The sequence below is a fragment of the Diadema antillarum genome, unplaced genomic scaffold, assembly GCF_040938485.1.
Source record: "Diadema antillarum isolate AM-2024a unplaced genomic scaffold, OU_Dant_1.0 seq00001365_RagTag, whole genome shotgun sequence".
Classification (NCBI taxonomy): domain Eukaryota; kingdom Metazoa; phylum Echinodermata; class Echinoidea; order Diadematoida; family Diadematidae; genus Diadema; species Diadema antillarum.
This window is the reverse complement of record NW_027272127.1, coordinates 687,998-748,490: the sequence shown is the minus strand read 5'-3', so window position 1 is coordinate 748,490 and position 60,493 is coordinate 687,998. Positions and strand designations below refer to the sequence as shown.

General features: G+C 39.0%; 3 protein-coding genes across 3 annotated transcripts; 2 read left to right on the top strand and 1 right to left on the bottom strand.

Moving 5' to 3' along the window:
* Positions 1-12,056: 12,056 nt before the first annotated feature.
* Positions 12,057-19,306, bottom strand: LOC139708653 (cleavage and polyadenylation specificity factor subunit 4-like). The gene is made up of 7 exons (XM_071620589.1): positions 19,204-19,306; positions 17,527-17,730; positions 16,332-16,427; positions 15,165-15,258; positions 13,442-13,628; positions 12,722-12,844; positions 12,057-12,290 (listed from the first exon to the last, which is right to left on the bottom strand). The coding sequence occupies exons 1-7, from the start codon at positions 19,304-19,306 to the stop codon at positions 12,189-12,191; spliced, it is 909 nt and encodes a 302-aa protein (XP_071476690.1). The 3' UTR covers positions 12,057-12,188.
* Positions 19,307-21,688: 2,382 nt separating this feature from the next.
* Positions 21,689-28,046, top strand: LOC139708652 (protoheme IX farnesyltransferase, mitochondrial-like). The gene is made up of 6 exons (XM_071620588.1): positions 21,689-21,793; positions 22,702-23,026; positions 24,315-24,439; positions 25,049-25,119; positions 25,634-25,866; positions 26,335-28,046. The coding sequence occupies exons 1-6, from the start codon at positions 21,722-21,724 to the stop codon at positions 26,757-26,759; spliced, it is 1,251 nt and encodes a 416-aa protein (XP_071476689.1). The 5' UTR covers positions 21,689-21,721; the 3' UTR covers positions 26,760-28,046.
* A 6,482-nt stretch (positions 28,047-34,528) lies between these two features.
* Positions 34,529-59,094, top strand: LOC139708661 (uncharacterized). The gene is made up of 25 exons (XM_071620596.1): positions 34,529-34,721; positions 38,173-38,203; positions 40,804-40,920; positions 41,535-41,652; positions 42,127-42,192; positions 42,385-42,450; positions 43,085-43,226; positions 43,815-43,854; positions 44,789-44,939; positions 45,587-45,697; positions 46,407-46,453; positions 47,034-47,238; positions 47,960-48,021; positions 48,907-48,966; positions 49,561-49,672; positions 50,893-51,051; positions 51,406-51,450; positions 51,735-52,796; positions 53,672-53,794; positions 54,239-54,356; positions 55,365-55,518; positions 55,853-55,915; positions 56,734-56,806; positions 57,680-57,733; positions 58,909-59,094. Exons 1-25 carry the CDS (start codon positions 34,529-34,531, stop codon positions 59,092-59,094), a joined length of 3,558 nt encoding a protein of 1,185 aa, XP_071476697.1.
* The last annotated feature ends 1,399 nt before the right edge of the window (positions 59,095-60,493 follow it).

Sequence of the window (60,493 nt, the reverse complement as noted above, 5' to 3'; positions counted from 1 at the left end):
TGTCATGGCTTGGGTTTTTCCTGCGTGAAGTGATTACCGACAATGGAACATGGTTCTTTTTACATACCTCCACAGGTACCTCTCTACATGTTATGCCAGTCTAGATTGACACATTGTTTGTTGAATCTGTAATGCCCTCTAAATGTTCGTTGGTGTTCTTTTTCTTTTTTCATTCTTCATGTATCGGTGGGTTTGTTGGAATGCTTTTTATTTCTTTGGGGTTTTTTGTTTTCAGAAAACTTTAGAAAGTATTTACAATATGTATCTCTGCATATCAATCTCTTTCCTTTTTCCCTGTTTTTAAAGTAATTTCCAACATGTGAATGTTACAGCTGTACATGATCAAAACTTGATTAGTGTTATCAGCATGATTTCATAGACCCTTTGGCCCGAATTCACGAAGGTGGTACAAATGAAACCACGGTTTAAACCATGGAAAAAAACCATGGAGCGCCAAGTGTCGCACGGAATATTTCGTCACGAAATCAGTCTTTTTGTCGATGAAATGATTATTTTGTAACGAAATGACAACATTTTGTAACTAAATGAACATTTCGTCCACGAAATGATAATTTCGTTAACGAAATGGTCATTTTCTTGACAAAATGACCAATTTCGTAACGAAATATTCCATGCGACACTTGGCGCTCCATGGTTTTTGTCCATGGTTTAAACCATGGTTTCATTTGTACCACCTTCGTGAATTCGGGCCTTTGTGTTTGCTTCTATACAGCTCGGCTAAACAAATCTTCAATTTGACCATAGCCAATTTTATGGACTTTTCCTCAAAGGATCATAAGGATTTGCCTTCAACAGAAGTGAACAGATAATTCTGCTTGTCGATTTTAATTTCCTTGTACATGTACATCTCCAAATAGGTGGGAAGTTTGTTATGTTCTTATTGCGAATTGAAATCCACAAAAAGAAAAAAAAAATGTTTAGTGAAACTGAGAAATAAAAAAGCATAAAATCACATTTCATTTTTGTTCAAAACATGCAGAAAGTAATTAAAAAAAATAATCAAGAACTACAAGTGGAAAGCTAGCCATCAAGCACTGACTCTAAGAGAGTAAGCCCATTGTTTAAAAGTGGATATTGATGTGAACATTACTGTTCTTTATATACTCAAGTTGACTTTATTTTACCATGATTGCCTGTCTCTTTTTCATTTCTCCAGCTGTAGATGATGTTGTACGCTTCCGTTTGGCAGCCCTGAAGGGAGTGGCAGCGTCAGTTTCTTGGTGGGACTCTGGAGCATCGTTGCCTCACATAGGTTAGAAACTTGAATATCAGAAACTAAGAATAATGGCTTGTCCCAGTTATCAACCTCAGCAGTTATGTAATGTCATTTGTCATTGAGTTGATCAGATATGATGTGTGTAGATCATATCTGCGTGAATGGAAATCAAGACTTCTTGATATGCAAACTATTGATAGGTTATATATTAATGTACAGTATGTGAGCGATTGTGCATCTCTAGAACATTGTCATACAACCTGAGACAATGAAAAAGAAAGTCAGCCAAAAGTTAAAAACTCTAATCTCTGAAGATTGATAAAAAAGTTCTCCCCTTTGTAAAAATGATCAACTTTGTTTGCTTCTAGTCAAAGTAGGGCACACATCAGAGTGGGTACTTTTGTGTGGATTGAAATTTTTACTCATTCCTATTTCAATAAGTCTTTTGTGAAGAACTTATCACTTTCATTTTTCTGTTCATAATGCACCTAGAGAAAATCACGTTGATCAGGGTTGAAGAAAAACGTTTTGAAATCTCTCTCTATTTGACCTTTGAATATAAGTTTGACAGTGTAATTATGAGTTGATTTTAGGCCCTATGTAGCTGATGTACCTTGCTACTTTAGATGATGTTAACCTCTGCTGTAATTTGTTGTAGTAATTTGGAAGTACATTTCTGCTGCGTATAGTCCAAATTTAAATGTGACATCCAATAACATTCAGGAAATACACATCTAAAAAAGCATTTACTTTTTTTTTTGCGTGAAGTATGTGATATTAAGTCTTTTATCTCCTTTTTGAGCAGCAGTTGTGAAAGATGTTTTAATGCAGAGATCAGCGTACCACTTCTACAAAAAGGTATGTTTATGAGGAAGGTCATAATGTCTAACTTTGATAGGAACATTGTAGCAAGTTGTATGCATCTTTTAACTTATGTCATACTTTGTTTCTGTCATGATTAGATTTGGTATCAGCAGAACAGTGCGAGACAATCATATGACACATGTAATTTGTATAGAATTTGTTGTGAATCTGTACATCTGAAGGACTTCTTTGAGAAATGTGTAAAGGTATAATAATTCTTTTTTCTTTTTGGGGGGGGGGGGAGGGGAAAATTGCTTCATGAAGATATGTATGTTGAGTAGTTTGCCTGTATTTTTTGCCCTGTTTATGTTACATGAATCCATCTGCCATGTAGTGGTGAGTCATACCAGCTGATAGATAGTCATCTGTCCATCCCTGCATGATTATTTTGTAGTTTCATTTTTGTTGGAGAACAATATGCCATATAAATCAACAATACGTTTTTAATGTATCTACAATCATGCAAAGATAGAATTAGTAGACTTGTGATCCATAGATTAAGGTAATTGGTTCCAGGTTACGGGACAGATTTCTACAATGTGTTAAGTATCCGACAGCTCTCAATCACACGATGAAGTTAAGGCATGATAGTGCAAATGACTCCTTTAATACAAGGGTACATCAGGTAGAAAACAAGGTTGATATTGTAGAAGTCAAGTTTGATATTGTTTAACAAAGTTAGACATTTTTAAAAAGTTTTATAACTATTCAAACAAATAACAATTCTGTCAAGTGTGGTATAGTCATGAACAGTTACCGGAAATATGTGAAAGGGGGGAGGGGAAATCTGAGACATTGAATTTACAAAAAAGTGAATGTTCATTTGTAACTTTTGTCAATGAATTGATAAAGAAGTACAATCGTAGACTTACATTATCCACTGATTGTAGTTGAGGTGAAATATTAATTGGGGTTGCTAGCTGAATGTGCACCAAGAAATGTATGGGTAATGTATATGACTCATCACCATGCTTCCCTAATCAAGTCACAGATACGCGAGCTGAAAAGTAAGCAAAATTGGGTGATTTGGCTGAAAATAAGAATATAAAAATCTGTTCTTAATGTGGAAGTTTGATATTTCAAATACCTTCTGTTTTTATTTAGTTGTCAAAAAATGTTTCAATTTTAAGATTGTGTTTTTCTGGTGGACAGCTCCTTTGCTGAAAGTCTACCAAAATGAGAAATTGATGTTCTGTGACTTTGTAATGGTTTCATGGTGATGGGTTACAAGTACAGTTCATGTGGAGGTGTCCTGTATATGTGGTATGTTTTGCTGCTTCTATTTTTATTTTGTTGACCAATAAGTTGACCAATTTTCATGAAATTAGCACCTGGTAAAAATATTGCTTCCCACAACACAAATGTGTTTTGTATTGTATCTAAGGTGGGAAGTTGTCAATTTTTCTCTTGAAAGTGATAATACTTCTTTCTCATTCCATCATTGCGGTTGTTGATCGTGAATTCAACCACAAGTGAAATTGTCTAACAAGTCCAGAGTTGCAAAATATATGGCATGTATAGTACTAGCCACCACTGTGAGGTTTAATGGTGCAGAGCTCCGTACTTTACATGTAAATGACTACAAGACCTGCCTTTGTGATGGAGGTGTTATGTAAGTTGCATAGAGTGGATAAAAGTTATAGGTAGTTGTGCATGGACTTCTCATAGACCAGAAAGCCAAAAGAAACTTTCTGTCAAGTTGTAATTACGTTACTAGTGTGCATTATTAGCATGAAGAGAGAGAACAGCATCTGTTGACAATCATTATCATTTGATCTTTGTAGTGTTTCATACCTCCACTCGGCCCAAATTATTGAATTGCACATTCTCTGTTTTGCCTTGTAGACTATCTTATCTTGTGCATGATAAGTCACTCCAGAGAACTTTCATGCCCCCCCCCCTTTTTGAATCCTTTGTCAAAGCTTGTCCCTTGGCTTTCAGACATATACTCACCTTTTGTTTTATTTCACATTTTGCACATCATATTTTCACTAAAGTAGAATATTCAATCTCATCCCCTAGCATGTTGGCATTGTAAGCGCAAAGATGAAGAATTTTCATTTTCGTCTTGTATGAATGGGTTTCTGACACTTCTAGATGAGGAGAGCTTTGTACATATTATTGTCATTTTCAGATGAAGTTTTGAGGTACAAATGTAGATCACATGTGTAAGTGGCCTCAGTTTCATTAATGGGATCAAGTGAGTAAGAAAGTTAGGCAACAAATGCAGTTTTACAGATGATAAGGTCATCAGATCTACCTCCTTATACAATGTATGCTATGTTGCATATTATTCTTGTAAGTAGCAAAATTGGAACGGAATGTATATAATGTGTGCACATACAAATTCTTTGCTATGTGATGTAGCACACCAGAAAGGTTACAAGCTGGGCTGCTTGTAATGCAGAGGTATAAGAAGATGGGAAAAGGGGAAATGTGGCATCAAAACAGGAAGTTTGATATTGATATCGGCATTGCCACCTATTTTATCATTCGAGATGATGCAAAGCATGATTGCTTTGTTGGTTCCTTTTTGATGATGTAAATCTTGTGACTGAGAGAATTTGATATTCACATCCAAGTTAGAGCATAAGTTTCTTCTAATCTTACCCATGTACTTATTCATTTTTTCTTTTCTTGAGCCCAACTTTCCAGGGGGTATGTAAACTGATGTTGAAGGGACAACACTTTGGGGAAAAAATACCCAAACTGCATTAGTATGTATGTTTTACAGATGCAAGACTGCATATTGCACCTACAGTTCATTCTGTCAGGCACCAAAGCTTCCACAAGCACACACACACATAAAGAGTTAATCCTCTGTGTTGGCATATTGCTCCTGTGATTAAGATCCGACTTTGTTCCTACGGATGCAAGCTTTCCTTTCAGGTACACTGTTTTTATGCCTCCGCCACGAAGTGGTGCCGGAGGCATTATGTTTTCGGGTTGTCCGTCCGTCCGTCCTTCCGTCCGTCCGTCCGTCCGTCCTTCCGTCCGTCCGTAATGAATTTTGTGGACAGGGTAACTATCAAAACCTTTTGAGGTATCCTAATGAAACTTGGCATGTATGTGTATTAGGGGGTGAAGTTGTGCCTATCAACTTTTGGGTGCACATGCTCGAGGTCAAAGGTCAAAAGGTCAAGGTCAAATGCTTAAAATTTCACTATTTCCCCCATATCTATGCAATGCCTGAAGATATTTTCTTGAAACTTAGTGTATACATGTATTACCCAATTAAGATTCTCTGGTAAAAGTTTGGGGTCATGAGGTCTAAAGGTCAAAGGTCAAAAGGTCAAGTAAAATGTTAGAATTTCACTTTTTTCTCTCTATCTTGGAAATTGTTCAAGGTATCTTTATGGAACAAAGTATATATGCATGTACTGACTGGCAGTGGTTATCTAGAGAACTTGGGGTCCGTGGGGTCAAAGGTCAGGGGTCAAAGGTCAAGGGCAATACTTTAAAATATTATTTTTGTCCTTATACAGTGTATTTATGCAATGCGAGCAGGATTATTTTTTTTAAACTTGATGTATGCATGTATAACCCACTAGATATTCTCTGGGATTTTTTTTTTTGCCAAGAAGGTCAAAGGTCAAAAGGTCAAAGATCAAGTGGAAGTGCTGAACTTTCTTCTTTCTCCATATCTCCGAAGTGGCTCAAGTTATCTTTAAACTTAGTACATATTTATGTATTTTCTGCCTGACAGTGATTCTCTTATGAATCAAAGGCCAGATGAAAATGATAACAATTTACTGTTCAATACAGAAATTGCACTTTTACTCCATACCTTGAAAATTACTCAAGTGCGTAAACTTATGAAAGGGTCAAAGTCGAAGTTAAAGTTCTTAAATCCCCAAATACATGCTCTCCTATTCATCCAATTAAACATAGGTCAAGGAAGGTGAACATTCGATACATTTGTGACAAACATGTCATTTTAATATTTTGCCAATTTTGTGAAAATGTAATCACACATTGTCCACATTTACTATAGACCTAATGGGAGAATCATGCATTATGGCGGAGGCATACCAGTCGCCATAGCGACATTTCTAGTGTTAAATTGACATCATGAAATATTCTTTGGAATTCTGATGGCAGATCAGTAAGAACTGGGAAGTCTTTGTGGTTTTAGTGGCCATTATTTTAAAGTTGCCTACCAAGTACCCTTTGGTTTGGGCTTGTTTTATCTTTTCCTTTCCAGATACTTTGATCTCTAAGATATTTCAATGTTACATCAACAGTTGTCTCCCTGTGTACCTGAGTTCTAACCATAAATCATGTTTGTTTTTCATATTTGAGTTCTCATTACATGCATGACATCGAAGCATATCACTTCATGTGATTTGCATATCATACACTTGAAAGTAGAGATTTGCTTTAAAAAAAGAAGAAAAAAAGAAGTCAATCAAATGCTATAGTGAGCTTGTGTTTCCTCTGAATTATCTTTTTGGCAATATATTTGTTTACCCCATCTTCCCTCTTCTGATTTGTACCTTTAAATTGTCTTCCTGTGTGTCTGATGATTTTGCAGTCCCGAGATGTGTAAAAAATGTACAAACTTGAATTTGATGGTAAATATTCAATTTGAGAAATTAATCTAAAGTTTCAATACTGAGGTATTGCTGACATCTTCAATAGTAAAATGTCATGTTTTCTCTTTAAAAAAAAAAAGGCATATGTGCACATTGCATGTGATTTATCGCATAATTGCTACAGGTATAATTGCCAATGTCACTGTATTTGCTACAGTGGTTGTGTTACAGGCAAATGGACAATAAATGTGATTTGTTCCATGGAGAAGTTCAGATTTTCCTGTCTCTTCTATAGTGTACTGCATTTTGTTCTTTCTTTGTATTCGATAGAATACTGTAAGGCCACAAATATCTGCTGCATGAAACTTTCCTAAGTTGCCGCCCTCTGGAAAATTATGAGTATACTACATGTACTTGTAACACATGGATTTGGTGAATTCTCACATGCATTTTACTTTTGCAAAGCTTCCTTCCTGACGAAATTTGCAAAGGTTTCATGCTCGCAGAAATTTCTGGTTTTACAGTAAAATTGTACTTTTAAGATGGTACAGATAAGATTGTAAAATGGCCTGTGTATGGATCTGTACTATGCATAAATACATAAAAGTGTGTGTATGGATGTTCATGTAGTGTGTGTAGTTAGTGTTAATGTGTTTGTTTGTGTGTAGTTTTTAACATGGACCATGAGTAAAATAGCAAACCAACGTGCAGAGGTGGATTAATCCACACAGCCACCATCCATGTCAATAATATGTCGTGTCTGTTGTGCTGTGGCTGGCAGTTAAGGAGTAGTGTGGAGAGAGAGTGTAGGGTGTGCAGAATATTGGATTTCAGTGCTATTTTAGTTTTACAGATAATCTGGAGCTAAATTGGGGCCTGCATTGTTACTCAAACTTACTGTACGAGGAAAAGCCACGTTGGTTATGTTCATGTACACAATAGCAATTCTGTAATACATTTTATATGACATTCACAAGTCTGCATACATATCTGCAAACACACATACTCACACACACACAAACACACAAACTACATACCATGATGACATTGTTATTGCATAAGGAAAAGCCTCTTTGGTTACCGGTATATTCATGTGTATACAATTATTATGGAGGGATTAACAAGTTTGGAACAATGTAAGTTTGTACTTGCATTGTGTAATCCTACATTACATTCTGATTCACATGAATGCACACATAACTGCACACAAACACACACACACACACACACAAACTACATACCACGAGGACAAGCTTTCCAGGAAAGAATGTTCGTATACATTCTACAACGAATGTTGCCTGTACACATGCATATTTATTCCATTACACCTGAAATTACATACAATCGGGTACTGTATCTAGAGTGGTAAAACGGGCAGCACCTCAATGCTACCATTTGTGGTCATGATTCTGGAGAAACTTAATCAGACTGATCCACTGCTTTATGGCCAGAACTGGCAAGACATACCAAGAGATTAAGTGTGTCAACAATTTGGTGGCCATGGTAGCAAAGCAAGTAGGTAATAATACCTAGGTGAAATTAGAATGGGTCCATACACTGTAGTTCTATATAAGTTACCCCACCTCTTGACCACTTGCACGTGATCTGTGCCTTGCCTGAAAAGTGGATGTTTGGTGAGAACTTCAGTATATGTGGGTATTTCCAAGGTAAAAGGGTACATTTCAGAGATGTTGCTTTATTTTCTGTTTCCAATGTGCTTTACCCCCAAATACAATATGATCTTTGCCCTAAAATTGCTTCAAAAAAACAAAATATTAGAATTTATGTGAACAGGACTGACATCTATGTACTACCATATGAATGTCAAATAAATGATTGTTGGAAATTTGTTTTGCAACTGAATAGCTTTACATGTACTCTGTATATTGAATAGAAAAGATAATAACAGCCCTCAAAATCTATTGAACACTGTGTTTTATACCATTTCTACATTTAGTCATGAACGTACATTACATGGACTGCCAAAAATATGACAGTTTTGTCAGTCTGTATTGGGGGGTAATGCATATTAGAAAGAGAAAATAACCTGATATCCCTGAAATGTATCCTTTTACATGGAAATGCCCATGTATACTGTAGATCAATTTTCCACTCAATCATATTCTGTGCATCAACAGGATACCAAGGAATATGTGTTATTCTATTACCAACTGAGCCTCTTGGGTCTTGTAACCAGCTAGTAAAAGAGTGTGCTCTGAACCTGAGCCAACCGGCTAGTCGTGAGATTTTCATGGTGCGCGTGACTTGGAATTATGAGCCGCAGCCCACTGACTGTCGCTGAAAACTCTTGATCTTACCATATATACACAGGAACTGGTACAGTGTACATGATGAATAACACACTGCTTTTCTGAAAAGCAATATGCAACAAAGTTTTAGGACTATCTTTCACATTTAAGCATTCAACAATTCTGGAATTTCTTCATTACTACATTAAAATTACTACAGGAACATCCACACCCCAAACCAGTTCAACAATTTCTTGACTGACAGTGTCTTTCAGCAGCACCCAGTGTACAGTCAAGTAGAAAATGAAGCACATTAGTGATTTAATATTCCTAACACTGCATTGCAAGATGACACTCATATTTCCATGATGAGCCAAAAAATATTTCATCACATTTTCTGCCTTTTCAAGGCTGGCATACCCAATGAATTTTATTAAAATTATGTGTTATAATCTCGCACATTTTTAGAGGGGGAAGTGAAAGTGCCATTACATGGCCTTGCTTTTGGACAAAGGGTGCTAGACTGGTACATTTGTATGTAGCTGTTACTAGTGTTGGGGACAAATTCACCACCAGGTGGCTGCCATAGATGGGCAGCAGCTATTTGAGCTTTAAATTGTGAATAAAACTCTACTGTCATTCAATTTTTATTTATAAAGTGTATGTTGCAAACTAGAAATTATAGTCCTACCACAGCAGAGGTGAAAAGTAGTGTGAACATGTGCACACATCTGCACCAACTGACCCCTGAAATGCTTCAACAAACCTCAGACGAAAAGCTGCAGTGGTTTGAATTTTGGCACCTTGCTTTGGTCACTACATTCACACCCGACAGAATTTTCTGAATTTAGATTTTGAAATTACCACAGACAAATTGCAGTTTTGGACGTGATATAAAAACATTTAATGTAATACATCTGTACTTCAACTATCTTGAAACTGTGCTGTAATCCTGAGTGAGTGTGTGGCATTATACCTGATGTTAAAATGTGGATAATTTGGACAAATGTATCTAGGTTTGCTTTGGATAGTAACAAGATTTAAAAATACACCTAAACAGGCAAAACAGTTGCCGGAGTGCATGACACCATTGTGACTCTGCTCCAATGCAGTTTGCATCATTGTTTATTTTAAAATTCTTTATTCATTTATTTTCATCTAATTGTCTATTTGCATATTTCTATTGCCCCTGGAACAAAATCAAAATTACGTTGTTTGTGTCAGCATTGGTTGCACAAAAACAAATGACATTGTGCTGGGTTACAGCGTAAGAAATGATTTCCTATCCCATATGTTTCGTTTTAAGCAGTAAAATGATGGAGTAAAGCAAAAAAACAACAAACAAACAAACAATAATTGTAGTAACATGACTAGCCTTCACAGCACCTGCCTGTGTTCGACGCTTAAAATGATAGGAATGTGTCAGCAAGGCAGAGTGGGGAGCAATGTTTTCTCCATCCACATTCAAGGCGGATGGAAGGTGCCACTTCTACGAGCGGCAAATATCCTGAAGGATCTCCACACCATGCTGTCAGTGATTTCAGAGTCACCTTGCAAATAACATGGCTGCCAACTGTTAGGCAATATGTCATTCCATGTTGGCAACGTGTAATGGAGCAAACTGTGACACCCTTTTGCAAATAATTGTAAAGTTACATTCAGAGGCCTGGTATCCGTTTTGTTTTTGCCAGTGCAGAGGAACTGAAAACCTCTGCCCAGGCAGCAAGGATTCTGCCAGTAACCAACAGGATCTACATAATATGTAAGTGCTTCAGTTCTCCAGTCCATACAATTGTGTATTTCCTGATTGCTCTCCAAGTATTAACAAGGGAAACAGAAACAAGTTCCTGAAGTCATCAGGTACTGTATACGCTATATATTTCGCGGGGGTTTTATTTTCACAAATTTCGCGAGTCGGGAGCTATTCGCGAAATTAACAACACGCGAAAATATTACCTTCCAAATGAATCCCTTGCCTTGGTGATATGAACATTTCAGTACTAGTATACCATGTCATGGCTTACCGAACAGACCATACTGGCTAAGCTTGTTTACGTACATACGTCCACATCTACTTACGAATACTGTAGAGAGCCAATCCATTATCGCAAGGGGACCACTCGTCAGAAATCTAGCGCGATGGACTTAGCCACTTCAAAAATGTTGAATTCTAACTTACTAGTTCGCAGAGTTTGGTAAGTTTTTTTCATGCAGCATATAACTTTCATGCAGTATATAACTACAGAGTAGTATCATTCTTATTTGCTAGTAAGTTGAAAATTCACACTTTCTTTGCCACTTCATATTTTCTCTGGTCCCCTAATCGCGAATTTAACATCTCGCGAAAATGTGTGAGAGCGGCAATTCGCGAAAATTTATGTACGCGAAAATTATAGCGTATACAGTACCAGATTTGAGCACTGTTTAAATCAAAGAACCACCGAGTCTAGTTACAGAAGTCTCTGCTAATGCTTCAACAAATCTATGTCAGGTCACTGCTGCCCATGAACAGGTAGGTGAACTGTGGTGATCCTTAAACGGGATCCTGATATTCAGACTTTGTCATCTCCTTGATCCCACTTTGTCTCTTGAGAATTGTAGACATCTCCCGACAGATGGAAGTTGTGTGCTCCAGGACAATCAGTAACATTACAGGACTGGTATAATTGCCCTCTGTTATTTATTATCAATGCACAGCATCATAGTGTATCTACTCCAAAAGAAAGGGCGGGGTTGAAAAGGGGAATAGGTAAGGAGGCGAGGGGTAAGATCATAGGAGGGGATGTAGAGTTGGAGGGGAATCGGAAGGGGAGCGAAAAGGGGAGGGAAAGGGAAATGGAGTGGAGGGGAGGGGAAAGGAAGAGGAGGAGAGTGGAAAGGTGAGAGGGGGGAAAGGCACCAGGGAGGTGATGAAGAGGTAGAGAGGAAGGGAAGGGGAGGGGGAGGGAGGGGAGGGGAAGGGGAGAGGAAGTGAGGGGAGGGGAAGGGGGGAGGGGAAGGGGAGGTTTTTTAGAGGACAACATCAATCAGAATCTCCTTTGAGAATGCCACAACAGTCCTGCTGACCGTCCTTGTGCTTCCAGCAAGAATTCACAACAATTTTGAGCACAATCGTCATTGGGCTCCACAAAGAGATTAAAAGTCACGATCCTATCTCGACTTCTCCTCTTGCACATCCATGCTGTCATCCCATTCCGAAGACGCGTAGCTTTAATGATGACAGAAACGGCGGGGCTTTCATGATTCCCGCATCTCCAGTGTCTCTAGTCGCTTATCGCAAAGCGCAGTTATTGACCGCAGAGATCAAGAGTTGTGGTGTTGGCTGTGGGTTCCACCAAGGGCATTGCTGAGGAATGCCAGATGACCCTTTGGACAGTGGTTGGCAAAGTGTCCTTTCTCTCCGCACTGATGGGGGCAAAAGAAGCACAGAGAATAATAGTCTTCAAAATCACATTTAGATCATGTTAAATGGTAGACTCTTACTTTACTGCTCTTTTCAAATAATCTGCCATCTTATTTTTCCTCATTCATGAATTGTCCTGTGTATTGCATGTACACTAGGTGAAACCATCAAATGCTTACATTTCCAATTTGCTTATTCATAAAAAGACAAATCATCAGAATTGCATACTCACTACAAAACAGTCTCATGTAACTTGGATAGGATGCCACACATGAAAACCATGATTAAGGTGATGCATTCCTTCACAAACAGTTCCTTTCACTCCTTCAATCAGTGCTAAGAATCATACAAAAAAAAAAGAACCTGAAGAGCTTTTACTGGTCTATTTGATAGTCAAGGGAGGCACTGCTATTCAGGTGGTCACCTGACTTACCTTGAAACATGTGACATTTTCTAATGACCTCTGACCCCTTCCCATGGGCCTTCGTTGATGATGCTCCGGATTGGTCTGGGAGTTTGTGTCGGCATTGCCTAACACGCGGATGCCCTGATTTTGCTGAAGAAGGTAATGGTGAAACAGATATTGCCATGTAACATAGGTTGCTCCAATATCATACATCAATGAGGGTGCATAATAACCCAATACTAACAGAGCTTTCAATATGGCACTCTAAACTTTGGTACAGTCACAGATCAAAAGAGACACATCGCACTAAAAACTACAGACACAAGACATTCAACCAACGAGTTTATCACTGTGAAACATTGGGCTTATATTTATGCACTGTAAAAGTATACCTTCATTTGGAACATGTGGTTACACTTCAGAACTTTGCAAGACTGCTACATCATCTCTGTTTCATGATAAAACTTCCTGTTTCAGGTACATTTAAAACACCATAGGTATATCAATCAGGGTCCATGTGAATGATTGACAATCATTTCCTAGGTGGTGGACTTTTGGTATGGCAAAAAAAAAAAGACTCCCGGTGAAACCATGATTCTTTGTTCTCAAGCGAGGGCAGGCTTCTGAATTTCTCTCTTTGCATCATCTGTTTTCAAAGACACTCTACTGTCTGTTCCTTCATAAGAGATGCACCTTTCAGTGTACATGAACTCCTCAACTATGTATTCTCATCAGGTTTTAACTCACCCTTTCGGCAGCTTGCTTTTGGCTGAAGGCTGTTGGTGGGCCAGCGGTCTGGTAGGTCTGTCCAAACTGCCCGGTGTACTTGGGACAGTGGATGGCTTTATGGCCTGGCTCACCACAGCTGTGACAGGTCAGTTTCTTTGACCCCACATCCTTCATGTCACCAGGCATGGGGAGGTCAAAGGTCGGGCTATGAAAGCACAGAAAGAAGGCCAGAACTTGCTCATACTTACAAGAACAGAGTACAGTATCACACATGATATCTCTACCTTCCTACCATAGCTTTACAAGCAGTTGGAAGGGAAATATCATCACCTTTTTCACATCATTGTACTGCTTCAAAGACAAACATTTCTAATACAGTGCACTCCCGTTATAACAAACACGGTTAAAACAAAATTCTAGTTACAACAACACAAAAATTTAGGCTGCGACACTATTCTCCCTATGTTTTTAACTGTTTATTTGTTGGTTATAACTAAATTTCGATATAACGAAAGAAAAATGCCAGTCCCGAGGACTTCATTATAACAGGAGTCCACTGTATATACTCTTCTTATCTGATGCATTCAAAACCTTTGTACATATACGGTAAATTCCTTTAGTAACATTTTAGCATACCAGTGTGTAAAGTATGGTGAAAGAAAGTAAAGTGAAAACTGTGTGTGCTAGGATGTGTCAGCTTTTGGTGTGTGCTTGTGTATAAGTGAGCTAGACGAGATTGCCCAAACAGAAGTGCGTTACACTCGTGAGCATGTACATGTAATTGTGTGACATATGTGTCAGGTGACAGATTTGTGTAAAAAAATATAAAAAACCACACAATTTGTTTGTGTATTCTAATCAATTATTCTTGCATCAAGTTATTTTCATTGCAACTGTTCAATAACAAATTGCCCTTCATTAACGTAAGTAAGCACCGATTATTCACTGAGAATCATTATTCTTTTTTTAAAGCATCAACTATTCACATCAAAGTAGGGCAATTTGTCAATCAGTTGCAATAAAGACAAGTGGACACAAGAATCATTAATTTGAATAAAGAAAAAGTAACCCCTGCTATATAGAATAAGAACCATCACTGGCTATCAGGCGGAAAAGTAGTACATGTAGTCTGGTGGATATGACACCTGTCTAGCAATCAGGAGGTGGTGGGTTTGAACCCAACCAGAGTATGGTATGCCCACTTTTTTTATCATGACTACAGTTATTACTCTTAACACCCAATACAGTGCATTCCTGTTGTAACAAACATGGTTATGACCAAATTCTCATTACAACAATGTAAAAATTGAAGTCCCAAGATTGTATTCATATTTTATGTAGTTTACTGTTTGGCTGTAATGAAATTTCAATATACCAAAAGAAAACTGCTGGTCCTGAGGACTTTATTACAGGAATTGTCTGTAATTACCTATTTTATATAAATGAAGGCAATTTGTCAATAAGTTGCAATTTGATTGTGGTTTGAATATCATGACAAAAAGAAAATTGAAATACGGTTTCATGCTGACACCCGATAATGGACGGCATGGCGTTAACACTATGGTGGACTGTCTTTCTGCTTCGGTAAATAAGATGTGGCACAATTTTTATTTTTTTCCAGCCATATCTCCAGAGGTTGCATTTCACAAGACTGGCCTAATAATTCAAGCATAATTAGCAAGTCAAAAGAGGAAAACAAAACTGCAGCAGCAGCCCTGCTTCTCACAAATTTCATACTCACTGGACAAATTTACAGCTCTTCCCATCCAAGCAGAAACCCAGCAAAAAGTTGGGGCAATAGATTCTCCTTACATGGCGATTCTTACAGCTAGGTCCTGCAAAAGGTCATTGAACACAAATGAAGTGACATTAGACTGCGATAAAGAACTTCACTTAAGAGTATTCATGCTCTACAAGAAGAAGGGTTATTTCACCCAAACTCAAACAAGTCCATTATGCCTTACTTTGGCAAATGGACGGAAGTGACAAAAATGTGAGTTCCTATGAATGAGAAAAATATCTATCTGCCGCTAATATTGCTAAATTGACATTAGTACAATTTGGGGTTTAGACTTAAACAACTGTTAACCAGATAAGAACGGACCGATTTTGGTACAACATGCATTTCCCATAGTCACTTGCCCAAGTATACTTGGGCTCGGACTAAACGAGTCAATAGGGTAGGTGTTTCAAATCAAAATTTTCCATCCATGTAGAACATGTAAAAGTCCACCTAAAAAATGCGATCAACTAAGATTTGGATTATTGTTACTTGCTTCCTTTTTACCAAAGGAGAACAGGTTAGACCCCGTTTACAGTGCGAGGCTCGGTCCAGCCCTGCTTCAGTGTAAACGCGCAAAAGGCCAAATGCGAGGCCAAAATTGGCCTCGCATTTGGCCTCGCTCTGGAGGTGGTCTCGGCCGTGGCCGAGCCCGGGCTTTTCTCAGTGTAAACGTAAACTGGGCCAAATGCGCGGCCAATTTTAGTCTGGTTTCCAAACCCTCTGCCTGTACTATTTCGCTGTTCAGGATATTAACCCCCTCAACGTCGAAAACTAGTATAGTTTAAGGTGGTTTTGTCCTGCAAAGGATTTTTTCCTTCGGCAAAGGCCTTTGCCTGAACGACGACTTCGTCGCCACGGAATTCATTTGGCAAAGGGTCTGAAAACCAGACAATACCAAATTGCATTTGTTTACAAGCAGAGCGCCACTACGACATATTGAAAGGTTTGAATCAAAAGCGCGGCCAAGCCCAGCAGTGTAAACGGACAAAATTGCCGGGCCCGGCCTCGCAATTGAGGCTGGGCTCAGCCGCGGCTTGGCCGCGGCTTGGCCCGGCCCCGCACTGTAAACGGGGTCCATCATATACTTCTCCCTCACTGCACTACACTTGATTTAGCTATCCTTACCATGTTTGCAGAAGCCTCTGTCATACCAAGGACAGTCTTTCATCTTACTGTCAGGATCAATGTGGAGGAAAGGACAATCTTTGTTGCTACACATACCTGAAATGGATAGAAGATAACTCTTCTTAGCAGTCATTGATAAAAACAGTCAAGTAAGGAAAAGACCAAAATGGAAAAGAATCACACAAATGACATCCTGTGTTGATAAAATACTGCCTACATCAAAGACACGTAACAGTCCCCTCTGCAAGACTGCAACTCTACCACAATATTTCATGTTTTTTTCTTTATGTCTATCGAGATTAATTTAACATATATGAAGTTGACTTTACAATGTTACAGCCAAAGTGGTAGATCTGCAGCTATTCCTATTTCTCATAATCAGTCTAAATCTTGAATACATTTACACAAACATGTATATTATTATGCATCATGAAAATATCTAGAGGTTCATTTGCATGGGCATATGAAAAAGCAAGTTACGCACAAAGAAAATTGGCAGGTCACTGGGATAGTCATTGCTGTGAAATCCTTTTTGTAGTTTCCACGCATATAGTAAACATGTGTAATATAGGTATAGTAAATTTGTTTTGGATTCATGGAACAGCAGAACAGTTTTTCTTATCAACTAGCATACATGGAGTATTTCACCAGCATACTAACAAAGGCATAATGTGATGGTCACAAAATTCCCAACAACTGAAACATGGCTTGTTCTGTACAATTATACCTCCAATATAAAAATTTAATTGTACAAAATGTACTTCAATGGAATGGACATCTGTTTGAAAATAATGTCATAACATACCTTGGATAACATACCTTGGATGTGGGCGTAAAGTTAGACTCAACTTATTTACCCCTCGGTGTTGTCATTACATGACATTAATAACTTTTAGTTAGGCGCTGTGCAGTATAACATGGAAAAAAAAATATCCCATCGGGGTTGTATTTGTTCTTGTCTTGACTCCAGAACCTCTCTAGGTTAGACTTGAAACTATTCATGTATCATCGCTATCTAAATTTAAGAATTTATCATCCTCAAACTAGATTGTACAATATGATATCACAGCATGGAGCAAGCTGCAGCGTTGACCAAAACTAACAACTTATTTGAGTGGGTAAGCAATGTGGGGTCATGGGGGCATCTGAAATCAAAATCTTGGTCAGAATTAGGAAGGGAATAGAAGAGACTTACCAAATTTTGCAAAGAAAAAACATTCTGGCATCTTCTGCATGTCAAACTGATGCAAGAATTCACACTCGTCTCCCTTCTTGCACAGACCTCTGAGCCAATGCTTGCACACGACTGCCTTGTCACCTTTGACATGTCGGAATGGGCAGAGGGCAGCCTTCACACAGGAGTGATTTTTGAAGAACTGGCACACTGCAGAGTTGGATTCTGCAGGGAAATCACATGCAACTTAAATGAGAAACCTTGGGACAAGTTGTCTTAATCCCCCAAAATTAATCACAACAGAAACAAGATGAGTTGGATACTATTTATAATAATATACACACTTAATAATGAAAATATTAGAATATCATGACAATCTCACTTCAATAAAGATTCATGACATTGATCTAATTATTTCAATCTACTTCAGATGCCAATTATTTATGTGCATCTGTCAATTCATCCAGAGTGAAAATGAAATATACATGTCTGGATCTGGATCTGGATGCATTGCCTTGAATGTACGATCGTATGATTGTTTGAAAATTGTCATGATCATCAGTGTCTAACGGCGTTCTAGAGGTTTCTAAATCAGAATTGACATCTTGTGGCGTTGTGCCGTGGTGGGTATCAGTTCGGGAAACCCACTCACAAGGGGGCCCCTCCTTATAAGTAACCCGTCCCCTTTATAAGTAACCCCGTCCCCCTTGTAAGTAACCCCCGGGGCACCCCTTATAAGGAGTCTCCACGCTTTTTTGCAATGCAACGCGAAAATGAAAGGACTGCGGCAATTCGCTTGATTATGTCCATAAAGATTCACAAGTTTCCTAGTTACTCACGAAATTTGAGCAAAATCGGTTTGAGGCATCATATCTAAAATCATGGATTTAAATGCGATGTCAAACGACCCATGCGAATGCTGAAATGCGAGCGATTACTGGCGTGAGTGTCGCCAGGAGCGGCGGCGCGGCAAATGCTTGAGTGCAGACGTGGCGACTGTGTACATGTACCAAGTACTCAGTCGCCACGTCTGCACTCAAGCATTGCCGCGCCGCCGCGCCTGGCGACACTCGCGCCAGTAATCGCTCGCATTTCAGCATTCGCATGGGTCGTTTGACATCGCATTTAAATCCATGATTTTAGATATGATGCCTCAAACCGATTTTGCTCAAATTTCGTGAGTAACTAGGAAACTTGTGAAGCTTTATGGACATAATCAAGCGAATTGCCGCAGTCCTTTCATTTTCGCGTTGCATTGCAAAAAAGCGTGGAGACTCCTTATAAGGGGTGCCCCGGGGTTACTTATAAGGGGGACGGGGTTACTTATAAGGGGGACGGGTTACTTATAAGGAGGGGCCCCCCTTGTGAGTGGGTTTCCCGAACTGGTATGCATTGCCATGGGTTTGTGTGACCAGTGTAGGTTTACTAGTAAATGCTTTTATCAATGGACAATGAATAGTTATAAACTGAACATTTACCGTGTCGATTTCTCGGAATCATAGTATGCATTTATCTGTACTGCTATCAATTGTCTAAAGATAATTTGGAAAAAAAAGAAGAAGTTAAAACACTCTAGACGAAACTAGTCCGGACATGGAAGATACATGACAGCATGCAGCATTGACAACATTGGCAGCAACGCATGGGACTACTACTGATACGACATGAAGTGGCAACATATAGTGTAAGGAAACTTACTGTCCATGCCATGGAATGGTAGCGGCAGTGTTCCATGCTGCATTTCCACAGCAGCTTCAATATCGAACTTGATATTTTCGACATTTGCTACGATATTCTGCATTTTGATTAGATGAAGCGTGTCCAGCGGGCCGATACCTGATGAAACAAGACGCTTCCAACTCAGATTTTCCACACCAGTCGAAGTCCTATCGTTGCTGTTGCTTGATGATAATGGAATCAAATCTCACCTCGAAAGTCGCGAGACGAGATTGTCCGGCATTGCATGGCTAGCATGCGATCGCCGGTCAACGTGCAACGCGAATGCCGTGTGATACGATATGATTACGTGCAAAACCCCGGTTGTGTAAGATTTCCGAACCGGTGCAAAGAAAGCAAAGAAAGTGGGAAGAAAATGTGATAACGTCACCATGCAAACGTCCAACTAGCCGAGCAACGAAAAGAATTATGCGGTAGATATTTATGTTATGTGTATATGTGTAATTTAAGAGGGAAACATGTCTTTGCATGTGACTGAAAGATTGTGTTATTAGTATCCGGAGGAAGATAGCTTTTGCATTGTTCACGTTGGATCATACACTACAGTACTACAGTAGTCCCATACAAGCAAAAATTTGCTGTGTGAGAGTATCAAACGAGGCTTGCTTGCTCTTGCCTGTTTCGTCGTGGGATACGACTTCTGAACAGGACATGCAATGTATGACTAAAAGATGAGGGAATGTTTAATGCCTTCATCACTGTGTGTGGTACATGAAGTATTGTAATACTTCATAGCTGGTAGCCTAACTGTGTGAGTGTTAGTACTGCTGGTCTAACTGCTACAGTAGTTTGTTCTACTGTAAGTGTAACTAGCTAGTAAACTTTATTCTTAATCTTAGGAAGTTAAGTATTGACCGAAAGTCGTGGTCACCGGTCGGGGATGGTAGACTAGATTCTAGACTCAGATTCTCAGAATTGAAAATAAAAGGATTGGAATAGATATCTACAAGAAGATGATGCATCTAGTGACAGAATCAGAAACTGCTGTGCATGTTGATTCACGTGTATATGTCCATCAGCTGTATCATGTAACTGTGTATAAAGAAGAAACAGTATTTAAAGGACAAGTTTACCTTCATATATATGTATGGATTGAATGAGTTCAGCAATATTGATTAGTAGAAAACTGTGAAAGTTTGAGGAAAACCGGACAAATTGTTCAAAAGTTATGCATTTTTACGTTTCAGTGACGCATCAGTGTTTGAAAAGACTGCTAAACATTTGTGATGTTACAATACATGTCAGTTCGGGAAACCCACTCACAAGGGGGGCCCCTCCTTATAAGTAACCCGTCCCCCTTATAAGTAACCCCGTCCCCCTTATAAGTAACCCCCGGGGCACCCCTTATAAGGAGTCTCCACGCTTTTTTGCAATGCAACGCGAAAATGAAAGGACTGCGGCAATTCGCTTGATTATGTCCATAAAGCTTCACAAGTTTCCTACTTACTCACGAAATTTGAGCAAAATCGGTTTGAGGCATCATATCTAAAATCATGGATTTAAATGCGATGTCAAACGACCCATGCGAATGCTGAAATGCGAGCGATTACTGGCGTGAGTGTCGCCAGGCGCGGCGGCGCGGCAATGCTTGAATGCCGACGTGGCGACTGAGTACATGTACTCAGTCGCCACGTCTGCACTCGAGCATTGCCGCGCCGCCGCGCCTGGCGACACTCACGCCAGTAATCGCTCGCATGTCAGCATTCGCATGGGTCGTTTGACATCGCATTTAAATCCATGATTTTAGATATGATGCCTCAAACCGATTTTGCTCAAATTTCGTGAGTAACTAGGAAACTTGTGAAGCTTTATGGACATAATCAAGCGAATTGCCGCAGTCCTTTCATTTTCGCGTTGCATTGCAAAAAAGCGTGGAGACTCCTTATAAGGGGTGCCCCGGGGGTTACTTGTAAGGGGGACGGGGTTACTTATAAGGGGGACGGGTTACTTATAAGGAGGGGCCCCCCTTGTGAGTGGGTTTCCCGAACTGATGTACATGCGTAAAGGAAAAAAATGTAAAGAAAATTCCATGATTATTCGTTTTAAAAAAAAATGAATTCCTTTATTACTTGGTACTGGCGTGTATTTAAAAGGGTAAATGAAATATTTCCCCTGCCTTCTGAAAGAGACATGTCAAGTTCTCTTTTGTGAAATGCAAGAAAAGTAAAAATATGTTGAATTGTCTTTGTATTTATTGTTCTACACATGTGACATCACAAACTGTACTACATAGGCTTCTCATCCAGCAGTGGCAGCACTAGAAATTTCAAAAATTCATAACTGTTGAACAGATTGTCCAAATTTCTTCAGGCTTTCAAAGATGTGTTCTACTCTTATTGCTACATTCACTCATGAATCCACACATGTATTATGTTGAACTTGTTCTCCTATATCTTGCAACCTACCATATATTCATTCATGTTTTTCTATGTAGGCCATGGCAGCAGGCCAGCTCAATAGCAAGCTGTGCTTGTCATTGATGAAGCATTTATGCAGTTTTAAACATCAACAGAAGTGGCTGCTTCCCTGTGTATCTCCATGTTTCATTCAGGTAAATCGCACACATAAGGTGTAACCTTGTCAGTCGTAGCCTGACTAAAATTGCGTGCTTTTCTTTTATGATTAAAGAAATCTTTTGCAAGTTATTTTTTTAAGTACTAATCTAAAGATGATGTTATCTTAACTGATTTCTTTGGAGAGATGTAGCTGTGTTTGTACATGTATATATCACCGTGATAGAGAGGATGTAATTAAAGATTTCAGCATGTCTCTTTGTAAATCCACTTTATGATGTTCATTACCTCAGTTCCCTGTTCAGTCCTGCTCTTTGCCCACAAATACTTCCTGTATAAAATGTTTAACAAATTATTCGGAGTACTATGTAAGTAAAGTACCTATCTATGCCACCACAATCTACAAGAAAAGGCCAGAAGAGGCAAGGCCTAGTCACATAGCATGATACCTTGACTGCTAAGGTCAGAACCAACATCAAACAGAACGACTAAACTCCAGACAGGTCATTTTCCAACTTTCAACAAATCCTTTTGATTTTTCAGGGCATTATACTGCAAAACCAAAGGCCTTTGTACAATTGAATTTTATCATCAACCAAACCACTGTTAACTGGCCGTGGCAATTAGATACAAAACCATTATAGGCTTGCCTAGAATTGGTGCATTGCCTACAGTGAACAATACTACACTCAGCATTCTCCAAACATTCAAATAATTGTAAATTATACGGATGCATGTTAACAAGAAGAATGGGCTTGCCAGCATAAATCCTAACATTGCCAAAGATATTCCAAGGTGTCACAACATTTCTCCTAAGCAAGATGAATTCTTTCGAAAGAGTACCACTCGGTCACAACATACATGTATATTGTGATGTATTCTGTTGTTACTATACTGTGTGCTTGTATGCACCTTTTGTAATGGATCTGTGTACTTTTGATGTCAGGTTCAGAAAAAGTTGTCCACAACCACCACTCACAGTCAGAGACACCAACCACACCATGAAACCACCACGAGAACTGACCACCACGTAGAGGAGCTGTCGGCACCTTTAGAACCTTCCGACATTCTCTCGTCCGGGCTCAATGAGCGGGTGGAGAAGGCCATTCAGAGTGCAGTCGACCAGGTTGCACCCTGTCCAATTGAGCCCAAGGATGGGAACAAGGTTGACGAGGAAGTGATCGTCCAGGAGATCAGGTGGCGGGAGCAAAGCGTCGCGCTATCTGAACTGCCCTCAATCTATATGGAGCTTTCAAAGAGCAGATTAACAGGTTTCTTATTCGTTTCATGTTTTATCATTCATTTCATGTTCTCATATATATCAGTGTGAAGTTTCTCAGTTCCAAGGTTCTTGTGCCTGCTTTGATTTATATTGTCAAAATCATTTGATAAATTGATCAGAACAACATTCATGTTGCTGCTGTCACAACACAATCTCCAGTATTATGTGCTATCCAGCAGATATTTCTTGAATTACAAACTGTAGGTTTGCTGTTCTTTCAATGTACAGTTGAACCTCTCTTATCCGGCCTCCCTTTATCCGGATCTCTCTATTATCCGGACGCAATCTCCCCGTGATTTTTTTTTTTTAATTACGGGAGGAGAGGGGGATTCCCAACTCCTTGAGAAATCCTACACAAACACACATGAATTACACATTACTTCCAACATGATTAACATACATTACATCAAATTTTCTTCCAAATTGCTACCTTCAGACATTTTAACATCCCTAAACATCCCCAAATCATTGCAAGAACATGGACAGATTATGCGCTCGAGTCCTCTCATATCGCATTGCCACATATAGGTCCATACACAGCCGTCGATATGACTAGATAGACATGCATTGTTTCGAGTCATTGGCTGAGCAACAAATGATATTGAACACTCAAAAATTGTTCACACACAGTGCATACACTAAGAGAGAGAGAGGGAGACCATCTAACAATGGCGACCTACAGTCGACTTTGCCGAGCCGTGATGATCGAATTTTGAAGCGTAGTTTCGTCGACTCGTACTGTTTATTTTCAAGATCTACTTGATACATTTCTTAATAATTATTTAGGTAAATCATCCCAAGAATTTATTTTAAAAAATGATTTCATTCTTGCAAACACGAACCTCTATTTTGGGGTCTGTTACTGAGTGTAACAATGAAAAGGTTGCAGTATACACATTACTACATGTGGTACTACAATGGGCTACATCAGTACATGTGTATGTTTATAAAGCATTGAGTCTCCCGTATCCGGCCAAATCCCTTATCCGGATGAGCCCCGGTCCCGACTTGTCCGGATACGAGAGGTTCAACTGTACTAGTGATCAAGTGAACTGGAGAGCGTTATCACGCCTTGCTGTGCTAGATGTGTGAAGGCATTATTTGAACTAGCACTATGATATCCTGAATGAAAATAAAGTTAACGTCAACTGATGTTTTGGTATAAGTGGCACAAAATTTAAAAAAAAAAATCTATAAAGTGCCTTTAGCTGGGGAAAAATTGGTGAGCATGCCTCAAATTCCTCCAGGTTTATTTTTGCTTGGTGTCTCTTTTGCAGGTCTTGTAGTGATATCTGCCCTGGCAGGCTACGGCATGGCTCCGGGTGTGTTTGATCCAGCCACCTGTGCTCTCATGGGCCTTGGGACATTCCTTGCCTCCTGCTCAGCCAACACAGTAAATCAGGTGAGTGTGTGTGTACAAGGAGCTTCAAACACAAGCTCCATGGTGTGTACCATCACGAAGGTGAGCGAGAACTTTGTCTCCATTCTAAATCCTATTTTATTTGTACTTTGATAATGTCACATGGACTAGATGTGTGTGTTCATACCTTCATACACGTCTGCATACAATTTAGATTGATTGATCAACATGAACATCATGGTTGCTTATAATTACTGAGTAGATGGCTCTGATAATTAGAAAAACTTGTGTTTGTGTTAACTTCATTATACAGCTGTATTATGATTCCCATCTTCTCTCATGTATCTTCTTTATCTTCCTATTTCTTCTTGTGATTAAGAGAGGTGGTCTCTATTTAATCTGCTTATAGGTGGTTTGTCTGCAATAAATCCCAGACAATCTGTAATGTGTTTACTTATTTGCAATGAATATGCTGAGAGAAGTAAGATTGGTATAATTTTTGCTTTACTTGAGGGTTGTATCTTTTATGGACATCAACAAGTTCTTCCAAGCTTATCCGTATGATTTGTGTGTGTGTGTGTGTGTGTGTGCTTTTAAATAGACTTTAAAGGAAATCTGTCAGTAATGATCTTTATTTGTTTGCTCCCACAGTTTTGTGAGGTGCCATATGATTCACAGATGGCTCGCACAAGGAATCGTGTGCTAGTCAGGGGCTTGATAAGGTATGTATTTTTTTCCTCCCGTAGACTTTCACCCAAGAGCCTTTTTAATATCTTAGTTGAATTCTGATGTTTTATCCTTGTTTCACCATCTACTTTGATTATCTACGGCCTTTCGTTGACTACAGAATATTTGTTCTTTGTATTACAATGACCGTATGTATGCCTGATTAAACACTGTATATAGTTCGATTCATTTGTTCTCATTGAGAAACCTTTTCTGTCCATTGTAGTCAATTCAGTAGTATTTTCACATTTCCTGTGCCTTTTGAAAAAGGAAAATATCATGACATGGTAGCATTTTCCATCCAAAGTAAATCAGTACATGTTTATCCAAATCGTAGCAATTTGCATCATACACATATTGATTGCGATCCAGATTGAATGTGAATTTGTTGAATGCATAGTTTATTTGAATGGTTGATCAAAATACAATGAATTCCTCATGCATGTAAGAATGAATGGATTGGAAGAGGCAAAGTTGTTTTATTTTGTCTCGTCTCTCCATGTTTGGCAGCCCTCTACATGCCATGTCTTTCGCATCATTTGTGGGTGTGTCTGGTGTGGCCATCCTTGGTGGTCTGGTGAATCCCCTGTCTGCGGCCATTGCTGGGTCTTCCTGGGCCCTCTATGTGTTGGCATACACCCCCTTGAAGAGGTTGAGCATCATGAACACATGGGTTGGGGCGGTGGTCGGTGCTCTTCCTCCGGCCATCGGCTGGGCAGCCTCCTGCGGAACTCTTGGACCTGGTAAGTTCTTGCGATGACCTTATAGTAATCAGATTCGTGAAGAGGCCAAGCAGATAAGAGCTTGGAAGAGGCAAAGTTTTTCATTTTGTCTTGTCTCTCCATTTTTGGCAGCCCTCTACGTGCCATGTCCTTTGCATCATTCGAATCCTGCTCGACTATGTACACCCATGATTTTTTATCATGGCTACAACTAAAACACTGATCAGTTCATTGCTTATTTACGGCAATGAAGGGCAATTTGTCAATCAGTTACAATGAAAACATCTCGACAGAAGAATTTCATATACAATGCTGAAGAACCGATTCCTAAATCAATATTCATTTGTCATATACATTGGGAGGAAATGAGGATTCTCCAGCAGGGGGACAACATTAGCCGTCTTTCACCAGTTTTGAGAATGTGCAAGAATATTGATGTTCTGCTCCATAGTGAGAGTGATCTTGTCCACACCATTTTGGATCTTCTAGGTGCCTTACTCATGGCTGGTTACCTCTACTGCTGGCAGTTCCCCCACTTCAACGCCCTCAGCTGGAACCTCCGCAGTGACTACTCCCGTGGCGGTTACTGCATGATGGCCACCACGGATCCAGGCCTGTGCCGGCGGGTGGCGCTGCGCCACTGCCTGGGCATGATTGCGCTCAGCACCCTGGCGCCTGTCTTTGACCTCACCACGTGGACGTTTGCCCTGGACTCCCTGCCCCTGAACCTGTGGCTGACATACCTTGGGTGGAAGTTCTACAAGAACGCCGACAGCAAGTCTGCCAGGCAGCTATTCAAGTGCACCCTCCTCCACCTGCCTCTGCTCATGCTGTTGCTCCTGATCAGCAAGAAGGACTTGTACGACAAGGACAAGAGGCCGGCTCTCCCAGAGGGAGCGCTGGTGGCAAGCTAATGCCGGTAGCACTTGTGATAGGAATTGTCGAGAAAGGTATCATGGAGAGAATATTAAGTGTGCACAGTGCCAATATTGTGCAAATGTGCCCCAGTTTGGTACGATGTCACCTGAGGCTTTTTGTGTCCTTGCGGCTTAAGCTTTTTACCTCAGTGATTTAACCAAAATGCTACCACACGTGGGACAAGAGAATTATGGCTCATGTGGGTTCTGCTTTTGTCAACAGGCATGTTGAATTATTCTCATAGAGCCTGCAGTAGGAGAATCGAGGCCAATATATCAGGGCATCGTCTCCTCAGCTGAAAGTCATAGCCAGGTACCATAACAGTGGCAGAAGCCTCTGCTTCTAACTTACACAGAATCGGTATTTTGTGGGTGTCACTTGTGTCATGTTGCTATGGCATGTACCCATGTCTTTTCTAATTGCAGTGCAGTCATTGGAGGTCATGCATTTCTTCAGCAGTGTAATTATGGCATCGGAGGCAAAAGAACCACCAAAATGTGTTAATTTAACTTATAAACTATTGAATCAGTGTATTTGAAATGGAGATGCAGCACTCTTTTACAGTGGACTCCCATTATAACGAAGTCCTCGGGACTGGCAGTTTTCTTTTGTTACATCAAAATTTTGTTATAACCGAACAAAAAAAAAACAATGAAAAACAAAGAGCAGATAATGTTGCAGCCTGAATTTTTGTTTTGTTGTAACCGAAATTTCGTTATAACCGTGTTCGTTATAACTGGAGTGCACTGTATAACCTTCTTTATGCCAGGGACCTTGGAGAGTGTGTACAACTCTATGGGGTTGTCTGTGCCAGTTAGCACTTGAAGCACACAGAGTTAATATTTAATGGATAGACAGTTTGGAGATAAATGATGCCTGCCATTTACATGTTCTCCACTTATCATCTGCAGTGTTCTGTCAATTACACTGGTTTTGTGATTGATGATTTTTTACGGGCTCTCAGTTTAGCTCTTTACACACTTTATCATGTGAAGTTTTGTTCTGTGGTCACAGCGAGTGAGACTTACCAGAAGTGATGAATACCTACCAAAGATTATGTCACCAGTATCTCTGTCAGTTATGACAATCATTTCACATTGATTTCTTTTCCTCAAATTCTCAAGTATTCAGATTTTTAGCCATTGATATTACGTCATTGAAACAAGGATAGTTTTCACTCCTTGTGTGTGACTGAGCATATTTTGTCTTATAAGTTGCTATATTATTTTGTAAGTAACAGTGTTATTGTTTCAACCACATTTGACCAATGGTGAATATTCTTATTGAAGCCTCAAATAAGGAATAGAGTGTAAATGTCATACTTCCAGGTCACATTGACCGAAGATCACTCCAGAAGAATTATAGTGCACATGTTGATTAATCAGCATAATGTAAGCTTTCACAGTAGAATCAGAATTTGGCATTAGAAGCTATGCAAGAATATTGTGTGATTCACATGTACCATCCATTTTGCTTCCCATTGTTTATGATTAGGTACATGTGTCCTCACCTTGCTTAACTACACATGTGTGCCATGTGATTTTTGATTGTCTACCTCTTCAATCCACCAGTAATTTATAAATGTTGTTTTATTGATATGCACTCATGTGAGGATTGTGTTCAGGGAAGATTTTTTTAATCAGGCTTTCCAGGACTGGTTCAAAATTTGTCTTTGAACTGTTTTAGGTTGGTGCACCCGTATCATAATTGTATCTGATTATATTATATATGATTTTATGATATAATGATATTCAGGTAAGTGTGCTCTTTCAATTATAGAATGCAAGCTCATTGAAAAAGAAACTGAGTTGATGAAATACAAAATATAACTTCATTCCTCATTCCCAACAAAAGAAATTCCTCAGTTTCATCATTAGCAAAGATTGATCAAGTTTTGATACATACAGTACTCTTACCTATTAAGGAAAACAGTAACAGCTAGATGTCTGTAATCAAGAGTATGTACATGTACAAACGATACACAATGTTTGCTTGTTTCACAACCCCCCCCCCCCCTTCACCCCTCATTCTTTTCAAATGTCTTAATTATTAAAACAAGTCATACAGCCTAAAATGGACCTTTTCATGTTAAACCTCCACTTCACTGGCTGCAAAATTAGAAAATGAAAATTTCAATGCAGTTGGATGAACTGTACATTTTGATAATTCTGAAAGCTGTGTAGGTTTGGATTAGATAAAATTTTATGCAGAGAAGTGCAATAGTGTGGCATTGAATTACGAGAGGCAGTTGTATAAACTTGTCCAAATGCATTGGCAGGTTTGTTGTGTTTTTTTTATTCTTAAGTTTAAAACTTTAGTGTAGCTTTTTTCGTGGTGATTTGGCATGAATTGACGTGACACATGACATGGTGACATATGTTTTGAAAAGTAGAAGAGAGAGAGCAGCTTTGTGCCTGTATGAAACTGATCAAATTTACTGCAGACTGTGCGTACACTGATCATCAAATCTTGATTGCAACAGTGAGAAGCTCAGTGACACTGTTCTTCAGTAGACTTTCAAACAAATTTTGCCCATGGCAGCTATGTATTTAAAATGTCCATGCACTGTGACTGAATGTGCATGAACAGACTGCACAAAGTCTAGCCATTTGTAGACATTGTACACATGAGTTGACAATCACCTGGTTCTTTAATGACAAGCAGATTAAATCTAGGTGGGCCATCGAAATGAATGAAAGAAAGTGAAAGAAATTCCAGGAATTTCCTGGTAACCTTTTGCTGTGTATGAATTATTTATGCATCTTTCTCTGTGGTTACACAGTCCTTATAAACTTTTTCTTTTATGGTGTGTTGTTGTCCACAGTGGTTTTACTCTGAGGGAAAATAGAACACGCACACATTGGTCCTTGACATGAAAATGTTGCTGATTTGTGAACTTTTGTTACACATTTCAGCCCGACTGAATACTACACCTCTTATATTTGTAAATAAGATGAGATATGTTTCATGTGAAGTGAAATCATAACTTAATTGAATAAAAAAAAAATTACAAAAACCAAAAATGTCTTTTCTAGTGTGCTGTCCTTTCTATAGCTTTTATGGTGTTTGTGTTGACAATCACTATGAAGAAAACTCAGTTCAGAAACTCTAATTTAACCTCATTATAGTGAGGTCAGTTAAAAGTGTACATGTACATGTATAAACCAAACAAGGTGATTTTGCACGTCCCAATTCTCTCTCTCTCTCTCCCTACATATATATATATATATATATATATATATATATATATATATATATATATATATATATATATATATATATATTTATTTATTTATATATATATATATATATATATATATATGTATATACATTTTTTTTTGGTCTTTGTACCCTGCTGTAGTGAGAAACCTTATAATGTACACAACAATGGTCACGATTTTTATGTCCTTGTTGTACATGTATCAAGGACCCCCTGTATGTGTTCAAATCAAAGCGCCCAAATTTCTATGAGGCTCCATATTCAATTTCTTTCTATTATATACAGTACTTCACGTCCAACATCCAATACATGTACTACGCAATAGATAACAATTTCCGATAATCATTACAGCCTGTTTCTGTAATACAGTCAACTTCTTTGCAACTTATTGACAAATTGCCCTACATCGACGTAAGTCAACTTCTTGCAAGGTACAAGAATTTGGTTTGAAGCAGATTAAACTGATTAAGCGAGAATTGCTGAAAGTTTAGCCAACAGTTTCACCAGTACACATTGATGCACAAAAAATGTATGGTTTGAGACAAACATTTTTTCATATATATATATATATATATATATATATATATATATATATATATATATATTTAATATGTGATTGCATGCAGCCAAATCTCATTTCAATAAATAAATACACATACATTAGTATGTACAAATTGCATGGTCTTCTCTGACATTTGACAGTACAGTTGGAACACAAAGGCCCACATTCACGAAGGTGGTACAATTTTGTCCATGGCTTAAACCATGGACAAAGACCATGGGTCTAAGTGTTGCACGGAATATTTCGTTACGAAATCAGTCATTTAACGAAATTATCATTTCGTTACAAAATAATCATTTCGTCAACGAAATGACTGATTTCGTAATGAAATATTCCATGCCACACTTGGCGCCCCATGGTCTTTGTCCATGGTTTAAACCATGGACAAGATTGTACCACCTTTGTGAATTCGGGCCAGAAAGTATGAAAAGACCACTGGTAATGAAATTGAATCTCACAAGTTACAAGTACATAACAAAGGGGTGAGGGAGGGACTCAGAAACAAAACATTCACTGTGTTGATGAGAAAAAGAATCACTTAAGGTTGTACAAATTATATTGTACATGTATACCTGCACTGAATAAAGATTACACTAATTCATGTTCTACTCCCAACATAATGAGAAGTTCATGCGAAATTTTGGATACAATGAAGTGAAATTCAAGGCCCAAAATTATCATCTACATTTATGCATACACTTTAATATTTGTTAGGATATAACAAAATTTTGATACATGTATTTCAAACGAAGTAACACTGCATATCCCGAGGACTTCGTCATATCGGGAGTTGCCTGTACACTTTAGCTAAGAAGTACATGTAATTGCACATACATTGTATTCGATTTCATAGTTGTTGTTTTTTTCAATTTGTCATGAGGGTTCCAAGCCAATGTGAACACTCTCTCCAATTGACTCAGAATATCAAGTTCATACTGTACAACAGATATGACACAGTTGATTATTGTCACATAAAAACCATGAATACTTATCTGATGCTTTAGACAACTTCATCAAAAGGCAAGGAAATTAAGACACTGCATTTTGAGAAAACAGAGGGAAATTCAGAGAATATATTGGACAGATACTTTCTCGCCAGGACACTGTGTAATACATTGTAATATGGTGAATGCATGTACTGTAATTACAACCAACCATTCACACACATTCTCCTGCAACAATATTTTTGAAGGTGCCTTTACTACAGAAAGTAAATTCAGATAATAGAATGACAGAAATTTCATCAAAATTGGACTTCATATCAAAACAAAGTCATTTCATGTCTAAGTCCTACATGTGATGTTGGTTGCAACCACATCTATGCAAATTAGCTGAAGACATGAGGCCATCAAATCACAACTCTCCCACTGGTTTGCACCCAAAAATGTCATAAAAATCATACTTGGAGCAATACTTCTGCAGCAACAGGTCTTTTCTCCATGAAGTCATCATTGCTAGGTTGTCAAGAAAAAGTCTATGGAAAGGATTCAAATTGTTACAAAAGAAGTGAATACAGTGTAGTGCAAATTTGAGTGTATGTCAGTGGGGGATTTGAGAGGCTGTGACATCACGTTCTATTTAATTTGCATTCAGGATTGACACTAATAATTTTGTTTTGTGAAAACCAGTGAAACACTAATTCTTAGGCTCTCTTTTGATGGGTCTGATTGCTGTGAGGAAACATCTACCATAATACAGTGTATACACATCTGACTTTTTCTCTAGTTCCCCAACTTGAACATACAGAATTGAACTTTTCATTACATCATACAAACTTCTGTGAAAAGGACTGCCTATATCAAGAAGAGGGATGACTACATGCATATTAGAACTCATTAAACCATTAGTTTCTGTGGCAAGCAAGAGATCCTCATACATTGATCTTAATACAGCAACGATAAAATTGTCTGATTTACCCAGTGTAACTTACAGAATTTCAAAGGGGCACTACAATTATCAATGCTGTACTCTGAATTAATAGAAATGTGATCAAAGCTCACATAGTGGTCATCATTAAGGATCAAGGGATTGATCATGAGGGTTGATTTTGCATGGTAGATTCAATTAATGCCAAAGATGTTAAAGCAGAAATCCAGATATTGAATTTTGTAAGTCTTGAGTTCCAAAATAGAAATTGTGCATGAAGTCTGATGAAGAACATAAGTCTTGGCAAAATGTCATTAAAAGCTGAGGTCATAATATCCAATACCCTGATATTAGTACACTGCATATAAAAAGCACCAGTTTGCTATTAAAAGAGAGAGAGAGAGGAAGAAGAGGAAGAGGAGGAAGAAGGAGAAGAAGACAACATAGACATGTTGGCATCCATCACTATCATTTGATTCCCAGATCCATCTTCACAAACATCTTCACATTGTAGTCTTCAATCATGTCAAGAATCTCTTTGAGTTTCTGCTCTTCATTGGGGTAGTACGCTTTGACCTCCTCAGCGTACTTAATCCAGACGCAATTGACGCACCCGGTCTCACAGCAGGTCTCCGGATCCGGGGGTACCGGAGGTCCACGGGGCTCTGATGCCGTACTTAAACGACCCTGGTCTTTACTGCCCAATGGCCCAGCGTCCAAATCTGACCTTGCATGTGCTTCAGTCAGCACTGATGCACCATCCGCTGGATTGATTGTGGTTTGTTCTGCATTGTTTAGTGGAGGTGCATTTTTCATCACTGCTTGCTCTACACTGGAGACACTGCCGAGTGGATGACTACCAGGCACGCCGGAGTTTGCGCTGCTGGCTCCATCGTTCGGATCATCATTTTCCCCACTATTGCTGTTTCCTCCTGTTACTCTCCCTGTTTGCTCATCTCCAGCACGAGAGTGGCATGTCCTTGCAATGTGAGGAGGCAAGCCCCTCATGGAGGAAACCAGTTTCTGAACCGTTGAGACTTGCAAGAATTTCATGCTCCCGACTTCCCGTTGTTGGACAGGCTCAGGGGAATTGATACATCTGTCAAAACAAATCATTAGGTTTATAATGTGTCATGATCGATTGCTTTGATCCCATCCATGCAACACTGCAGACATTGCACTTGTGAAGGGATTCATGTTCATATTTTCTCACAAAATTACTCCCCTCCCCCCCCCAAAAAAAAAACACAAAGATATGAAAAAAAAAAGAAATCTACAAAAGTGGTTAATGTAATGACATACCAGTGAGATATGTGGCATTTGTACACAGCAGTTGAAATGAAGATTACAACCAATAATAGGCAATACTGAAAAAAACAAAAACAAATATACACTGCCCCCATCATCACTTTTGTCGGGAGTTCCTTTTGTCGGAGTTGAATTAGATTATTTACAGATCAAATTACATGTAACATTACTCGACTTTCCCCTGCTTTGTGTTAATGAGGTGAATTAGTCGCATTTTGCAGTGAAATCAAAACATTCACTGACTGTGTTATCAGTCACTCTGAGTCTAATGCCATTCTTAAATGTTCACATGGGCACAGTAATCTAAATTTAAATATTTTACAACTCATCTAACGTTAATTGTCCTGCTGTCAGTGCTGGGCTGAGTTCGTTAGTTCGATGTGGACTTTAATACTGTATACTCACCAAGATACAAGGTATATCTGAGCTGCTGAGTTAGCTGGGCCCGCTGGTAGCTGGTAGTGTGCCGTTGACCGGGCGCGCGGGGCGGGCCGGGGAGACTGGCTAGCGCATAGCGGTGGCTGCTCGAGCTCCTTCCTCTGCTCTGCTCGCTCTCGATTTCCTCAGCTTCGGTCTCTTGCGCAATGTCAGTAAACCATTGCAAGCTCGAGTAAAATGCCGATGAGGCTAAAATAAAAGTAAAATAATTTACACTTTTCATGTATTTATTTCCCATAGATAATTTATTATAAATAATTTAAGTTTTTATAAATATTTTTTAATGTTTTAAATCATATTTTGATATCACATGAGATTAATAATTATTGCTAAACTAAACTCCTTGACGAACGAGCTCCACAGATAGCAATATGGCTGCGCCCTGTGCGAACTCACAATCGTTAGGCAAAAGAGAATTTTACACAATTCCCGGCGACAACCAACGTCGAGGCGGTCGTAGCACAGAATTCAGCGAAGATGAATTCAACAACTTTATGGCTTATCTAGACAGCAACGTCATTGGAAGTGATTCGACGTTTTCAGGTCCATACGGCCGTCGCAAAGGTATGTGTGAAACAACGAAACAACTGCTTGCGTGGTATGATGGTGTGGGCGCGCCGGCGCCGCGCCGGGCCGAGGCCGCCCGGGCCCGGGCCCGGGCCCGGGCCTGGCGCTCGCGCCTGATCATGACCAGGGGGGTATTTCGTGAAGCGTTTTGGTCGGATATTTTTCTGACAAACTGTTACAAGCTACTGAAATCCTTGCATCTGATTGGCTGAGAGCAAATTTGTCTGACAACTTTGTCGGACAAAATGCTTCATGAAATGCCCCCCTGGGCCCCGTTTTATCAAAAGATAAAATCGATTTTAAATTTCCTTACCACACAGGCTGCTATAGACTTACAGTTGAAATCAACTTTATAATCAATGTTAACTCTTTATAAATCAGGGCCCTTGCCATCATGGGTAACTAACGTCAATTTACATGTAAATTTATGTGCCAAACTGGATCTGCCTCATGTAAATTTAAACTTGTTAGATCTAACGATTACTAATGTTAGGTAGGAGAGTGGATACTGGATCATCAGCGGCGACTGACCAGGCACTAAATTAATTTTTTGAGGCTCTGAATTCTATGCTCAGAAGATTAAATTTCAGCCATATAAATTTAGGCATAAATAAGGTCTAGCGCACTGGAGTCGGGGGGGGGGGGGGGGCGGGGTCCCGTCGTTAACAAATTCCTGAACATTACGAATTTTGTAAAATTATATATATTAATTATGCACTTGTCAATGTAATGACGCACCCCACTACCCCCGGACATGGGTGCGTCATGGTCATTTTTTGACTGACCACACGGGGTTTTTGACGGACACCACAGTCACTTTTTTGACGGACATAACGCTGCAAGTGACGAACACCACAGTCACTTTTTTGACGGACAACACGTTGAAAGTGACGCACACCTCGGTCACTTTTGTGACGGACATCCTTGATACATTTGACGCACCCCCGTAAATACTGAAACGATTTTTGCATACGTTTTATTCAAGCAATTTCATTTTCTTTTGGTTCGTACACATAATTTGTAAAAGTTTTGGCAAGTTTCCCTTAACATGTAAGCACCGTATTGTCATTCACCGTACATCACGCTGCTGCTACGATATTCCGAACAGTAGTATGTATTCTGTGCATGCAATCCATACATGACAATCACATGTTCCCATGTGTGCAGAATGCGCTGTGTGTGCGCGGCCATTGCTAGTGCGGTGGATGCATACTGCTGCAGCGCAGGTAGGTACACACCACGCCACGGCATTCATATTCCCGCTCGAGTACTGCGTAACTACAGCCTAGTCGCGGTACGTAGAGATCTTATTCGCACAGCTAACAGCGTCGCGCGCGCGCACGTCTGGCCAGCTGGTCGGGCTATCCCGCAATCGAGCAGAAAATAGCATGCGGCAGGCAGTTCTGCTGCCGTTTCGACAGGAAAGATTGAACTAAGTTGTTACATCGCTGAACAGTCCCTGGTTTGAGATTGAGTATGCATGATTTCATGGGTTTGTTGGAGGGAAAATGTAAGGGGAAAGGGTGGCTTTTAAATTCTTTGCTTGCCAGATTCTGGCAAGCATTTTTTCCTCTTATTCCAAAACGCTTCCCGTCTTTGATTTTCACTTGCCGCAGGAAAGCGCTCACTGTAATTTCACTCGCGGTACGTGTATCCGGGACGCGCGGTAGCGTGCAAAAATGCGTGCAGTTTTCCATAGCCAAGTAACGTACCATGACGCACCCCATGGTTCAAAATAATGCGTGTTATTTTCCATAGCCAAGTGACGTACCATGACGCACCCCTCGGTCAAAATTTTGACCGACATTGATGGGATTTTGACGCACCCCTCGGTCAACAATTTGACGGACAAAGCTGGTAAAATGACGAACACCTGGGTCACAAATTTGACGGACCAAACAAGGAAATGACGCACCCATGTCCGGGGGTAGTGGGGTGAGTCATTACATTGACAAGTGCATTATTCACTCAGATTTTTTGAAAATAGACTTCCAAGTTAGCATCTCAAAAAAGTTATCCTTTAGTGAGGTGTAAAAATGGAATAAATTTAATCGACGTCTTTCACATCGACTCATCGTGTCCGTGCACCAGAATCACAATTCATACCGGTACCCACAATTCACCATACACAGTTGTAGCAAGTGGATGACAATGAGAAAATCGACAAATGTTGGTCAAATTTTATATTGTACTGTTAAATATCTAAATTGAACATTTCAAACAAATTATGCGATGAAATCTTGTGATGAATCAATGTCTTGTTTGTTTTCATTGTTCCATTTTCCACATTTCAACAAATAAATAGTTCTAAGTAAACCATAAACATAACAATACCAATGCATGGATAAATTGTCAAGTACAGCATTAAGACAATTAAACATGTGAAATATGAGGAATCTACATAGAAGCATTGATTATAGGGTATAGATTCCCAGATGCTGATGTGAGATTAATTCTTACTTCATTTGATATTTACAATTGAAAGGAATGACAATTTATGAATTAATGATTTATGAATTAACAATTTATGAAATATAAACATCGAAGAATAAAAAAAAAAAAACAAAGAAAACAATGTCTGCGGCATAAAACTTCTGGAGAGTTGCATGATCACCCGAGCGAGGTACAAGTCAGATACAGTGTACAATAGCAGAAATACAAAATATGCACAAAGAAGGTCCAGGAGATAATAAGAAATCGCGAGCGAGGCACATGTTGGAGCTGGTGAGGTGCCCAATGTCTAGCTTATTCATGACTCTGTTATGTACATCCTATTCCTAGTTGCATAACTCCAGCCTGTTTTGGTGTTCACATCTGGTTTTCCACAAAGTGAAGTTTACTGTCACAAATGTGTGGTGTCATCAAACCACCTTATTCACTTGTGAGAATTAAAAGGCAAAGGCTGGATTTTTATGGCCATCTTAATATCATCATTAGCAGGACTGCACACTAACCCATTTTTTCTACTGGTCCGACCTGTTTGTTAGACCAGTAGGTACTCAGTTTTTACAGGTCCATTCCTGAAAAAAAGTTCTAGTCTGACAGTGATTTTTACTGGTCAGGGACCGTCAGACTAGTGCCAGTGTGCAGCGTTGTCATAAGTGTCTTGTTTATGATCTTTATGTGTTTAATTGTTTTGCATTTAACTGCTGTGTATGCTGACTTTAAATGATTGCAGTTGTACTTGTATGTTGCTGTACTTGCTCTAATTCTATGCTGTATTCGTGATTAATTGCTCACTGTTTAGTGCTGAAGGACTTGTTGTAAAGTCACATGATTTCAGCTGCATTTCCAATCCATGTTTGAAATGATATGACAATGAGCCTTCCTTTTAATGCTCTCCAGGCAGCCTTATGTACTTTTTTTAAAATTTCCATTTGCAATCTAAGACACAAATGATAGGTTCTTTCCTATGTAATGACTGTTTTTATTTCTTGTTATCCTACAGTTACATACTGCGACTATACAGCCTCTGGCAAGTAAGTGGAAAATTTGGTAACTGTTGACATAACATGCTATTTGATATTTTTTATGCCTCCGCCACGAAGTGGTGCCGGAGGCATTATGTTTTCGGGTTGTCCGTCCGTCCGTCCGCATTCGTTTACGCGATAACTTGAGTAATATTGACTGGAATTTTACCAAACTTGGTCCAAGTATTAAGTATGATGGGGCAATCACTTGAGTAGATTTTGGGAGAAATCGGCCAAAGTTCAAAGGTCAAAGGTCAAGGTCAAATCATGAAATTGTATCTGTTTACGCGATAACTCAAGACTGGATCAAGCAAATTTCACCAAACTTTGTCCAATGATGATGTATGGTGGGACAATTGCTTGATTGATTTTTGAATGAAATCAGACAGAGGTCAAAGGTCAAAGGTCAAAGGTCAAGGTCAAATCCTGAAATTTATCAGTTTACCTGATAACTCAAAACTGGATGAAGCAGCTTTCACCAAATGTGGTCCAAGGATGATGTATGATGGGGCAATTAGTTGAGTAGATTTCAGTGACATTGGCAAGAGGTCAAAGGTCAAAAGGTCAAGGTCAAATGCTACAAATGTTGCTACATTGTATTTCCCCCATATCCATGCAATGCCCGAAGGTATTTTCTTGAAACTTAGTGTAGACATGTACAGCTGCATAGAGATTCTCCAGGGAGAGTTTCATGTCAAAAGGTCAAAGGTCAAAGGTCAGGTGAAAATGTTACACTTTTACTTTTCTCGCAAATGGTTCAATGTATCTTCATGGAACTTGGTACATACGCATGTACTGACTGGCAGGGATTATCTAGGGAATTTAGAGGTCATGGGTCAATAGTCAGGGGGTCAAAGGTCAAGGTCAACTCTTCAAAATTTTACTATTTCCTTCATTTACAAACTTATAAAAGGGTCTGTCAGAAGTCAAGTAAAAATCCTCAATTCCCCAAATACATATACCTGCACTCTTTGATAGGCAATTATAGCAAACCTAGTTCAAGGAAAGTGAATATTCAAGATATTTCTGACAAACCTGTCATTTCAGTGTTTTGCCAGTTATGTGAAACTGTCATCAGACATTGCGAAGACATTGTACTATACACCTATTGGGAGAATCATGCATTATGGCGGAGGCATCAGTCGCCATAGCGACATTTCTAGTTTTTCTTTTTGTGTTAGGTAACTTGTTTTTAAAAGACTTTCATGCACTTGCCAAGTTGGTGAAATGGTCTGCCGTCATAATGAAGTGAAAATATTGCAATGTACAAAAATATCTCTTACATTAAGAGAGCGAGACAAGCGGTCTATCATTCTTGACCTAACCCAAAGAAATGCCTGAAATTGTGTCAAAATTTACTCTCCCTCCAAAATGAAAAATTCCTGGCTCTTGAAAGAGGCAGGCTGGTTACCCTTTCCTCCCCCACATTAGGATGACTTTCTTGATTGTGCTATGAGGTTCCTGAAATGTATTGTAATCGATATCAAGTTAAATGATGATAAGAATGCATCTTAGCAGATATATCTGCTCACTTGACTTCCCTTATTTTATTTTGTGAAGATGGAGCTAGAAATGAGCAGTGATTTTCCTTTGATTTTGAAGTTATGTAGTAAAAGGTGACAAAAATTATGCAAATAAAGTTTGGATGTTTGCCTTATAGAAATAAACTTGATTGGTTTGTTTAAAGGTAGGGTAGATAGACTCTTGCTGCTCTAAGCATAAAGGAAGACTGGGAGTACCCAGAGTATATAATTCATGACATTCTGTCTCCAGTTAAAGGACAAGTTCACCTCCATAGACATGTGGGTTGAGTGAATGCAGCAATATTAGTAGAACACATCAGTGAGAGTTTGAGCAAAATCGGACAATCTGTTAAAAAGTAATGAATTTTTGAAGTTTCTGCTCAGTTATGGCTGGAAGAAAAGACTACTATAGCTTGTGATGTCACATGAGTACAACGATATAAAGAAAGAATAAAGAAAATTCAACATATTTCCATTTTTCTCGCATAACAAAAGAACACTCAACTTCTCTCTTTCAGAAGGCAGGGGGAATAATATTACCCTTATCATACGTCAGTAGCAAGTCGAAGAAATGTGCAATTTATTCAAAACTTAAAGTTTTGTGACATTCTCTTTTTATTTTCCTTATATAGTTGTACGCATGTGACATCATACACTGTAGTAGTCTTTTCTTCCAGCAGTGACTGCGCAGATACTTAAAATATTTTTAACTTTTGAACGGATTGTCCAATTTTCCTCAAACTCTTACTGATTTGTTCTACTAATATTGCTGCATTCACTCAATCTACATGTCTATGAAGGTGAACTTGTCCTTTAAAACATACAATTTTCAGATGATTAATCCATACACTGCTTAATGCAAATGTAAAATATGTTGTAAACTACAATTGTAAATGATACCAGCAAGTGTTTTACTCCCATTCTTATTCACCTTTTGTTCTCACAGATGTACAATGCCTAGTTCTGCACTATATTGATATCTTATTCCTTAAGATTCCACCATGGCTTCTGATCACATCAGTCATCACAGCATAAAGTTGTTAGTTTCTTTTTCTTGTTTCTGCTTTGTTTTCCTTTTGTTTTTAGATCCCTTCAGTTTATAGAGGACTTCATCAGGAATGAGGTCCTGCCAACTTATGGCAACACGCACACCACTACCTCAGTCACCTCCTTACAGACAACTCTTTTCAGACATGAAGCTAGGTAAGCATTGAAATGCACATGCTTTCTGTTATATGGATGTTTCATTCTTCTTCCTATAATGCAGATTATTGCTTGAGTGTGGAAGTACAAATGATCATATTTTCGAGAGGGGGTTTACAAGAAAACTTTGGTTTTTAAATACTATTACTATCATGGTTTAAGATCAAGATTAAACTTAGAATAATATTCCAAACTGTGTGGAAAATTCATGTTGTGATTTGTATCATGCATATCAGCATAAATGGCATCAGACGAGACCATTACTTAAGTTAATTTTTTTTTTTAAGATTGAACATATTTAAAGTTTCAAGCTAGAGATTGAATTATTAACAGAAACTAGCAATTGCACCTTTTTCTTTTTTTGGTTCTTTTTGTTTTGGTACAGTTGACCGTAGTTCATTGCTGTCAAAGATATTAGTTCTTAGAATAATTATGTAATGATTTCACTATCAGTGATGAGTGACGAAATGATGAACCTATGTTGCTTTTTTATTTTGTTGTTGTTGTTGTTACCAGACTGTGAAGGGGATATTCAATATGGACTCTTTCAAATCTTGCAACAGGAAGTTGAATATAGGCTTCAAATATTCTGCCTCATCTCTCTGTTATTGCAGGGACATAGTCCGCAATGCTGTGAATGCCAGTGAGCATGATGCTGTTATCTTCACCGGCACTGGCTGCACAGCCGCAGTCCACAAACTGGTCAATGCTCTCCAGCTGCAAAAACCACCAGTAATTAGAACTCCAATCAAAGTTTTTCATTTGAAAAATAAATTTACTCGATGATACAATTTATGCATGTAAGGTACCAGTACTGTTATTTTGACATCCTCCTGTTGTAGGTCTCTATGAGGACACTGTGTGTTGTTATTGTTTCTAATCTAGTTTGTGAAATAACAATATTTCCTGTAGTATTGACACTGCAAGTCTTTACACTGCATTTAGTGAATCTCCAAGATTAAAAAGAAACATTAGATGCAAAGTAAAAAAGGTAGTCTCTAAGTGGCAGTAAATGTTTTTAAAGAACAAAACAACAAAGTCAGCACTTTTGTATATGGTTGCAATGTCTAGGTATGTAGATTTTCTAGATAAAAGATATTGCTGTGTATATTTTTACATTCATTGAAAAATGTCACTCTGATCGTTTGATTCAGATGGATTAAAACTCATTTTGTCAGCTTCATTTTTTTTTCTCACTTTTAACAGATTGTCTTTGTGGGACCCTATGAGCATCATTCAAACTTGTTACCATGGAGAGAGACAGGTGCCCAGGTGAGCATTCACATTTATGTACGTGCAATGTTTGAATCTGTCATTTCTAAATCTAATCATGTAATATTCATGTCTTCAATGACTTGCTTGCTTAGATGGTACTTGATATATATTGCCCTGTGGCATGTGATTATGAACATTAAGCCAAGGTATTGAATCATTTCTTCTTTTTGTGTAAATACCCCAAAACAGATAGTGAGGATACCTGAAGATTCAGAAGGCTCAGTTGACACCAAGACCTTCGAAGCAGAGCTTCAAGTGAGTATAATGCCATTATTTCCGGTTCATTCTTTTTTTTTTTCTGTACAATCACTCAATTTTGAGAGCTGAAGTTGTGCAATTTGCATCAATAAGCTGAGACAAGATGGCAGATGTTTGTTATGTGATCTCTTTTGGTACTTAAGGAGCAATTGAATGTGACCTTCCGATAGCAATCACTTGATTTTTTGTGGGGAAAAAATATGCACATTCCTAAACAAAGCAAAATGTTTGGTAAGATTATTTGATGTGCATTCATGTAAACTATATTTCAGTCCTGTACAATGTCTGATAGAAATGTTGATATGAAATAAAAGGGTATAGTAATTGCATGCGTCTGTGATTTCAACTATTTGTGAATGTTATCCAGTGGCTCTGAATCCATGCTCTCTGGAAAAGTCTTCACCATGAGAAGCTCATCATTTTGGTTGTAAGAAGGCTTCTTGACTCCCAGACCTAATACTTGCAAGGAAGATACTGCCGTTGTGGTGGGATTTCTGTATTTTGTTTTAATATTCTGGGCATATTTTTTCTGGAACTGACCTCTTACCAGAGAAACTACCGCTGAACAATGGCAATCTGACAGCTGCTTGCTCAATTCATTGATATGTTTTGACTTTTACACTGCACTCAGAAATGGGCGGCCTCTGGGCGGCAAATGATTGGCTGTTTTTCAGCAGCGTCAAATGTGACGGGCATCCTGGTGGATACAGTTGCCGTGACGACCATCCTCCATCGCCACAAGGCCCTCGCCTTCTGGGATTATGCCACAGCTGGTGAGCGTTTTCATTCTATTCTCATGGCATTGGTCAGCTAAACACAATGAGTCAGTGCTATGTGGGAATTGCCCCTTTTCCTGGGCTCATTCAGTTTTACAAAATATTTCATGCACTAATGGCTATATTAGCAAAAATTAAATAATATTGACCATTACAAATTATTTCCGTACTGTTTATTTCAGTGAGTTGAAATGTTTCAAGAGAATTTCTTTTGCTGCATGCTTACAGCATCTTTCCATTACTGTAAGATGGAAAGGTTGAATTGTCACGTAATGTTTCTGCATAACTGTGAATACATATGTTGCTATGTGTCTACCGGGAATCATTTATTCAAAGCTAGAAATACTAATTAATTAAGGCTGTGTATTGTTTATGTTTGTGGTGTCCTAGAAGTAGTTCATTTCTTGGTTATGATTATCAAATTTTTCTTATTCACTGTGATGTTCAGAATAGGGGACATATCTATAATACGTTTCAACTTTTGTGAAAGAGGTCAGATTTTTCCCCATTACATGTATGATATTAATTTAAAGCATTCATATCATAAAAATGTTAATTAGTCTTTTGAAATATGTATTCCAACAGGTCCCTATGTAAAGGTTGACATGAACCCAGTGGTCTCGGGGTATGTACTGTTGATGTTTCTCCAATGTTTTTGAAAACGTGTTGTGCAACTGCTCACCTATAGAAAAGAGATATAATTTCAAGTGAATATGATTTTGAAAAAAAGATATTCAAAGAACCAGATACATACATACATGTCTTTGCAGGGGCCCATTTCATAGAGATAACAGATGTTTTGCAAAGTAATGTAAGCTGCCATGATTGCACTCAGTATGGCAGTAGCTACAAAGTAACCAATCAGCGGTGAGTTGTTGCTATAGCAACTGCAGTAATAATCATAACTTGTGATATTTGCAGCTGTGTTAATGAAATGGGCACCTGAAAATGTGATGATGCAACATGTCCAAACTCATGTCATTAGAACAGAAATGGCAATACTGAATTTATGTATTTAATTGTGGATGAAATCTGTGTGGAAGTTTGTTTCCAAGATGTCCCAACACCCATAGCTATGCATTTTAACCAGTCTGCATACAAACATCAAGTATTCAAGAAAATCACTCTGTTGTGGGCAACAGAAATCTGTTCAATTTTCCTCTCCATTCAATACAATTGATAACACCATTTCTGATTTTAACTGGCTGCATGTCCATTGTGTACTGTGTCCTTGTTCATCTAGTATCTCATCTTTTATCTTGTATGATGGTGTTAATCTGAACATTCATATATGATTAATTCTTCAGTGTTCATTATATCACATTTTTAAAATCTATACAGTCATTTATATAATCAGTCATTTTTTATGTATGCATAATTTCTTTTTTATTCCTGGGCCCATTCAAATGTCATCATTTCAATAAATCATATGCTCACTTGTTTATTCATGCCATTCAGTATGATATTCATCCATATGTCACTGAGGAGATATAGTATATCAATTCCCATGTCTTGTGACTGTTTTTGATAGTCATTAATTCCCCTCTGATTGATTTCAGCTCCTCCCAGTCAGTGGCCCACAAGGATGCCATCTTCCTCTCTCCTCACAAGTTTGTGGGCGGGGTGGAGACACCAGGTATCCTTGTGGCCAAGAAATCTCTCTTTGTCAACCCTAGACCGACAGGGGGAGGCGGTGGTAGCGTCTTCTTTGTAAGTTTCTCTCTTTTTTTTTTTTTTTTTTGTTGTTGTTGTTGAATGTATGTGATAACATTTCCACCCAATCCAGGATGACTGATTAACTTTTTTTTGTTTATATGGGAAAAAGTTATAATCTCAAATGAGTTTTGAGTTGTTGGAATTTGTCCACACAAGATCTACCCTTCACTAATGTATTCTGCTAATATTGCTAAGGTCACTGAATCCATTTATTTATTTGGGGTAAATTCCCCTTTAAGTATATCACATCTCAAATTCAGTTTAATCTCTTGTTGTTATTAAATCTCCATGCTCTTGGTGTTAAGTGGTATGCAATATGAATGTAGTAATGGCTGTATCAGTAGGATTTTTGAGGGTTTGTAAACAAAATTTATGAGTACATATTGCCATTCATCGTCATGAATTCTGTTGTTTAATGTTTGATTGGATGTTCTAGAAGTAATACTTAGGGCACCGTTTCATGAAAGTTGTCAATCTCTGGCAATTTCAGTAAAATCCTTGGTTTCGATCGGTTGAGACAGTCTAATCACTGACTGTTACTATATGGTGACTGTCAGAGACTGACAACTTGTCAGTGCTGACCACTTTCATGAAACATCGCCGAGATATCTTGATGGAAATGATGTGTCATGCCTTTACAGGTGAGGAGAGAGAGTCACCGATACCTCAAGCAGGTTGAGATGAGAGAGGAGGGTGGGACTCCATCGATGGTTGGAGCAATCAGGGCGGGGCTGGTCTTTCAGCTCAAGGAGGTCAGTCTCCAGTGTGGGTAAATGCAGAGGTTAAATTGAGGACATTTAGAGAGGTTTACAAATGAGAGAGTGGTTTACTCGGTTTGTGAGATGAAGAAATCTAGAAGAGGTAAATTTGATTATACAAAATACATCAGCTCATCGTCAAATATGTATATTATAATGTACTGTATACAGAGCTCATTTTGCACTGTTTTTTGATAAATGAATTTTGTGAGTGGACTTGTATTTGTGAAAATCAGCAGCTCGCGAGCATATTCCCTCCCATAATGCAAATGCACTGGATATCGTAATCCGAGAAGGGAAGTCACACAATTTTCTCCAGAAAAAGAATGATATGCACTGTGGTTGTCAATTGTTAATTCAATCATTTGTGACATTATCTTACAAGTTCCAATGTGCAAAATTTGTACTCATGAAATATATGTCTTGTACAGTTTAAACAGTTTTTTGCCATTCTTGCATTACTTATGTAGTGGCTTTCATTTTCTTTCGAGTTAGTGCAAATCAGTGTGCTATAATGATATTATTTGAATTCATGTGAATTTCTCCTCTTTTGATACTTTTGTTATGTCTGCTGTAAAGCCTTATAATCAGCTTCTGTGTGTTTCCCTTCATTGCAAAGAGTAAAATTGTCTTTACCCACCACCTTACTTAATGTCATTGTGATTCATTTTTTTTATTTCTTTTTTTTTTTTTTGTCGCAAAGGCTATTGGACCAGACATGATCATGAAGAGGGAGCATGAAATCTGCAAGTAAGTAGAAGCAACTTGATACGAATAAAGTTAGGTGGACATTCTGTCCGCATGTCAGTCACAGCGTAAGATTTCCCTGCTTTCCAGTACATTCAACACATGAATTTCGTCTGCAGTGTTTGTGCAAGCCAGCTGTTGAAGTCTGTCTCTGAGTTCTGACTATGATGCTACATCTGTACATACATTGCAGGGGAGTCTGCAAAATTGAACCTCCCTTAAAGTCAGAAGTGTTGTGGTTTCTGCTCTCTTGATGACTGCTGTACCATGCAAAAGAAAATAAAGAAGCATGATGTTTTGGATATTTTAATGTATACTTTCTCTTTCTTTAAACATATCAGCTATCCAAAGGAATAGTTTATAATCATAGCCATTGTTGTTGTTTTTTTTATTCATTACTGTTCACAATTTCATTTGACTAAGGAAATAGTTTGTTTTTATCGTAAGCAAAGCTTGACATTGCATTTTGTGCACATCTCGGGTCTCGTTGTGTTTCAGATTCATCAAAAGCACATCTCAGACTTACAATATGATGGATGCATGGATTCAATGATTCAATGATTCCTAAACATTTCATGCACAGATCAATGCTGGGGCGGCTCCGGTCCTCCTCCAACCTGGTCATCCTGGGCCCCACCTCCCAGCCACGCCTACCAATCATCTCCTTCCTGGTCAGGCATCCCCGCACTGGACACTTCCTCCATCACAACTTCACCTGTGCCCTCCTGAACGACCTGTTTGGGATCCAGGCGAGGGGCGGGTGTGCCTGCGCTGGTCCCTATGCCCAGGTGAGAGAGTGGGGGATGATGTCATGCATTCCAAGATACCAACATTTACACTTTACACTCTATGTGTCGACATTCTGTACTCTAACATTTTGCAGTGACACTTGGATCATTTGTTAAAGAGTACATTATATAGGCATTCATTGTGATCTCATACCAAAGCGTTGCTACACCTGTATGTAACGAAACAATACTGATCATGCCATTCTCTAACCAGACACTGGACAATACTGTCAAAACACTTTAAACCATACATTAATCCGCACTATCCAAGCATCTTACAAGTAAATGGGCAACACCATTTACACCATGGCATCCTACGCTGACACTTTACACCACACTATACAAAACACCATCTACTTTTCAAACCTCCATAACCATGTCATATTTGAACAACACTACAGGGGTTTGACATCAGCAGATGCCACTTTCACCAGAACTCAAGAAAAGATTGTATTACTTGAACAGTCACATGTCACTGGTAAGCTACATTAGTTCTTTACACTGGTGAAGTTCACCAGTAACAACAGCAAAGCAGAGATATGTCAGTAAATACTTGTGTTATTGATTTCATGTGCTGTACTCACAGAATCCTGAAATGGAGGTAGAATCAGAAAGAAAGAAGAAGAAGAAAAATGTTGAAATTTGTGTAGTACATCAACTGTATCACACACCCCACTCATCATAAATGTTTTGTTTTATATTGTTTCTGTTTATTTTGTAGGATCTCCTAGGTATAGATGAGAACACGGCTGAGCAGATTGAATCCATGTTGCTGGAAGATAGGTAAGCCAGGGGGATAATCTGACAAGTTGCAAATAGCTTTGTAATACTGTATGCGACATACCAGGTGTATATCTTGAGTATATTATTTCATGAATTGGGACTTCTATGACACTGAGTTGCTAAACTGGTGATTGAAAACCACATTGATGGAATGACCAAGAAGTATTATGAGAAGTTAGCAATATCCAATCTTGGAGACATTTCACAATGCACTTGTGTTACAGGAGGAAATATTTTTAACATGTCATTAATTTTGCAAATGTCAAGCGACTCATTGATTTTGTGAGAATAAAAACATCATAAAGTATGCAGCTAATATGGTAAGATTCAGCTTTGGCAACTGCAATCATATATCACTTCCTTGATACTCTTTGCTTCACTCCATACTCGTATTTGGAGTAAGATACTGAGTTGTAATCCTCAATTGTAGCAATATCATTTTTAGGCTGTTACAAAATGTTTGTCGAAATTATGAGATATTCTCACAAAATATTTTTTAGATACACTGAATAATTGTTTCCATCACTGATATTACATATATGAACTTCATCGCTTTCTATATTTCAGTTACATTTGTGAAAATATGCTCTGTCTGCTACAGTCGGGTTTGATAATATCATGCATGTGGTACTGATGTATTGGTACATGTACTCTTCAGGTACAAAATATATCTTTTTGGTGTTCTTTTCCTCAATTTATTAAAGACAAAGAGAAGCCACATGGTGAACAGTATAACAGTACAACATTACTAACAAGCAAAGACATTGAAGGAACCAACAACTGAGTATAAATTATTCAAATGGGTGTGGACGCACATGTTACAAAGACTGTGCATGTTGATTGTTTGCGTGTTTGTTTGTTTGTTTTTTGCAATCTTATCTACAGTCGACTGGACAGGATTCATCTGAGGAGATATAGCGAGTACTCAGAGAGAGAAATTTTGAGGTGAATATTTTCCTGTTTTGCTTCCATTTTCTTGGTATTACCATACATTTCAGGATTGGGGGCATGTGTGACATGTTTTCTGTTGTATAGCAAATAACTAATAATTGTTACGCTTCAGATCATATCTACAGTGTACCATTTGACAAAACTACACTGTACCTCTACATTGAGATGCTCTATCTAGATGTTATTGTGCAAGAATAGACGGCAGTCCAATGGCTGACACTCCGTCTCTGGCAATACCACCTTGAATCCACTTTCAGAATTGTTTCTACCAATCACATGATAACAGTCGGCCCTCTGAACCTTTGTCTGACAAGTAAATTCCAGAGAGTGGGTAAAAATTGGTTCTTCATTAGGCTAACCTTATGGAAACATAAAGAGAAATCTTGATTTACTATATGCTATCGCTAGTGATGCAAGAGACTTACAGATAGCAATTTTATCATGAATGGTGATGCATGCTCAGTATCAAATAGTTTATATTGCTGGAACTTATGATACAGTTTGGATGTCATCATAGCTGTCTTTCTCTCCTAATTTGTCAGTGGAATGAGATTGGTGTTTCAGCAGTATAGTTTGTGTTGTTTGCAGGCCTGGGTTTGCCCGCCTCAACATCCCATTCTTCATGAGTGAAGAAGAGAGCAACTTTGTAGTGGAGGCAGTTGCCATGGTAGCAGAGCATGGATGGAAACTTCTTCCTCAGGTAACATTGGGTGATATTATTTTAAACAAAGTGTAAAACTTTGGTATTTATTCATATCTTTCATATCAGAGCACAAAATACCTATCAGAATTTGCATGCAGGTGTTTTGTGAAGTTGAGTGAATCTATTGTTAAGACTAGAAAGAGTGTAATTGACTGGCATTGGATTCAGGGAGTTGTTTTTCTTGGTTTTTTTTTAATGGCGTTCCCTGTTTTTCTAAAAGAATAAATGAGTGTGTGCATTCGTGACTTGCAGAATGATGTATTATTTCTGTCTCTTCTGGAATACACCTTCATTGCAGAAGACCATCAGACATACTTTTGATTCATATGCATTTGAAACATCAAACATCTTATTAACTCTGTGTGTGCCATGTTTGCTTGCCCAACACAGTCAATGACTTGCTAACTTTGCATATATTGCTCAAGCACACGACCATGCACGAGCCAATCAATGAATTAAACTACTGTATACGCCATATATATCGCGAGTCTAAATTTTCGCGAATCAGAATTTCCCGACGATTTCGCGAGTGGTTAAATTCGTGATTGTAGAGTCCCCGTACTGAACGCAGAAGTGTACACGCGTACGTCACATTCACATCAAGATCAGAGTCAATATTTTCGCGTGTCTTTAATTTCATGAATAGCACCTAACTCACAAAATTCGCGAAAATAAAAACCTTGCAAAATATTCTGTGTATACAGTATGTCACTGTACATTGAAAATGTCGAAGCCATAGTTTTGTCATGAAATTAATGTTCGCAGCAAAGCTTGCAAATTTCTCAACAATTTTGCTGTATTGAATTTCTAGCATGAGTGCTTCTGTAAAAAGTTACATGACTGAAAAAAAAAAAAAAATGTTTTCCAAAAGTGCTCATGCATTATCATCTGAGAATAATGTGGCCCACAGGGGGTCTACACTTTGGCACACAAGACAAAAATAAATGTTTCTCTCAGGGGAACTGACTTTGTAGCTTTTAACTGCTACAACTTTCTCAAATTTATGTGGGCATTGTCAACTTTTCTTCTGTGTGACAGATTACATCAACCCGTTGAGGACAAGTCCCGAATTTACTCGGGCAGGGGTCTATGGGAAATGTGTGTTGTAGTAAAATCAGTCTGTCCTCAACGGGTTAAATGCAAATTTTTTACTCTGTACTGTACATTGCCCTACCATTGTAAGAGAGCCATTTCTTGCTGGTTTTTGCTGCTCACAGTACATATTCAACCCAGAGACCGGAGAGTGGAAGCAGCGAAACCACCAGGTGTTTCAAGATCGACGCTGGCTGGGCTCCATTTCCTACTCCTCAGGTCACATGACCTACCCGGCAGTGACAAAGGTCAAAACAAAAGGTCCCCTGCCAGAGAATTACACAGTAAGCATCAATGAGATAATGACCCTGTCATTTTTATTTATTTTTTTTCGGGGGGGGGGGGGGGGGGTGGGGAGGGAGGTGGTTATCCCTTCATATGCCTATCCTTGTGTAAGCAGGATAGAGCAGCTTATGCAATATGAATAACAATTACAGCCATAATTATGTACCTTCAAGAATTGTTGTTACATACTTGTAAACTATTGGATTTTCCTTTTGTCATATGAATTGTACCATGTGAGTAATACTTGTGTAACTGTTGTCTTCTCAGTATTTTTTTTTTCAAGTTTTTCAATAGCGTGCCTGCTTCTAATGTCTGTCGTGATTTGTGTTTTTGTGTGTTCCCTTCCTATATAGCACTGTTTGGAATTAGCAGCAGACATATTCAAGAAAGCAGAGAAGGTGAGATATTTTCCAAGATTATCTTTTTTTTTGTCCAGTTTTCGAGGACTTGAAAATGAATTCATTCTGAGTTGTTGGTTTTTTGTTTGTTTGTGTGTGTATAGTTTGAGTAATGTTGTGGATCCTTTCACACTTTCACAGCCTAACACAATATGGGTCAAAAGGACAAACTTTTTTTTTTTTTTTTTTTTTTGGGGGGGGGGGGTTTAATCATCAATTTGTTTGAGAGGTGTCAGTGATTGTTAGCATGCGAAAGTCACACATTTTTCATTGTCTTCTTCCAGAGTCACATTCCCCTGCCCGACCAAACACTTCTCTTTGATGAGGAAGCATCACGCCTGAGATGGTTCATGCTACCGAGCGAGGCCAGCGACATCCTCAAGTCCAAGAACGAGCAGAGAGTACCAACACAACCTTTGCCCTTTGAACCCCCAACCTACCCATTGGACCAATCAGAACTGCAGAAAAGGAGAGATGCTTTGAGCAATGTCCAGCCTCCCGTGCAATCAAGCTCAGCCAGGTCTGGTGTGATTCAGGACAGAGAACCTTTGTGCAATGGCTGTAATGCATTCAACACTGCAGACTGTGGTGTGCTGCAGGAGCAGAACTTGTCCTCCGTTGCCGTGGCAGCCGAAAGAGGCAGTGGTCATCGGTCGAGTGATGGATTAGATGACAGGACTAGAGTTGATGGTAGCAGGAAGAGTAATAACACACAGCTGTTTATAGACAGCGTCAATGAAGGATTTGGTGCCTCGGAGGACCCGTCACCCGAGTCATGTGATCTGTCTGAAAATGGAGGAGAATCAGTCAGGGACTCCACTGTATCATCGCCGTGTGGACATGATTCAAATGTCCCAAGTTGCCATGCAACAGAGAAAGAACAATTGTTGAACAGCAGTGCAGAAGATAGATGCGAGGAAGATCCTCTCGAAACAAGCTCCCCAGAAAGCTGTCCCCAAACATTCTCTGACGGTAACTGCTCTCAAGATACTAGAAGACAAGCTGTGAATATCCTATCACGTGACAAAGAGGGCAGCACAGTCCCAGAGGGGCGCGAGTGTGTGACAAGTGGAACCAGTCAAGAGGAGTGTTCAAAAATCGTTGCAGGCCCCAGCAGCACCAATGCTTGCCTGCCATGTCAGAAACAAACTGGTCTGGAGTCAGAGAGCTGTGAACAGAATTTGGAAAGTAATGACCAAAGTAGTTCTGATGCATCCAAAAGAGATAAGCTATGTCAGAAGCAAGGTAGAATCCAGACTTCCACAGAGCTTGGGCAGAGTGGAAGAGACGTGCAGGCTGTGAAATTCAAGGTGCCTCCCAAAAAGATATTCAAGCCCACACTGCAGGTATGTATAGCAGTCAACTTCAAATGTGTTTAATTGACAAATTACGGGGCATAACTTTTCTTTACACATCACTGACAGTGTGGTGCGTGTTATACTCTCACACCTTTTTTTTCCAACATTATTGTCTGCCCAATTTCTTCAAAGTTTACCCATGTCAAAAATCCCTTGGTTCTCCAGAATCAGATATCTCATAGTATGATTAAATGCAACCTTGTATTGTGGCATTTCTGCGAACAGAAAGCCCTTGCATTTCAACAACTGAGTTACATTTTTGATATGAATTGGCTGAAACTTTGTCCCTCATATTACCTGTGTGATGTCAATTCAATGCATGTCAGTAAGGTGTTCATTTATTCAAAGGGAGTGGAACTGGAGTGGAAAGTGACAATGTAGCACAGTGAACAGGTAATTCCACATGAGCAAATCTAACTGTGTATAATTGTTTGACAGGTCGGGCACCAGATGATAAAAAGCCATTCAGTTATGCATGGGGCGTCTCTTTGCTTCCAAAATATCCCCTTGCATCCAGACTTCACACATCATCATGAAGCTAATCGAGACAGCGTTTGCTACTGTAAAACCAGAAACATACGGGCATGAAACTTTCACGAATTGGTGCCGACGGCCTTTTTTGAGGCATAACATTTTTGTGAATCGTCAGTGGCATTCAAATCATCATGTAGACAAACACTTTTGTGAATCTTGGCTCCTCCCAAAATTTTGCGAAAGTTTCAGTATGCAAAAATTTCTGGTTTTACAGTAATTGTTTTAATGATATCTACACATTTTGAGAAGTTCTTGTTCTCTTGGTAGTCGCTCCGCATGTTGGTCTCATTGACGGTATCGTCACAGTATTCATGTCTCCATGCCAACAGGCTCTGGAAGAGTACAACATGTTACGTGATGGAGACCGAGTCTTGGTTTGTCTGTCTGGGGGTAAGGACAGTCTCTCCCTTCTACACACCCTCAGGCAGTACCAGTTTGTCGCCAGAAAGAAGGTCAGAATCTTCTTCAGCTTCCTCTTTGATATCTTTCCAAATTTACTTTTACTGTCTTGCGCGAATGCTATCATGCTATGCAGGATCATTACTTTTAGGGATATGTTTGCATTTGGGCAGCATTTGTCAAGCATGAAGTCAGTGTACTTCCCTTGTGTTGAATTACCAGTATATAATATGTCATTACAAAGATAGCAAGTTTTATGGTATTCTACTAGTATCACTCAAAATCATCATTTACAACTGTTTATTTTGACGTTCACTTCATCATGAAAACTTCCTCACCAGACATTTATGACACATGCTATATTGATATCTTGCTTGAGTAGTAATTGAAGTGACATTTTTAGAATCAACTTGATGTCAAAGTTATTGAAAGTAATTGTTGTTGATAGCGAGTACAAATTTTGTATAAGTTCCATTTGTTATTTTGTGTCATGACAGGGAATCAACTTTGACCTTGGAGCTGTGACCATTGACCCTCAGACACCTTCATTTGACCCCAGTCCTCTCAAGGGCTATTTGACCAAGCTGGGGCTACCTTACTTCTATGAAGAGCAGTGTAAGATTCATGAGCTCACATCAATCCCTTCGTAGATTTTTTGGTACTCAGGTCATGATTATGCCAATGACAATATCAGCAATGTATTTTTTAACTGAGCTTGTTTGAATACTGAATTTTGTTTGTAGTAGTTGCCAGATTCTCAATACCCCAACACTGTGTTGCATAGGATGGCTTGAGAATTGATGTCGCAGTTTATGTTAGATACTTACTTTCGATGAAAAAACTGAAAGAGGGAATTGAGTGAAATGAAAGCAGTCATCACCTTTGGCTTGAGTTAGAGTTGGCACACAGTTAGTGTCTCTTTGACTTACAATATTTGAGACTACAATGTATGTTATGTGATTTTCATCTGTTTTGCAGATGATTCCTCGGAAAAATAAGGGAAAAGTAGTGAATAATATTTGTATAAAAAAAGTGTATATGTCTGTGATATGTAAAAGTTGTTGTCAGTGTAAGATTTTAAACGGTGAGCATGAAGACAAAAGCCCCAGTGGTTTTCATTATCATGCAGATATGACATTGCGCACTCTACCCTCCTGTTGGATATGTCTTGCATATTTGTTAAACTGGTTTTGATTCATATTATTATTTACCCAACCCCCTCCCCGTCATGCAAAATATCTTTCTAATATTTGAACTATTTTTAGGAAATACTTCCCACCAAAAGAAGAAGAAGAAAAAAATGCCAAATAAAAAGTAGTTTTGAAATGGATGGGTTTGATGAAATAAGTAGAAAAAAAGAGGAAGAAGAATTCTGACCAGAATTCAGAAAGGTAGTTTAAATCAAATTGTTGGTTCAAATTGATTCTATGGACTAAATGACATGCTTAGATTAGGCATAGTTTGCACATTCGTATGTTAGCATACATTCATGATTAAATGTCCATTGGTATAGTAACATGATATGTTATACACATTTATGCAGTCAAAATTTGCATAAATCCATGGACTGAATTTGAGCCACCTTTGTGAATTTGGGCCTCCATTTTTTTTTCCCACCACCAGGCATCATAGAGCAGGCTGCTAATCTACCAGACGGCTGCGACTCCATCTGTAGCTTCTGCTCCCGCATGAAGCGCGGCCGCCTCTACGCCTGTGCACGCAGGGAGGGTTACAATGTCCTGGCCATGGGCCAACATTTGGATGACTTGGCAGAGAGGTGATATACCATTTATTTGATTGTCTGCTTTTAAGGCTGCAGAAAAAATGATTGATATGCTTGGTATCCTAAGACCTTGGCCTTTGTTTGCAAAGTCATTAATAGTGGTTGATTTCTTGCTTTTTTTATTTTGAGTTTTATAAAGTGCATTGAATGTCATGGGGATATGTTGTTTGAGCGATTCCGTAAAGATCTGTAGTCGTAGATATTGCACATACCTTTTTTCTTCTTTTTTGTTTTGTTTTTGCCATTACCATAATAAGTCCTTTCAGTATCTCACTGACATGATATTACAGTGCTAATTCTAATTGTGGTGGTTTTCTCTCCTTCACAGCTTCCTGATGTCAGTATTTCACAATGGACTTCTGAGGACTATGAAAGCCAACTACTCTGTGAAGTAGGTTCTCGTTTCTATCAAATGAGACTTTAAGGCGACCTTTTGCTGTTAGGCTTTCATACTTTACCAAATTGTACAGAGCATGTTTTGATGTTTTGGATATTGCTCTTGCCATGACACTATTGTGAAGTGTTGAAGCAAAATATTGCAACTCCTTTCACACATGAAACACAGTTACAACATACATGTGTGTATGAAAAGAATGGTGAAAATTAGCATGGCAATGACACCAGGGGAGCGTTTCATGAAAGGTCTTGTCGGATGAAATATCTGACCAGTCAATTATATCCGACAAGTTTTGAGAAATTCTTAAGTCTGATTGGCTGATTTCTCTGAACTTGTCGGATGTAATTAACTTGTCGGACATTTTATCCGACAAGTTCCTTCATGAAATGCCCCCCAGATGTAAAGATGTGAGTGACAGATATCTTATCGTTCTCCCTTGTGTAGAGATGAGTCTGTTTTATATTTTCTACAATATGACACATCAGCAAGAAGAACACTTCCTGCATGTCCTCTTAAAGACAGAAAAACAGAAAAAAAGGAATTAGCTAATACACTTGTACCTTTAAAAGTAGCATTATTATTATCTTACCCTACACAATGCCATGGCACCACTGGGGTTGCTTGTGACATGGAGAGACACACCTAATGTTCATGCATTGCTGTTTTATCGGTGCTGTTTATCTCACTTTGAAAAGGTGCACTGTAATGGTATATGGTGTACTCTGCATATTTTTATTACGATGCTTAGAGTCATGTCGAAGTTTTTTTTGTTTTAATGTCGCTTCTGTTTGCTACCGTTTGTTTTGCAACAGAGAAGGTGACCTGAGAGTGATACGACCCTTTGTCTACGTCAGGGAGAAAGACTTGCGAGACTTTGCAGAACAGGTGAGATGGATTTTCCTGTGCACTGTGTGCTTGTTCTATTCTCCCAAGCACTCTTTCGTACATCAATTTTCTGTTCCTTGGGGACACAGTTTGTAGAGTGTTAGAATCACAGCTCACCACCTGCAGCATATAAAGCATCCTGCAGAAGTATTAGGATATTGCAGTGATTGCTGGGCATGTATGTGCCTAACGCCATTGGCTTTGTGCTTCTTCTGCACACAGTACCTGCACAGAATGTCCTGCCTTAGGGACAGATTTCAGCATTAGATTACTGTTAACCCCCTGAAGACCAAGATATCAGGATCACATGGACATCTCGTGAAGTGAATAGTGCCAGTAGATATTGAAGAGTTAACCCATTTCCTACGGGAACCTGGCGGCCTGTGTATTAAGTCTATGGGAATTTCAGAATTCCGTATGGAACGGGTTAAAACAACATTACCATCCACCTGTCCCTCTGGGTCTCGAGACATTCGGTCTGAAATACTGCATACGCTAAAACATATGTTTAGTGAGTCCAGATTTTTCACAAATCTGGGCTTCCCAACAATTTTGCAAGTGGTTAATTCATGAGACTAATGGAGTACAGCAATAGACAGAGAAATGTTCATGTGCATGTTGTATTCAGAGTTGATATTTTTGCATGTTTTAAATTCTGAAATAGCACCTGACTCGCGAAATTCACAAAATTGAATAACTCATGAAATATAGGCAGTATACAGCATACAAAGTCATATGTGTTTTTGCAGTGAGTCCATCACTGCATGCTAATTGCATTTGGTGATGGTCTTTATTTCTGGAAGCACAGATAGTGAATGTTGATTTTAGAGATTGCTAATGTCTGCTCCTCTCGAATCATAACTTTCTTTTCAGGCCAAACTTCCAGTCATTCCAGAAAATTGCCCGGCCTGTTTCGAGGCACCAAAGGTAAGTAGCTGTTTTATTGGTGTGCCTTTGTTAGAAAAATAGGAAACACAGCTTGTAAACCCTTTCAGTATCCACCAAAAGTTTGCATTGTAGGTGCAGGTCTTGTGCAAATGACCTTGAAGCATGAACAGATGCAGCATGTCGAGTTCTCAGAATTTGCTCAAACTTTCTCTCTCCAGGGAGGTGTTTCATAAAGCTGTTCGTAAAGTTACGAACGACTTACGAGCAACTGGTGATCAATTCTTGTGCTGAATTATTGAAATTCTGATAAGTATAGCACATCACAACTGATCACCAGTTGCTCGTAAGTTGTTCGTATTTTTAAGAACAGCTTTGTGAAACACCATCTTTCTGCTTCCGTTTCCACAAACTAATCTTCAAGGCGTGTTTCCCCTTTAACCCTAACTAGGCCGGGCTATTTAAGGTAGTTGATAGAGGGGGGGGACGAAAATTGGCACACACATTGCCTCTGATGTAATCTAAAATACCATGAAGTTATTTTTTTCAAAAAAAATCATCATTTATCGTAAATTATGCTAATTTATGCATGATGATGCATAAAATCAGACTATTTGGTATAAATCACAAAATAAAGCTCAAAACAGGCACATTTTTTTGTGTAAATATTCTTTTAAGTGTCCTTAGCAAATGTAATAAAAAAAATTGTGATATCAGAAAAAAATCTTAAGTATTTTATTATTTTTTGGAATTTCTTATGTATTTCTCTGTTTTTTTGACGTTATGTTTTTCATTGTTTTTTCGATGAAATTTGTCCGCGACATCGCTCCGAACAAGAAAATATGTTATTCATTGATTTTAATCCATAAAACACCAAAACAATCATGCTTTTATGAAATTTGCCTTTAAGCACAGTTTGCATTGAAATTGTACTCGAATTCACGTTTTTGAGCAATTTTTGGTCTGACATGCATGTGCATATTTATGGGTAACTTCGGAACCGCGAGCCCGGGCGTCGCAAATTTGGTGTCAAAAGATGCGGGAGACTCGAAAGAAAATAGTCATGAAACGTCGCGGCGATAGCTTTTTGCGATTGCGATACATCGCGCGGAACGTCGAGGGGGGGGCCTCCGAGGCCCCCCCCCCCCCCCCCCCCCCCCCCCCGGCCTAGTTAGGGTTAAGAAACGACCACAGCTAATTCTGTCCTCTGTCAACAGGAGCGTCACCGGGTGAAGCAGCTGCTGGCTGGACAGGAGCTTCTCTTCCCACGCCTCTACCCAAGCCTTCAGGCAGCCATGAAGCCCCTCATGGCTAAGAGCAAGACCGGCATGGAATCCAGCCTCTACAAACAAGGCCGCGGCAAGGTGCAGCAAGCCGAGGATGAAGAAGATGTGATGTTCTGAAAGAATTGATTCAGGATAAAAAAAGAAGTCGCAATTGTTTAAGGGTGATTTTCAGTTTGAATCTCCCTCTGAACAAGCAGCAATGTGACAGCACATGGGGCGTAAAATAGTGAAAGTGTTTTGCTATGTGTCACTGAGTGACAACCAAGGGCACAAATAGGATGGTTTATCCTTTAATAGCCGTGGATCTGGCCTGAATGATCTGCACCAAGCTGCACTGTTGAAAAATGCAGTAGGGTGGGGAGAAAGAAATAATGCCATGCCATTCACAAGAACACAGTCATCACATGGTGCTGGATAAGTATTTATTTTTTTCTTTCTCTGCCTGTAGTCTGGTCTGAACAAGCAACGATAATCGTTAGTGATAGTCAGTTGTGTGGGAGATATGATGTTCTAAAAAAAGAAATAACTACAGATAAAGGGATGGGAATATCATCAATCTACAATCAGACAGGGATCTTCGTCTTCGTATGCATAATATGGCACCACATACATGCCCTGGTTGATACTGCTTGTTGACTGTTAGTTACCTGGAGTAGCCAACAAGGGGTTGTTTAGTCCCACCCATTTTCCTTTGTGTACGTGGGGTGCACTACTTCACGGGGTTTGCATCCTGCTCTTTGCTAGGGGTGAGGCAAGATCTTTGACATGCATGGGTAGTGACTGTCTCACACCTGGGACAGCCATTTTATGTCATATCTGAGGAACATATCAACAGTGATACATGACAGGACTCAGATAAGCAATGTTACGTATCATGGCAATTGCATCCACTGTGGCCCGAATTCACGAAGGTGGTACAGTCTTTTTCCATGGTTTAAACCATGGACAAAGACCGTTTTTAGTTTTGTATGGGGCGCCAAGTGTCGCATGGCCTATTTCGTTACGAAATCAGTCATTTCGTCAATGAAATGTTCATTTCTTTACGAAATGTTAACATTTCGTCAACAAAATGATCATAAAATATAACGACATGGTCATTTTGTCAACGAAATGACCGATTTTGTAACGAAATAGGCCATGCGACACTTGGCTCCCCACACAAAACTAGTCTTTGTCCATGGACAAAGATTGTACTACACGTGTACCTTCGTGAATTAGGGCCTATGAGTCTGGGCATTTATGACTAGGCAGTAGCTGGCCATTCACTGTCGTAAGGCCTTTTAGTGTTGATATGCAGGCATTACCTGCACTTACTCATTTGCAAATTTGAGATAAGCAAGTATGACTAGCCTAGAGATTTGGGCCATGTACAGTGGACTCCCGTTATAACGAAGTCCTCGGGACCGGCAGTTTCCTTTCGTTATATCGAAATTTCGTCATAACCAAACAAATAAACAATAGAAATACATAGAGCAGATAATGTTGCGGCCTGAATTTTTACTTCGTTGTAACTGGA

What these genes read in the sequence shown, in the direction of transcription:
- LOC139708652 (XM_071620588.1), top strand. Translation starts at nt 21,722, where the DNA reads ATGAAGCATTTATGCAGTTTTAAACATCAACAGAAGTGGCTGCTTCCC. An exon ending in CAGCCAACACAGTAAATCAG is followed by an intron (nt 24,440 to 25,048) that starts GTGAGTGTGTGT and finishes TTGCTCCCACAG; the next exon opens with TTTTGTGAGGTGCCATATGA. An exon ending in CTAGTCAGGGGCTTGATAAG is followed by an intron (nt 25,120 to 25,633) that starts GTATGTATTTTT and finishes CATGTTTGGCAG; the next exon opens with CCCTCTACATGCCATGTCTT.
- LOC139708661 (XM_071620596.1), top strand. Translation starts at nt 34,529, where the DNA reads ATGGCTGCGCCCTGTGCGAACTCACAATCGTTAGGCAAAAGAGAATTT. An exon ending in TCCAGCTGCAAAAACCACCA is followed by an intron (nt 41,653 to 42,126) that starts GTAATTAGAACT and finishes CACTTTTAACAG; the next exon opens with ATTGTCTTTGTGGGACCCTA. An exon ending in AAAGCCAACTACTCTGTGAA is followed by an intron (nt 55,916 to 56,733) that starts GTAGGTTCTCGT and finishes GTTTTGCAACAG; the next exon opens with AGAAGGTGACCTGAGAGTGA.
- LOC139708653 (XM_071620589.1), bottom strand. Translation starts at nt 19,306, where the DNA reads ATGCAGAATATCGTAGCAAATGTCGAAAATATCAAGTTCGATATTGAA. An exon ending in ACCATTCCATGGCATGGACA is followed by an intron (nt 17,731 to 19,203) that starts GTAAGTTTCCTT and finishes ATTTCCCTGCAG; the next exon opens with AATCCAACTCTGCAGTGTGC. An exon ending in AAAAGCAAGCTGCCGAAAGG is followed by an intron (nt 12,845 to 13,441) that starts GTGAGTTAAAAC and finishes TACCTTCTTCAG; the next exon opens with CAAAATCAGGGCATCCGCGT.